The sequence below is a fragment of the Camellia sinensis genome, chromosome 2 (genome assembly GCF_055761805.1).
Source record: "Camellia sinensis isolate YWXY chromosome 2, ASM5576180v1, whole genome shotgun sequence".
Lineage (NCBI taxonomy): Eukaryota > Viridiplantae > Streptophyta > Magnoliopsida > Ericales > Theaceae > Camellia > Camellia sinensis.
Window position 1 is genome coordinate 22,701,030 of NC_138962.1, and position 72,089 is coordinate 22,773,118.

The 72,089-nt window shown below is 35.5% G+C and overlaps 4 protein-coding genes and 1 long non-coding RNA gene across 8 annotated transcripts in view; 1 reads left to right on the forward strand and 4 right to left on the reverse strand.

The window, feature by feature from the left end:
- Positions 1–1,782, forward strand: part of LOC114262996 (SH3 domain-containing protein 2) — an 8,215-nt gene extending 6,433 nt beyond the window's left edge. The window contains exons 8-10 of the mRNA XM_028203456.2: positions 1–103; positions 230–304; positions 1,430–1,782. The exon at positions 1–103 is cut by the window's left edge and continues 47 nt beyond it. Coding sequence (XP_028059257.1) covers positions 1–103; positions 230–304; positions 1,430–1,549 — 298 coding nt within the window. The 3' untranslated portion in view covers positions 1,550–1,782. The remainder of the gene's footprint in view (positions 104–229; positions 305–1,429) is intronic.
- A 929-nt stretch (positions 1,783–2,711) lies between these two features.
- On the reverse strand, positions 2,712–12,942 carry LOC114262997 (squalene synthase 2). 2 transcript variants are annotated; one of them, XM_028203457.2, is made up of 15 exons: positions 12,665–12,942; positions 12,367–12,570; positions 9,880–9,922; positions 9,288–9,377; positions 8,502–8,577; positions 6,988–7,057; positions 6,647–6,790; positions 6,436–6,540; positions 6,109–6,255; positions 5,200–5,275; positions 4,631–4,719; positions 3,899–3,990; positions 3,775–3,820; positions 3,625–3,694; positions 2,712–3,079 (listed from the first exon to the last, which is right to left on the reverse strand). In XM_028203457.2, coding segments are annotated over exons 2-15 (1,245 nt in total). In that variant the 5' UTR covers positions 12,562–12,570; positions 12,665–12,942; the 3' UTR covers positions 2,712–3,077. The 2 variants fall into 2 exon arrangements, with proteins under 2 accessions (XP_028059258.2, XP_028059259.2); XM_028203458.2 differs by having other exon boundaries at positions 12,367–12,575; positions 12,665–12,887.
- A 9,971-nt stretch (positions 12,943–22,913) lies between these two features.
- LOC114263042 (uncharacterized) lies at positions 22,914–25,386 on the reverse strand. Its single transcript, XM_082913915.1, has 3 exons — positions 24,732–25,386; positions 23,452–23,658; positions 22,914–23,334 (listed from the first exon to the last, which is right to left on the reverse strand). The coding sequence occupies exons 1-3, from the start codon at positions 25,296–25,298 to the stop codon at positions 23,263–23,265; spliced, it is 846 nt and encodes a 281-aa protein (XP_082770041.1). The 5' UTR covers positions 25,299–25,386; the 3' UTR covers positions 22,914–23,262.
- A 1,586-nt stretch (positions 25,387–26,972) lies between these two features.
- On the reverse strand, positions 26,973–27,893 carry LOC145811950 (uncharacterized). Its single transcript, XM_082907581.1, has 3 exons — positions 27,861–27,893; positions 27,272–27,457; positions 26,973–27,182 (listed from the first exon to the last, which is right to left on the reverse strand). The coding sequence occupies exons 1-3, from the start codon at positions 27,891–27,893 to the stop codon at positions 26,973–26,975; spliced, it is 429 nt and encodes a 142-aa protein (XP_082763707.1).
- A 485-nt stretch (positions 27,894–28,378) lies between these two features.
- Positions 28,379–32,652, reverse strand: LOC114299697 (uncharacterized). 3 transcript variants are annotated; one of them, XR_014360685.1, is made up of 7 exons: positions 32,385–32,652; positions 30,746–30,943; positions 30,417–30,453; positions 30,181–30,259; positions 29,994–30,085; positions 29,091–29,140; positions 28,381–28,994 (listed from the first exon to the last, which is right to left on the reverse strand). It is a non-coding gene; the product is annotated as an uncharacterized LOC114299697 (long non-coding RNA). The 3 variants fall into 3 exon arrangements; XR_014360683.1 differs by having other exon boundaries at positions 28,379–28,994; positions 30,334–30,943; XR_014360684.1 differs by having other exon boundaries at positions 28,380–28,994; positions 30,417–30,943.
- Between the last annotated feature and the right edge of the window lie 39,437 nt (positions 32,653–72,089).

A 72,089-nucleotide genomic window follows, 5' to 3' on the forward strand; every position in this document is an offset into this window, starting at 1 on the left:
GGACAGTATGCCCCCACCACCACCATACGAGGAAGGTAATGGTGTGTTTGCTTCTCCAACGCATAATGGATCAACTGACAGCATGGGTTACTTTCTGGGAGAGGTAAGAAGACAACTACATGTGCTTTTGACTTAATAATTTTCTGAGAAAGTGCCACAACACAACTTTATAATTTCTGCTTAAACGTCTCTGTTAATTGTACATTGCATATCTTCCATCTTGTTGCAGGTTATGTACTCATATCAGGCTGAATCTGATGTGGAGCTTAATTTGTCAGTTGGTGATTATGTTGTTGTCCGAAAGGTTTGTAGCTTGCTATGTCTATAACTTAAACCCTATGATACATTCTTCTATGTAGAGTTCTAGGATATTTTGTCCAATTTAACTTTCAATGAGGGTACAATTTAGCTAAGCATTATCTTTGCTGAGGATAGAAATAATAAAATTGCCTATCTTCTAACAATTCAACATGGTATTAGAGTATTATTGTAATTCATCATGTGTTCGAGCCTCACTGCCTATCCAACAAGTATAATAATACTTGAAATGTTGATTCAACAATCAACTAAGTTTCTATCAGGATAGACCATTCCAATGAAAAATGAAACATCTCACATGGTAATAAATATTTCTCTGTTAAATCTATTGATTGTCTGCATGGCTGGTGCAGCTGCTTGTAGATAAATTATACACTGCCTTTTAGAAATTGAGCATCTGCATTTTCCAGCACCTATTAGGAATTCCTTCTCTTTTTCTTTTTTCTTTCTTTTTTTTTTTCTTTTGTTTTTTGGGGTGAAGAATGTATAGTTGTCTTTGTTAGTTACCCTATAAAAAACAAATAAATTATGTATTTATGGTATTGCTGAAGAAACATCAAGCTATAGAAGTCTACAATCACCAGTTCATTTACTTGTTTGTATTCTTTGTATCATCTTGATGCTTTCTCAATAAAGTTTGATTATTTATCAAAAAAAATTTACTTGTTAGCGATATAAATCTGAATCATTTCTGTGTGAACCAGATTATGCAACTGGGACCGTTGGTCTGGCTATTTTCTGATCAAGTTCTCACAAAGTTTTGTGAAGATTCAAATATTGAAATTCCTATTGTCTAAGTTATTTTCTTTTCTTTTCTTTTCTTTTTCAAATTTTATATTCCCGGCTATCTCCTATTGTGGATACCTCTGATAATTATTGGAACTGCCATTCTAGGGCGTGAGAAAAGTGTAGCTTTACTTTGTTCCACTGTTTAACCAAATTTTGTTAGTGTTCAATTTTTATGCAGTACTCTTATTTTCTTTAATTTTCTCTCTATTGTTCAAGAATACACGATATTGCTGCTGGATTTCCATACTTTAAAATTGCTGCTGATATTGTTTCATAACTCTTAGCTATCTTTCCACTGAATATACTGCGGGTTTTTTTACAGGTGGCAAACGGTGGCTGGGCAGAAGGAGAATGCAAAGGCAAAGCAGGTTGGTTTCCATTTGGGTACATTGAAAAACGTGAACGTGTTCTTGCAAGCAAGGTGATTGTTGAAGTGTTCTAATTAATTTACGGGATTGAGTTTCAATGGTGTTGTTTGTGTGTATAATTTTTGGATCTGGACATAGAACACCTGTGTGCTTTATATATATACACACACATATATATACTAAGATTTCAATAGCCTCTCAATTCAATATGTATGCATATTTTTTTTGATTGAAACATTTGATCAGGTTTCTGGCTTGATTTATTCATATTCATTAACAGATGGTAACTATTTTTATTTTCCTTTAATTTGTTGTGTATAGTTTGTTGATAGTGATTTGCCATTTGTTGACTAGCGTGTCACCAAATGGCTCATTACCTTGTTTCTTATAGCATATAAAGTAAAGAAATTTATACACTATAATTCCTCAACTGGCTTCATATGCATCCTCCGAAGCCTTATAAAAAGCCCATGTGCCAGCCTGGGCCAGAATTGACCCATTGGGCTTTAGCTTGGTCCAAGCTTGAGGATGGGTTGGCTTAAAATATATGGATTGGGCTTAGGAAGGGTAAGGCATATGAGCCAGCCCGTTAGCCCATCTCAAAAGCTGCCCAAGATTAAGGATGGGCTGACCTGGTTCTGAAATATATAGATTGGGCTTGGGCTGAAGGTTAAGGCATGTGAGCCAGCCCATCATGATAGCCTTTTTCAAGCATGGCCAAAGGCCCATTCCAAAGGCTCGGATTGGCCCAAGCTTGAAGATGGGCCTTGGGCTTGGGCCGAAGGTTAAGGCATGTGCAAGCCCATAAGCCCAACATGATGGCACATGGCCCATAGGCCAATTCCAAAGACCCTTATTGGGCTTATACATTAAATTAAATATAATTAATGATACATAGATTGGGCTTGGGCCCAATAGTAAGGTGAACCAACCCATAAGCCCATCATGATGGCCTTTCCAAAGCCCAGCCCATAGGTTCATCTTAAAGGCCTAAAGGCCCAATATTATTATTATTATTTATTTATTTATTTTAAAATTGAGCAAGGCAGTGTTCAAATCTTCATTCGTATTCAGATGGACTGACACAAATATGTTCCGCATGGAGGCTTACATATCTGATTTGGAAACTCCAAAAGCATACATCTTAAGAAAGAAAATAATCACAAAACAAAAATCAACAACGATATACACATTAACTTAGAATTTCATTTAATAACAGTGTAAAAATAGAAAGAATAACACAAAATAATACCTATTATATTGCATCACAACATTTCAGTGTAAAAATAGAAAGAATAACACAAAATAATACCCTATTATATTGCATCACAACATTTCAAACAATTATAATAGGTGGCTGTGTTTATTTTGTTACTTGAGTTGAACTGCCAATCAGGAGTTTGTATATGGCCTTGGAAGCTACAGAAACCATATATATTGACATCTAATAGAGAGTGGTCATACTTTTAACAATCATACAACACATTATAAATATCATATAGTATTTATACTAGGCATAAGAAACATCTGCAGTTTCATGAAACTAGGCATGTGCTTCACCACCTAGTCATGAATATCCCACTGGATCCTCAGGAAAGCCAATCCTGCAAAAAACAATGACTCCGTTCAATAGTCAAGCATTTTGAAAACTCTATTTCCCCCCCCCCCCCAACAAAAAATAATAATAATAATAATGAACGAAAAAGAAATATATTTCCTTAATGTGTTCATTTGAGATTAAAAATTTGTAGAAAAATCATGATTTCAAATGTTCAAACAAGAAAGGCAAGTCATGGAGAAGTTTTCATTTGAGCATTAAATATTAGGATTCCTGCAATGAAAAATCCTGTTTTTTTTTCGCAGGGCAATGTTTAAAGGAAAACTTATCCAAGTTGGAAAGTTAAACGGAGAACTACTAATCAGTGTGAAATGGGGCACAAAATTTCAAAATGGTACAAGTTTTTATGTTCTACGCACAAAAAACTTACGAGAGAGTTGATTTTCTCATACATGAATGGGGTAAATGAGAAGTAAGATCGTTTAACAGGGAATCATTTTTTGCCAGTAGCATGTATTAATTTCTACTACCAAACCAAAAAAAAAAAGTTACAAAAAACAAAAAGAAGAAGAAAAGAATAGAAGAACTTACACATATTACTTGGTCTGTTTGCAGATAGATATGCAAACAGGATTGCGAGTATAATGAATAATACAAAAACCTGCATTGAGATCATAATGGAGTTAGTAAATTGCCTTCAATTAAAACACACATGGAAGGAAAATCAGCACAAAAGCTCACCAGAGTTGAGTTGTATCTTGGTTCGCTCTTGATTACGTAAGATTTCCTGGCAGAACCACAAAAAAAAAATGGTCAGACATTGACAAACAATGTTCATGGTGGACAACTAGAAACTTCAACAAACCTTTTGTTTAGGGTTCCGGATTCCCTGCAAATTTTCTGAATTGCCTCTAGCCTGCTTAATGCTTTCGTAGCATTTGGGTCACTCTTGTTGACCTATAAATGCACAGCAAGTTTTCAGAGAGTAGAAAATGAGAAACCTATGAACAATTATAAAGGGAAATCTAAATGCAGAGAGCAGTGGGAGATGAATGCTCAAAGGTCAGTTTAAACATGAAAAACTATAAATAGTTCACCAAGTCGTGAATGAAATAATTAAAAAAGCAGTTCACTTAACACCAAAAAGTAATGATCATTACAGCAACAGGTACTTTCATTAGAAGTTCTCAAAAGGTACTTCATTAGTTTCAGCAAGACACATAGAGGCATGTATATTAGAAGATTTATTGTTGTCCTTGTAGAAAGTCTACTCTAAGAATAAAAGAATTCACTACATTGTATCATGACTACTGAAAAAAAGGTTCAACTGTTTTCAAAATGTGTGCACGTGACACTTTTTGTAACAGCTTGGATGCTCAAGGTTGCATTTGAGTTTTAAGGACCTATTTAGAGCATTTAATTGCGAAGGTTGCATTGTATTCAATATCTAGCAAGGGGTTTTAAATGATACAGTGTAATTGCAACAGAATAGCTTATGAAATATGAAATAAATTGTATGTATGCTATCAAAGCAGAAGACACTTTTTCTCCCAGCCAATAAATCTAGCTTATTGTAGAAAGTTATGAAGTAATATACCTTTGACTTCAGCATACAAGAAAAATCGAAGAAAGCACCATAGACATCCGACATTGTTTTTGTCCGGTCAATAACTTTAGCAGTAAGACCTAGAAAAGAAGACAAATAGATAAATTAAGCAAGAAATAAACCTAGCATTTGCGTATCTGTAGGCGAGGAGGGGGGGGGCTTCATGCTCAAAGTATCACAAAAGATGAGACATAAAAGACGGTAAAGCATGACTTGCCCCATCTAGAATTTTAGCACTACTAAAAATAAAAGTCAATCAGGCAAATACTTGTCAAGTGGCACAGGACATCTTATGAGGCAACTAGCACTGCAGATAAAACCCACTTATGAAGAATCTACTTCCAGTATTTGAGTCTTGCACTACATTTGAGGCTGATTCAGCCTCGTCACTTTATTCATTTTTAAAAAATGGGAAAATAGAAAATGATTTTAAAGTATTATCATCCAAATTTCTTTCGATCAAATGAAAAATAAATTAAAACAGAACGACAGACGCGCAACAAACAAGAATACAAAGCCCATTAACATTGGAGTATAGTGCTGAAGGAGAGTTATCTTACCACGCCTCATTTTTACAACACCTCTGAAGACTTCAATATTGTTGTAGCATAAAGCCAAGGTTCCAATTGCCATGATCTGGTAGCACATAGGAAATGAGAAACATGTTCAAACAAGGAAATTTCATATTTCAAGAGCATGTATAATCATTCTAAAGCTGCACGAAGTAGAATGAGGGTGAGGAAGTGTTTACCATCTGACATCAACTTGCATATCAAAGGTAATATATATACATAGTTTATATATATATATTTGACGAATGCAAAGAAATTGACTTCAAAATTCCATTTACTATTGCAGCTAAACCACAATTTTCAGATCTACACAGGAACAAACATGGGTTCAAAGAGTTTTTGTTCGAGTGTGAACGAAATGACCCCCCAGCGTAGGAGGGTTACATTTAACACAATGGTAACATTTAAAACCAAATAATCCAAAGATAGACACAAAAAGAAAGGAGCATGAATTATCAGTTAGACATGATTTGCCTTCAGAATTCCAACTCAAAATGCAACTAAGATGCAATTCCAGATCTAAACAGCAAGAACTATGGTTTTAAAGAGTGTTTGTCCAAGTAGCAAGTCCAAAGGATATTACTGAGGGAACCAAAGAGCTGAATGAAAGAAAGTACTACATTAACAAGGTAGTAACATTTGAAACTAGAAGATCAATTTGATGCAATGCAATGGCTAACAATGTTATGCAGATTGACATAGAATTGCTTCAAAAAGTTCTCCCTCCCCCCCTCCCTCCCTCCCTCTCTTCTCTCTCTACACAAAATTGGTAAAGAAAACTGATACATTTGGTCAGCAGCTGAACAGAGGTCATATTATGGACACTTAAAATGAAAACTACAGCATAACAGACTACCAAACAACATACAAACCCCAAGTCATTTTGAAGACATATACCTGTGGAATTGCACAAAATCGGAAAATTGAAGGATCTCGCAAAACTGACATGTATGTCAGGCAATCCTCCACATGTATCAAAGCATTTGTGACCATGTCATTAAGGCATTCCACAGCTTTGACTGAGTTTTCCTTGCATTTTAAGTCCTGAGGCACACAATACCAAAGGATATCAATCACAGGGAATGGGCCCAAACATAAAATGTTAGCAATATGACTTGCAAGGCTAAACCATAAGAGGCTTTGCCTCACGAGTAGACCAAGATAACCGGTAACAAAATTCGATAGGACTAAAGCTTAATGATCAATTGCATGAAAGAGACAAACCTCAAGTTTGTTAACATATTTACTCCAAATCTGGCGAGGCCAAAACATGCGTGACTTTGGTATCTCGTTTATATCCTCCAAATAGTCCCGAATAATGTTTGTTTTCTGTGTTTGATTACATGAAATAGATATAATTGAGAATCAGGCATCCAAATATGAAAGAAGACAGAGGATGAAAAGCAATACTCGCTATGCATGCCAAAAGAAAAACCTGAAGAAATAAACCCATTGAATTGGAGAGAGAATCTGATGCCAAATCTTCAGACCCAGAGGCATGGAAAAGCTTTGATAACCCTAACCCAACCAGTCCTGCTACGTAGTGACAATATTCATCATAGTCATCAATTGTTTCTACCTGAAAGATATGTATGAGTAGTCCTAGTCAGGGACACACATTGAATGTATTTAACTCGTACTCGTTCACAATTTGTAGAAAACCTCTAATTTATTTTTAGTTCCTGAGTTCCTGCAACCTATTGAATGATAGGATAACCAGATAATATAGAAACTATAATGTACTTATCATTATCTTGCAGGATATTCATTACAAACCTCCTTGCATATAAACTTTGCCATTCCTGCACCCATTCTCATAGTAATGTCCTCAATTGCCTCCTGATAACTGCAGAATAGTTAAGAGTGTTGTGAGTAATCTCTCAAACACAGAGGTCAAATGCCCAACATTATTCCTGTGAAGTCCTCTGAAGTTAAAACCAAGAAAAAGTTCCCACAATCTCAACTTATGTATGCAGAACTGAAAGAGACAAAGTTCAAACATAAATGTAAATATAAACAAAAGTTCATATACATAAATAATAATAAACTCGAGTATAAACAAAAGTTCACATACATAAATAATAATTAACTCAAGTTATAAATAGACATACAAATAAAATTCAAATAGATAGACAACAGTCAACAATTGTTTAATACCAATATAATACAACCATAAAATAAATTATCAGTGAGAAATTGACCAATATATTGCCGTTGATATATCTCATTGCAATTGCTCAAAAATCACCAAAAAAATATCAATATGGTGGGATGTATCATTTATATTATGAGAATATAGTGCAGAAAAGAGTCTAGAATCTTGAGATTTTATTAACTCCTATATAAGGCTTGTATCAAAGAATGACAATACATAAGTAAATGTCATATTTCATATTTTAATAAAATTATAAAACCATATATCTCATACTATTACTTGTCTACATCCACATCCACATCCACATCCATGAGAGAGAGGACTATGGATCCAATAAAAAATGCTACACATTTTACAGTCACTTCAAAATATCATACATTAATTGTTATACACATACCATCATATCAACACACTAGATTCCCCATTCATCAGCCACCTGCACTCTTTCTCTTTCTCGTGCACATGGACAATGTATCATATATTGTTTATATATTTCATTAACATCATATCAATCACATGAACTGTATAGGCACTCCATATTGATATAGTGTTTGTTGTTACTTACAATAATAATTGGGTTAATTACACATGCCATCCTGCAATTTCCCCAAAATCCCACTTTGGTCCCTCTTTTTTCAACTGTAATAGTTAAACCCTTGCACTTTATGTCAAGTTACAATGTCAACCATCTATCAACTGTGATATGAGAAATATCATCATCACATTAACATTATTGTGCCAAGTATCCAAATGTTTGAAAAGGTGGGAACTCTAGAAATGTAGTGTCCTATTGACATAGAAAAAATCCGTGAATGGAAAACTAGCCACTTTAAAGAATGAAAGATAAACAAAAGTGTTTCCTTTTTATCTTTTCCATTGATCAATATTCAAGAAAAATTACGTCACACCTATGTCAACTGTGAGGAATGTCATCATCACATCAACATTCTTGTGCCAAGTATCAAAGTGTTTGAAAAGGTGGGAACCCTAGAAATATAGGGGTGTTTTGGGAAGATGGTTAAAAGTTGGCTTTTAGCTTTTAACCAAGCTTTTTGCATGAACATTCCCATATTTGCAACAGAATCCGTTGATTATAACATTAAGAGCAAATAACAAATGCTAGATAGAAGCTAACCCTCTCCCAAGCTCCGAAAAAGCAGTTGAAACATGATGGAACTCATCCATGAGAACCTTGTACTCCTTTGTACCACCTAAATACAAAAGAAATAATTAGGATTGCAAGTAACCCAAAAATATATATATATGTTCAGCACATAACTAATAGGACATAATTTTATATGTGCGACACTTTCCCAGAATGCTTCAGTGTGTGATGCAGCTTAAGAAACTCAGTCAACACTTAAAAATTCATATGAAGAAGCCTTTTGCTCTTCGCTATTCCCCCAAATACAAAGGGGAAACTGCAAAAGTGCAAATATTGAAACTGACCACCAATATCAATAATGTCAAAATAAGCATAAGACAATACTTTATAAGTTATGTAAGGTCTCAAGTGGGTTGTGCATTATCCAAATTCCAATGCATGCTAAATTAAAGCTTGGCCCTTCAATGCATCTTTTACATGCCACTTGTTAAGAAGCTAATGCATCTTTATTTTCTTGAGTGAGGTCAAAAGTTTGTTTCATAGTTCACTAGCCAGCCAAAATAACACCATCATGCGGCCCCAAAATATATATATATATATATATATATATGTATATGTATTTTTGTTTTTGCATCAGTGGAAGGAGAACTGAAATACTCAAAAGGATTTGTTTAACTTAAGTCTTGTACATATAATAAGCCAGAAAAAAGTGCTCTGTAGTGCATAGAATCAAAGAGATGACCAATAGGAATGAAGTAGCAAAAGAGATTAAAAAAAAAAAAAGGGCAGCACGAGTACAGGGGGGAAAAAACTCACAGGAAAAATGCCAGTCACGGTCATATATATGACGATGAAAAGCCATCAGAATAGGTACTTTAACCTCTGTAGCTATGCTTGTATCATCCTCTATAAAAATACCAAACAAATGCATGAGATCACTTGAAACACGCCAAATCACTCAACAATAACATAGCATGAAATAGGAAGGAAAAAGTCAAATACAAATTTAGTGTTTTAACAATATGACATATATGAAATCCAAATAGACCACAAATCATTTTGCACAAGATTAACATATACACAGAGGTCAAAACAAACTGAATGAGGTATATGAAAATATCTTGTTGAATATTATGACCATATCAAAGTGATATAAACAAATTATGATTAAGGACACTTACCAAACAGTCCTATTAACTAGACTTATTTACCGACAGGTCCTGACTGATAAATTCATAAAAATAAGAGAGACCGATAAATTTATCATTTAATAAATTTATCAATAGGATTTAATAGGTAATAAGTCCCAAAAGTAGGACCTATTGGTAAGCCAAAGAAAACTTCATAAATCAGCACAATAAGGGGAATGATGACACACAAAATGTAAAACTTAGAAGAATGAGCATACCAACGGTGTCGAGGGCTCGAAGAACCAAATAAAAAATGCATACCTGAAAAAATAGGAGAATAGTATACATGGAAAATTAGTAGTATTTTGCAACAATGACACAGCACAAGTCCATAAAACTAATCAAACAAATAGAAATGGACTAAAATACCCACTTGGTGACAACTTGTTACAGGCATGCTCTAAAAAAAATTTGTAGTAATATAAAAAAGAATACAACCCATGGCCTTTAGTTATTTCTCACAACTAAAAAGAATGCCAAAAAAATGTTCTAATATAAAAAAGAATACAACCCGTGGACAGTTACAACTTACAACTTTCCAATTTTTTACAAGAAGTATATGTTAACAATCAAATATACATTCACTTTCACACATATTCCTTCCAGAGTCCGGATTCTTCAAAAAAAAACACATAATCACTGACAAAATATGTCCAATGTAGCCAATTCACACACAAACACACACAGCCACAAGTATGATTGCATCTGGATTATAAGGAGTTGTAGTATTTGACACCATGCGTGTGTGAATAATCAACATCATCTACAGCTGATTATTTTATTTTACAAGTCAATGGAGTGTCGTTATGGGTCTTTCAATGCCACTACCAGTATTGATCAACATCATCAAGACCACAGTGCAAGACAGAACAACCTTACAAAAGCCTGTACGCAGTTCCTATAAGCCCTCATCACCAGGAAAATTTCTTATTCCATCACTGCATCCAATTAGGCTGAAACGCAAGAGTTTAACTCACGAACTGCTCATCCAATCTCAAACTAAAACATTCAAAATGGACTATAACACCTTGCAACAACTTTCATCCCCTTTAAGGCACATACTTGACTTAGCATGTGTCCACCAATATATATGTCTAAACATGCACGCATGTATTTGGTTGAAGAACGTTCCAAATATAAGCATGCCCAATAAACCATCCAAGGCCGACCTTGTTTCCCATTCAACATCATTTATAAAAGAATATCTTATCATAGCAAGTCAATCTTAGCAAGACTGAATTTATGTTCCAGCTTTAATTCACATTCTTAGATCAATAGCCAAACTACTCAGCCTATCGCGCCCCCCCCCCCCCCCCAAAAAAAAAAAAAAAAAAAAAAACTCTCTCTCTCTCAATATATATATATATATATATATATCTATACTATAATATAAAGCCTACAGCAAAGTAGGTGTAGATTGTCACGCTTTTTCCTACTCCCAAAATACCCCAAACATGATAACTTCTCTAGAGTGCTTCAATTCTCTCAGATCCAACAGCTTCAGATCCAGTTACTTCAAATAACTCTAATAGTTATATACTACTATCTAAGAAGCACGGACACTTCTAAGAAGGTAACGTATCCGTGTCGGACACCGACACTCTTTGGACACTTTCCCGACACGTGTCCGACATTCTTTAAAACGTGTCTTATTTTTTAAAGACCCGGACACTCTTTGGACACTTGGAGAATACATGTGTATCTCTTAAACACACGTGTCTATCAATTAGACACATGTGAAACCAATTATAAGTTTGAACAAAACAACTTAAGATACAATAATAAAACAAAAATCATATAAATTCATAAGAATTATTGTCATATTTAATATTTTTATTATCTTTGAATGATATATTCATATATATAACATATAATAAATATATAAAATTATATATTTCATGCGTGTCCCCCCGCGTGTCGTGTCCTGCATTTTTTGAAAATTAGCGTGTCGGCGTGTCCGTGTCGTATCCATGTCGTGTCACGTGTCCATGTCCATGCTTCTTAGACTACTATTATGTAAAAACAGGTCAGGGTGGTGTGAACAACAATTTGAAAAACTTAGGTACCGTTTGGTTTACTTTTCAAAACTCAACTTTGTTTTTCAATCATGATTTGGATTAAACATATTAACCAAACATATTTTTAAAATACAACTCAAAATTACATTCAAAACTCCTCTCTTTTCTCTTTTTTTTTTAATATTGTTATTAATCAATTAATCAATTACTTTTTCTCTCTCCTTTCTCATCTCTCCTCTTACATTCTCTCACATTCAATACATCAATCATACAATCAAAAAGTAAATAAAAAAAATTACAAATCATATCAAAACTCATAACCAAACAAATTTTGTCTTTTCAAATCATTCAAAAACTCAATACTCAAAACACAACTCCACGCTCAAATCATAATTCTAAAACCAAACCAAATAGACCCTTAAACATGATAATCGCTCTAAAGTGCTTCAATTCTCTCAGATCCAACTGGTTCAGCTCCAATTACTTCAAAACCCTAACAGTGACTTTAAATTTCACACATGTTTTTGGTGCGAATAACAATTTGATAAACTTTTGTCTGGTTCTCAACTGTTCTATATTTCAAAATCCACACATTCAAAACCATGCAATCCTTGTATATATATATATATATATGATTCAACAATAATTATGAAAACTCGAAGTATATAGATATAGATCTGAACTTACAGCGTTGCGAAGCTCGGTGTCGAGCTGTTGAATTACGAGGGCGAAACTGCGAGAAACCTTGTGAAGCATGGAGTAACAGAAGCCCCAGTGAGGCTCCGGAGGAATATTCTTCTCCGCTCGCCTCGCCGCCATCTTCAACTTCATCAATGGATAGAAATCATCCGGATGCTTCAAAATTGCCCCCAAACTTCCCATTTTTTCACTCTGTTCTATCAAAAAAACAACGATTCAAAAACAGATCTGAACAAATTAACCAAAATTTGAAAGCAAATTGATGAGAATTCGAAATTCTTCGTACCAGTGATATAGGGATTGAAATGGAGGACAGGTTCGATGATTTTCTAAGAGACGGACACGAATGTAGATAGATATAGTAATATATGTGTATGTATATTTATTTATTTATTTATGGTGATGGTGAAATGGGACAAGGAGTGTCTGTGATGTATGGAGGTTATGGTGGGGAGGGGGACTGAAATTTTAAAATTGCCTGAAGTTTTTGACGGGAGCGTGGTTGGCGTGGCAGGCGTGGACTTTGAATCTGTTACTTAAGGGAGTGTTTGGACGTTCCGCTCCAAAATAATTCCGTTTTTTAGGACTTTTTTGTCCAACTTGGGTTTGGCAATTAAGCCTCCGTTTGGGAAGTGGGTTGGCTTTTTGGCTTTTTTGCCTATTTTAGCCTGGGCTAAAAAGTTTGGTTTGGGAAGGGCTTTTTGACTTTTTGGCTTTTTTGACTTTTTTTGTGAGAGAAGAATGTAATGATTATAGGTTGGATGTGATGTTTTGTTTGTTATGGCTAAAATAGTCTATTTTGTTTTTTGTGACTAAAATAGCCAAAAAAACCTGAAAAAGCCCTTGCCAAACACAGGCAAGTTCTCGTTTGCCTACTTTTTTTAATTGGCTTTTTTTGAGTTCAAATTTTTTAGTTTAGAATTAAAAATTTTGTTTGGATTGGTTTTTAAAAAAATTTTAAAATAAAAAGTAAAATAATTATGATTTAGATATAATATTTTATTTTATTGATTTATTTTACTTATTTAGGCAAAACAAACCTAACCAAAGGAAGTCTAATTTTTTTTTTTAAGATAACATTATTCTAATTTAAAAAGTACTGATAAGTATACAGGGATCTTTTGGGAGCAATAATAAAAAGTCAGTTTTTTAATTTTTTAATTTTTTTAATCAAAAAATTCAGTTTTTTTGTTCAAAATAATCCAATTTTTTGTCAAAAAAATCATTAAAAAAGTCAAAAAATTAAAAGGTCAACTTTTTACCGATTTCTCAAAACACCACATAATTTCACTTTCTACACTCACTTTTTAAATTCAGGGTTGGTTTGGGATGTTCTAAAAAAGTGCACTTTTTGACTTATTAGCTTATATGAGTTGGGTTTGGGTTGGGTTTGATGTGATGTGTTAGAGAGGTGATGTGACTTAAATAGGATAGTGACTTTTTGACTTTTTGTATTATTTAAGTCATGCCAAACTTGGCCTCAATGTCACAATGTAAATTTGAAAAGTAAGTGTCATTTTTTTTTACTTAAAAATCATTATTCTTTTTAAAATCATGTGACAATGTATTAGAATATCTAACATAACTTTTTTTCTCATATATTCTCAAATCATTAATTATCTCACTTACACATCAAGTCTATAAAATAAATTTATATATCATTTTTCTCTTTTAAATTTTTTATTTTTTTATAATTTGAAAAGGCTGATATATTTCATAATGGTTTCTAAAAATTATGTGTTATTTTATATTTTCAAAGCCATTTTTGGTGAAAAACTGTCATAATATCGTTAAATTTTGTTTGAATTATTTTGATAAAAATTTAAAAAGGAAAAAAAGTGAGTGAAATAGAATTATATTCTTATTCATATTTCATTCATATATTTTTTTTTTTGCTTTTTTTTTTTTAAATTCTTATACAAATCTATAATTTAAACCCAATCTTATAATATTGTAAAGTCTTGTATAAATATGGTAGAATTTCCAAAAAATTTGAAGGTAAAATTGTCTTCTCACAAATTTCTTTAAAAAAGTTGTTTTCAATGATTAGTCTTCTCCAAACAAGTTTTTCGCTTTTGACTGTTGCAGACAAGAAATATATATATATGCAAGAGCACCCAAAAAAGACTTCAATGCAGAACCCAAAAAAGACTAAGGAAAAGCACTGCATATAGACGATTTTTTATTTGAATATAATAATTATATTTTTTTCAAATTATTAACTATAATGATGATTGTTTTGGTTTTTTTTTTTTGGTTTTTTTTATTTATTAAAATCAAAGAAGCGCATGACTTTGTCTAAAAATGTTGTTTGTATAATGATAAATTTGAAGAAAAAAATAAAAACATAAGAAAAATATTACAAATATTAAATATTGTTTATATTTATATTTATATTTAAAGAATAATGCTATATGTATCAATTGATATAGTAATTGATGATGTGACATAATTTAAGAGATTTTTGATATTTGTAATGTGATTAATAAATGGAATCAATAATAATATCATAACTAATGTTAGTATACTAATTAATACATTAATTAATATATGTAACACCACTAATATTTAAATTTAAAATCTATATTTGGACGATGCAAACAATGCCTTGTAACTTGGACTAACTACTACTTTTAATTTATTTATTGTTTTTTTGATTTAGGACTACTACTATTATATTATTATGTTATATTTGCAGGAAAATCATGTTGATGACCCCACCAATCCCTTTTCATTTGTCATCATTTTAAGTTTTATTCCCCGCAATAATAATAAAGAGTTATAATTTTAAAATTAAAAAAAAAAAAAAACTTAAGTGATATAGTAAGAGAAAAAACAAAAACAAAAATATAGACACACACATACATTACATGTGGACTTCACTCCTTATCACATCAATAAACTCTCTTTAAAATTTCAAAATTAGACTCCTCAACCTTCACTCTTATTCCATATTGCAACTCTGCAGCTTTATTTATTTATTTTTATTTTGTTTTGTTTTATTTATTTATTTTTATGTTTTTCTAGGAAATTTTATTTATTCTAAGCAACATCACAGTCACCATTGATGTTAAGAGTTATTCAAAGTCGTTCATGTAATATTGGACAGTGTTGAATTAGCCTTGTAATACTGACTAAATGTGTCTCCTATCAATTATTTTAAATTTTATTAATTGATATTCTTATTCTGTGTTTAGTTTATGAATTTGGAAAGTAATTCATAAAAGAAAAAATGAAATATAAGTGAATTGTGAATAAAATATAACTATATTTTACCTATGTTCCACACACCTTTTTTCTTTACTCTTTATAAATTCACGAATCAAACATAGCATTATAACAGTTAATGACATTCATGTATTTTTTTTTTACATTTAGTATAACAGAAAACAAAAGTCAATAAAAATATTTTTTATTATAATTAAAAAAACCCTTATTATTTGAGTATAAAACATTTTACATTTTTAAAATGTGAAAAACATGTTTCGAATTACACTTATCAATACCACTACATTATCACCACCTTGAACCTGTTTTTGTGCCAACATAATTTTACTTGCACAATTATATATTAATTTACCTAATCATGTAATTAAAAACACATTAAGAAGGAGAGTTAGAGTTTTTGAAGGCTAGCATTCCTCACTCGATGTTAGAATTTCTCCATACCATCCACCTCCACTATCACACACTCCACTACCATCCACCTCCACTATCACACACTCCACTACCATCTTCTCCTCTATATATAGGACTTGTAATATACATAATATATCAACATCTACATCAATCAATAATAATACATCAGTTATTTTAACATGGTATCAGAGTAAGGTTAAGAATTTAATATTTTTCGCTTCACCGGCGGGTGGCAACCTCGGCTTGGCCGCCCGCCGGACCTCAACCTAGTCCGCTAAAATTTTCTACACAAATTCCCTCTGCTGCCACAAATTCCTTAACTAAACTCTTGTCTCTCTCTTCCATTCTTGCACCAATTCTTAACACACAACAGCCCATACACTCAATAAACAACAACAGCAACACCACCACCATCAGCCGCCACCGGGAAACTTCGTTTTCCTCAACTCCACCGCCGCTCCGGAAACTCTTTCAACCCACAAAATCTCCCCCACGCGACCGCCCAACCAGACCCAACAGTTCGTTGGCATCCCGCTTCAGGCCGTGACTTCCGCCGGCGGCTCCGCCTACTCCCAAGACATCTCGGCCCTCCTCTCGAAGCTCCTTATTCCTGCTGCTTCTAGAAACTCTCTGCTTTGACCTTCATTGCATACTCTTCTAGAGAACATTCAAAACTCAACATTAGCCTGCCAGAATTCTTCTGAGGGTGCTCCAAGTTACCAAGGGCATGTTCTTGCAAAAGAGTTGGTCAAAAGAGGTGTGCAGAGTACTGTAGTTACCGATTCTGCAGTGTTTGCCATGATTTCACGAGTAAACATGGTGATAGTTGGTGTTCATGCTGTGATGGTCAATAGTGTGGTCATAGCACCTGTTGGGATGAGGATGGTTGCACTTGCTGCTCACAATTATGCTATTCCGTTAGTTGTGGTTGCCGGAACCCACAAGTTGTGTCCCTCTCTTTCCTTTCTTTTTATTTTAATCTTCCCATTCCCTTTTCTCCTTATTATTCTATCCCCTTTTCCATTCTCCATCCAAAACCATTATCACACATCCACCGCCCACATCCCCCACTTTCTTTATACCCATCTTTTCTTTTATTTTATTATATATATATATATTAAAATAATCAATCATAACATCACACCCCTGTGCTGGTTCCATTTATATATATATATATTAAAATAATCAATCATAACATCACACTCCTGTGCTGGTTCCATCTGGGCTTGTCCCCTCTTATTATTATTATTATTATTATTATTATTATTAAAAAAAAAAAAAAAAAAACCGGCAGACGACGAACTTGCATAATACACTCATTTTATTCATATCAGGATCAACTCCGATCACCATTTTACAAAAAAAAAAAAAAAAAAAAAAAAAAAAAAAAAAAACCTCATCCACAGGCGGAATTTTTCTCCTCTACTCTACTGCAGGTCTCTTCTTTTTGCCTCCGTCCTGGGCAGTCCTTGCCAGTGTTGCCTCCGTGTTTCCCACTCCACTGGGCATGCTCACTCCCCCATACTCCTCCACTCCCGCATCTGGTGGACCTCCAAATCGGAACATCACGGTGGCCTTCCGCTTCAGCTCCTTGTTTTCCGTCTTTAGCACGCTTATCTCTGCTCGCGCATCCTTATACATGCGTTGGAGCAGAGCCAGTTGGGCGTTTAAATGCTGCACCTCATTTGTCCTACTCTGCAGCCGGTTCGACAAGTTTGTTACCGCCGTCATGCTTTCCACACATGCCTTCAAAGTATACTGATTCGCCTCCACATCCGTTTGCACTGCCATTTTTTGCTCCACCGACTGCATCGAAAAATTCAACGGAGCAAACCCAGTGTTGTTTGGTTGAGGTTCACGGGACACCGCACCAGTTATCTCTCTTGTGGACTCGTTGAGGTCGGGAAAGAGAGTAAGCAGAGGGCGGGACGAAGAGGCCATTTTCTCAGACAACAGAGTGTTACAGAATACCTCTCTCAGAAATCTCTCTCAGAAACTCTCAGAATATCTCTCGCAAGTTTTTTGTCTCCGCCTCTGCCTCAGCCTCAGCCTTCGTCTTATAGCCGAGGCAGCCACGTGCATCGCGCGCCTCTTACAACCAGCCGACAAACGGGCGCGCCAACCAAGGCACTCACGTGCCTCGCCATGATGAATCCGGCACACCTTTTGATGAATTGGGCTCGCCTTTTGATGGCACGCCTTTTGAAAAATTGGGCACATCTTTTGAGGGTGCAACTTTTACAACGGTCCGACATGACCCCATAAACTGTCCCGACATTGATTCCGGTTAGCCTTCACCAACGGTCCGACATGACCCCATAAACTGTCCCGACATTTGATTCCGGTTAGCATTTTCAACGGTCCGACATGACCCTATAAACTGTCCCGACATTTGATTCCGGTTAGCATCCAGTGTCCTCTACACCGTTATGACACCCCCTTTAGTGTCCTCTACACCGTTATGGCACCACCATCAGTGTCCTCTACAATGTTATGACACCCCCTTCAGTGTCCTCTACACCGTTATGACACCACCATCCCGTGTCCTCTACAACGTTATGGCACACCCATCCAGTGTCCTCTACCACGTTATGACACCATCATACAGTGTCCTCTACACCGTTATGACGCCACCATCCAGTGTCCTCTACCACGTTATGACACCACCTTTCAGAGTCTTCACCAACGGTCTGACACGACCATACAGTGTCTCCTATCTTTTTTTTATTTTTATGTATTTTCTTTTTTTTATTTTTATGTATTTTCTTGTTTTGTTACTCTCTCCAAACTCAAGTTGGTTAGTTTCTATCCTCCTTGAGTTTGCGGGGGGCTGTTAGAATTTCTCCATACCATCCACCTCCACTATCACACACTCCACTACCATCCACCTCCACTATCACACACTCCACTACCATCTTCTCCTCTATATATAGGACTTGTAATATACATAATATATCAACATCTACATCAATCAATAATAATACATCAGTTATTTTAACACTCGACCAGCATATTATATTTTTCTTGAATATTTTATTTTTATTTTTTTATTTTTGTGTGTGTGGGGGGGGTTTTGGGTGCTCATTTTTGTTTGCTAATGGACCAATATTGTGTTTCCCATATTTTTTTAGTTACTTATTTTACTTGTCTTATTGCATGGATTTTTTATGGTGAACAGAAGAGAGTGACAAAAAGACATAGCTTTGAGAGTTTTCTAGGCTCATGGCCTCTCTCATGTGGGAATGGCAAGCAATAGATGGAGCTTTCAATCTCATTCCGCCTTTCATGACCTCCATATGTTTTATTTTTTGTAATTTCTTTATTTATTTTTGTTTATCTTCTCATTTCGTCTTGTCTATTTTTTATGGTTGATTTTTTTTAGAGGCTTCTGGATTAAAAAGTAAATAAAATTTTGAAAAAGAAACAGTGCACAAATAACAATAATTGCTTTTCTTAACCTTTTTTTAAAAGTTTTTCTTTAGTGAATTTTTATTTTAACTTTTAATCCAATCCAACTTTGTTTTTTTAATTTTTAAGGGCTTTTAGGCTAGAATCCTTAAAGAAGAAGAAAATCAAATTTAAAAAAGAAAGAAAGAAAAAAAGTTAATGTCTAACAAAAACCTACACTGATATGGGGTTTGGCAAATGTTTTTGTAGTATTTTTTTTTTATTTAAAAATTTTATTGTTAAAAAGTTGTTAAAATAATGTGTGTTTGACAAATGTTTTTGTAGTAGCTTTTTTTAGCTGTATATTAAGGGTTGGTTTGGCATAACCTATATAATTCATCTTTTTATCTTTTTTCCATCACATCACCTCTCTACTTTTCTGCACATCTTTTCGTAAAAAGACAAAAAGTGCACTTTTTTAGGACACTCCAAACCAACCCTTAGGCCAAGTTTGGCATGATTGAAAAAAGTCAAAAAGTCACTATTCTATTTAAGTCACATCATCTTATTTAAGTCACATCACCTCTCTAACACATCACTTCAAACCCAACCCAAACACAACCCATATTTCATAAAAAGTCAAAAAGTACACTTATTTAGCCTTCCCAAACTAGGCCTAAATTTTGCAAGTGGGGTTTATTTTTTGGGAAAATATTAAAAAAGTATAAAGTGATTTACCCCCTCTCAAACTCATGAAAGTACAAGTAATCTGTGCATTAATTTTGTACAAAAGAAAACTTGTACCTCAACGCATTCAAAATTATTTTATCCACTTCTCTTTTTTTCTTATTTTTATATTCTCCATTTATTAGATTTTGATGAAGAAAAACTAAAAAAGTCTTACTTTTTAACATAAAATAGATTTCTGGAAGCTTGTCCCAACCTACCAAGGCAAGTTTGTTTCGATTAAGTCAGGACTCGCACAACCAACAGTGCACCCACACCATGTAGACAGTGCACCCACACCAAGTAGCTGATTAGGCCTTGAGGTCCAACTTCCTAACCAAGAATGCTTTGTCCAAGAGGGGAATTGAACTTGTGACCTTGGGGCTTAAACCCCAAAGCCTTACCACAATGTCACAAGTTCAATTAGTATTTAGTATTACATTTAAAAATGAAAGGTATATACTATATAAATTTTGTATAAAATTTTTAATTATACATCACTACTCAGAACGTCTTTTGCCTGTCACAATCCAAGCCCAGGCAATCATGAAGGCATTTTTTGTAAAATTTATTTAGGTCTCTTTTGAGAAGATAGTAAAAAGTTATTTTTTGACTTTCTAATCTATTTTGAGTCACATTAATTCTTTACTATTTTATACATTTTTCAAGAAAAAAAAAATCAATTTTTAATCAATTTCTCAAAAACAAGTCTTAGTTATGGCTTTTGATCGTGCTGTGTTGTGATGGAATCTACCGATGTCTTTATTTGCCATTCACAATCACCGTCCAAAAAAATAGTGATTTGGATCCTCTTGATTTCATACAAAAAATGAACAATTCCCCTCCACTAATTTTTTTGGATTATTTACCACTTACAAAGGATTATTTACCACTTAAAATCTTGTCATGCCCATAAAATTTAGATATAAAAATAAATATAAGATCATGAAACACATTTTTTTAATATAAATAAAAAAGTAGATTTTTTTTTAGAACTCTTTTTTGAAAACCAAAACCAAACAAAGTGATTATTTTTTGCAACTATACTTTCAATTGAAGAAGCCTGAATGTGAGACAAAACTTTCCAATTTCACCTGATGGACTCTTAATTGTTTGGTATACTGAAAATCATCAAAATCTAAGAAAATTTTCAAATTTTTGATTTTTTAATGAGGTATAACATAATGGGCTTGTGTATGCCACCCTTTCAGTGAATATAATTTCAGCCCAGCCCATTCTCCCTTGAATCGCGCCCATCCCAGATCAAAATCAAATTAAGCCAGCCCGTTTCCAAAAACCAGGCCCAACCCACCATGGGCTTTGGACCCGACACAGGGCGGTTGTTGGACCATGACCAAAATTCACACCCCTAATTACAAAATGTCCTTAAATACAAAAAAAATAAAAAAAAAAACTAACTTTTAAGTGTAGTTTGATAATACTCACGTTTTTAATTTTTTATTTATATTTATAAAAATTTAAAAATTTCAAATAAAAATTTATTTGATAAAATTTTTAATTTATAAATCAGAAGTCTCAGTTTATAAATTTGGCAAAAAAATAAAAACACAAAAATTGTGTTTCCATTTTGAATTTTGAGTTTTTTTTTTTTTTTTACCAACCAACACTAACCACCACTCGCCACAATTTTCCACCATCGTCTTCCGCCTCCGCCACCACCACCCACCCCCTACAACCACCTGCCACCACCACTCACCACCCACCCTCTACCACCACCTGCCACCACCACTCACCACCCACCCTCTACCACCACCACTCACCACCCACCTGCCACACACTCGCCACCATCACCCACCCCCCACCATCATCACCACCACCCACCTGCCATCCACCCACCACTACCATCCACCGCCCGCCACCACCACCTGCCACCTACTTGCCACCACCACTCACCACCCACCTGCCACCACCACCAGCCACCCACCACCACCTGCCACCCACCCGCCACCACCACCCACCACCACCACCCACTACTCACCACCACCCCCACTCGTTACCATCTACCACCTGCCACCGTCACCCACCCACCCACCACCATTACCACCCCGCCACCTACCTGCCATCCGCCGCCACCACCGCCCACTCGTTACCGCCCACTCGTTACCACCCACTACCCGCCACCATCACCCACCCACCCGCCACCACCTACCACAACCCACCTGCCACCACCACTACCACCACCCACTCGCTACCCCCCACCACCCACCACCCGTCACCGTCACCCACCACCCGTCACCCGTCACCCACCACCCACCACCGTCACCCACCTGCCACCACTTACCACCACCCACCTGCCACTACCACCCGCCGCCACCACCACCAATCACTCGCTACCACTCGCCACCGTCACCTACCTACCCACCACCACCACCACCACCACCACCACCCACCCGCCACCATCAGCTACCCACTACCCACCGTCACCACTTTCCACCACCGTCCTCCGCCGCCACTTGTCATTTCTCACTTTTTTTTATATTTTTAAATTTTTTAAAACATTTTGTCAATTACCAAACGTGTTTATAGTTTATATTTTTCTAAAAATAAACAAAAACTAGTTTATAAAATTTTTATAAATATAAACTGAAAACGTAAACGTTACCAAACACACTTTTACTACAAACTTAAAAAAAAAAGGGGGCTAAAAACTACGTTACAAAAGAGGCCTATATATATGTAACTAAAAAATCTGTCCAGTAAGACCTATGATGCCACAAATATTTTTCGGGAAAACAAAAATAAATCTTAAGAGCAAACTGATATAATTTGAAAATAATTTTAATTAATATTATTAATAATAAGAGAAGTATTCAAAATTTTAGGGGCAACTGTCCATCCCTGCCAATTCCTTCCCTGATTTCTGCTACATACAGAAGCACCCAAAAAATAAAAAGCATAATCAAAATGCAGTTATTTCTTGAAGGCAGCTTCTGTCAAACACAGGTACAATCTCTAGCTTCAACAACATTTGTAATTCTTCCCAACCGCTTCATCTTTTAAGTTTTTGGAGCATCGAAATTGAGCTTCGCAGCAGAGACATCAAATGGGCATCCTCATTCACAAACTTTTCGGATAATAGTCATTTTTCAGTGGAGTAAGACATGCCAAATATCAGGGGGAGCTTGAGAATCTGCTACTTCCCCGGCGACCATGACCAGATAGTCTTGATAGTTGTCCTTTATTCTGCATTTTACACAAAAAGACGATAAGATCAGTAACAGTTTACAAGCATGTTCAAGAAATAAATGCAATTATGATAGGTATTCTAGACAATAAAACTAGTAGATGAGGAAAATATACCTCAAATGAGGATTTGAATGCCTGCTGTTTTCTCCGGAAAACTCTCTGAGCCTGTTTCTTTTTCTCCTCTGCCTTCAACTTGGTCAGGCTGGGCCTGTACAGAATCACGGTCCGGCCAATCTGACCAACTACCACGGACCCAGTTGATTGCTGTAATCGCTTCACCACATCATCTAACTCCCCTGGACAGGAGTTGTGTATTTTAAGCTGCTCACATGTTTTCACAATTAGAATTATCCACAACAATTCGAGTCCTAAGTAAACATCAAGAAGAAAGTAAACTCAAAACTCATCCTTGCAACAAAATGGAAAAAAAAAGAAAACGAAAAAATGAAATGATCTGCACCGAAAGCATCAACTCCCCGAGAACACACACACAAGAGCATATATATATATATATATATATAGAGAGAGAGAGAGAGAGAGTAAATTCATTTTCTTCGCCAATTGAATAAACACGCGCACTGTCAATAAAGGTTCTTCAAAAATGCGGGTGAAGTGTAAAAACAAGACCATGTGCAAATTTCTAGATAAGTAGGCCAAACTGCCAACCAAACCTTACATGTTCAGTTAATTGTTTATGCAAATACATGCTTGTGACCTCCCACAAAAGCAAAGCATATCAAAATCCCATACAATTAACAATTGAAAAATAAAAACAAAACACAATTTGACAATGCATTGCCTTTCTTACATGCGTTATCTACCCATCTCATGCAATTTTCCCAATTCTTATACTCAATTGGCACTACCTTTCACTTCTCATAAATACATTCATTGCATGCAATCCATTCATCAAAAGTTGTCTTCATTTTCATTTTCATTTTCATTTTCCACCTTGCAAAATTTTCCAACATTTTGTTTACCATCAACCTAAAACTTTGTAACCAACAATCAAAAGACCTAATTCTCATAATCCAACACCATTAATCATGTCTAGGAACTAAGAATAAGGTCATGATTGTCGTCACCTCAGTCGGACATAATCTGAATTCTACATGATCCCAAAAATTAAAAACAAAAACAATGCAGATATAGTCTAATACATTCCCTAGAATTGGAATCTAAAGAAGTTAAATTGAAATTTCGATAAGAAATCAAGAAGCAGAGTTGGAATTGAACCCTGTGTTGGAATTCCAAACAACAAACCCAAAAGACCCAAAATTAAACACTGGAAATCAACTAAATCAAATCATAGTGCACTATACCAATTTGAATTGAAAGAATCACAACAAAACCCCAAACCCTAAACCTCAATTTGAGCATTGTGTTGATTATACCTTGAGAAGCTCATTGGCCTCTAGGGTTTCAATCAGAGCCGTGGCAACAGAATCAGTCACACCCGACTTCCCCACCTGTTGAGTTTTGAGCTTCCTCCCGAGGCCGTGAGCATACGAAGCCAGCTCTTTCTTTTCCTTCACACTAAGACTCGGCAACTTCAAAGGCGAAGGATTCAAAGCCTTCTCTTCTACGTCCCCAACAATCTCTTCTTCTTCTTCTTCCGATTCAAAATCCCCTTTGCCAATCTCAAATTCACCATCGTCGTCATCATCATCATTATCATCGAGTTGGTCTTCGATTTTGGGTTCGAGGGTTGGTTGGGAGGTAGAGAGAGCGTGAGGAGGGGAGAGAAGAGGTGGTTGATGGGGTGAGAGAGAAAGAGAGGGCGGGAGAGAAGTGAAGGAGGTAGTGAGAAGCTGCGGCGGCGTGTGGCGGCGAATGGCGGTGATGGGTTTGAAGAGGGAAAGAGAGAGAAGATAGGAGGAGGGAGGTGGTGGCGGTGGTTGGAGGAAACGGTGGAGAATCAGATGAGAAGAACGCGACGATGATGAGATTAGCACCGCCATTGCCGATTATTCCCCTTGTGGTCTGCACTGGACTCCCTAGTCCCTTCCCTTACCCACTTGAGCTTATTGGTTTTTTAGAAAGGTGGTTAATTTTTAATTTTTAATTTTTTTTTTGACAAATTATCAACCCGTTTCGAGAGTTGACTAAAATATAATTCTCTTGAAATTTAAAAAATTATAAATTATTTCCTGATTTATTATGTAAGTATAAATTTCAAGAGATAATTTATTATGTAAATATAAATTTTAGGAGTGAGATGTAATTTCTCAAATCTCAAGAATAATCTGTATTTTAATCAAATTTCGAAGAGTTGTTGATAATTTGTCCTTTTTTTTGTGTGTGACTATTTTGTTAAAAAATATAAAAAATAATAAAAATTAAGAGATAAGTGATTCAAAATTAGTTAAAAATTAAAATTTAATTTGTAATCATCTTTTTTTAAAAAAAAGCCCTATGTATACTTTGGTGTCGTTTGAGAAGTTAGTTGACTTTTTGATTTTTTTGACTATTTTTAGCATGGGTTAAAAAATTTGATTTGGGAATAACTTTTTAACTTTTTTAATTTTTTTTGTGAGAGAAGAGTATGATGATTATGAATTAAATGTGATATTTTGTTTTTTATGATTAAAATAATTTATTTTATCATTTGTGACTAAAATAATCAAAAAAATCCAAAGTAACTCTTTCCAAACCGAACTAAAATTGCTCCAAATTTACAAGGAGAGATAGTTTGACGGGTCATACAAGGTAGGTTGTTTAGTCTACTAATATGATTCTTGTTTTGGGCGTGAGAGGTGGTGGGTTCGATTCACGCAGTAGCCCATTTATCTTACCTTTAAAATTCGTCTTATTTTTAGGTTATGTTGGTTTTAACATAGAAAAAATATTTATATTTATTTGTTTTTAGACTCGGTTTGTTTTTTTGTTTTTCTTCCCTCTCTATACTGATCTAAAATTATCATATGATTATTTTATTCCTTAAATTCATTCAGGTGATCTAAAAAAAAATTAGTTTTTTAAAATTAAATAATTCATTTTTTTTAGCTGAACATATTTTTTTAGGAAAAATTAGCATAAGATCCCTATCCAACTTTTGATAGGAGAAGAGATCCACAATAAATTTTTTTGATGGCTAACACTGCTGGAAAATCTGTTTTTAAAGCTATAGGTACAACAAATGTCGTTAATTGTTTTTGTGACGTTTAATATCAAACGCCGATGCTGCGGCCGTCGCTATAGCTTTATGACGTTTAAAAAACGTCGTTATATGACTATAGGCGGCGTTTTTAAAAACGCCGCCAAATATCCCACTAAAAGTACTATGACGTCACTATCATTTTAGCGACGTTTTCAAAACGCCGCCATATCTTTTTAAAAACCTACCGTTAGCTTTAGAGTTTTAGGTGGCGTTTTCAGAAACGCCGTGATATCCCCTTTTTTTAATTTTCTTAAATTTTAAATGTAATATGAGCAAGGACCTATTGATGTAATAATAAATAAGAAGGCAGCCTAAATAATAATACATATGTACGGCTTTAGAAACACAAACGAAGAAATTTAAGCTCAAAGCATTAATCTTTACATGCTTACAAACTCCAAAAGCCTTGTTATATAAAGATTTAAAAAACAAAAAACAAAAAGTTGGGCCAAGAGGGTCTCATCAGAGAGTAAAATCAATTTTTCTGGTGTAGCCAATTTTGGGGTCGGGTAGTTATCTGCTGTGGGAATCCTGATGATGCTGCAGCAGTTGCAAACAGTTGCGGAGGATTGATGAATGGCCTTTGCTGATTATTGCTCATTGACAGGGAGAGGTGATTGCCTCCGGTGGTGGCTCCAATTTGACCTCCATTGCTACTGCTGCTGCTACTGCTAAGATACTGAACCTACAACCACACGATTAAAACAATTTATTAGCCGGTCTAATTAATTAACCCAGTTATACCCAACTCATGAAATGGGTTTCAATACAGACTTGATAGTTTGATGAGGGTGAAAACATGTGAAGCATTGAGTTTTCACTCTCATTGACGAATTGCCCGGGTCTTAGTGAACTCGGAGATTGAATGTGGGTTTGGCTCAGAAGTTGCACTGTCTCGGTCTCATTGTACCCTTCTCTTCTGTAGGAATTAATTCTAGATGGTTCTTGTTGAATATTGAGCTGGGTTCACATTAGTATAAGTTATGGAAATTATTAAATATTATTAGAATAAATAGTTCAATTAAAGAAATTATTAATATTATTGGGCTGGATAAATAATAGCTTCTTTTAAGAATTTAGTCCATGTAGAATGACCTAGAAGCCTTCAGTTCTAGTCAGGCAAAGAATAACACAAGCCAATCTGAAATGAAACATGGCATAACAAAAAATCTACTCTAATGCACAATATCAAAGTTGTGTAGATTTCTCCATAAAGCAAAGGCATGGAAGAGCTTTTTAGAAGAAATTATAACAAATGTGTTACGTACAGGTTCTAAGCTGTGAAGTGAAAAATAGAACTAACCTTTTCTTGCTGGAGACCGTTCGTCGGAATTAAGCTGTGAAGTTAAAGCCGCTAGAATACCATACTAGAATTGGAATTGGAAAGTAATTTCATAGCTCAATAGAAGTTAACAACTATCATAAAACCATAAATGTAATTTCATACTTACCTGTAAAACTCAATTATATATATATAATCTCAAAAGCCAAACCATCTTCCATAATAAACATGACCACATATAGTCTGCCACGAAAGACAGTATTAACAAAAACATGAGCCATTTTTTTGTCTCACACAAAAAGGCTTTTAAAAAAACAACATATTTTTGTGTACTTTTTTCAAAGTATTTAAACTTTATAAAATCATCTAGACAGATCTAAAAAAAGTTTAAGCAAAATCGGACCTAACTTTAAAAATGGACAATAATTAATCCCAAAAAAAAAAAATTAAATACAAACCTAGCTTATTCAGATGGCTTTCCAACAACTTGTTCCAATAACAAGCCAGCCAAAGCTTGTCAAGTCTCCTTCATCCAGGTCCAACACAGTTTATAGATGAGAACACTACACCCTCTTCAAGTAGCGTAGCCGACTGTCCTTGCAAAGCAAATCCTAAATACTTGTATTCACCTACAAACTACAAATAATTGTAGCCTTTCTGATTTCCCAATAATTGTTGAACATTAATACAAAGATTTTCTATGCATGCCCAAAACAAGAAGGAAATGCTGAAAAAAAAATATTCTACAGCCATAAAAAGCAAGAAAAAAACATAAAAAAATCTCATTTCTCCAATTAGCATCATCATGGTGTATACTAGTTCTCAAAACACTTAACCTACCCAAAAGAGAGATGAAAATAAAAAATAAATAAAAATAAAAGAAAAATACAGTAAGGTGATGTTATCTATACAAAACCTCATTATATTGACGAAAAAAAAAGCAACCTATCAGACTTGGTGATACTAAATGACTAGTATTCCCTGTGTACAATCCCGGGTGGAATGCTTCCGAATATATGATTGTGGTCTAGATTCAAATATTCAAGGTTTCTTGAGAGATTACCGATGTATTCTGGAAACTTGCAGCCAAAATTGTTGATGTTCACTTCCAAACGATGTAAATTGGTGGCATTGATCAAAGAAAAGATAAAGTTCAAGTCCTGCCTTAAGCTTTGAAAAGTTTCTTTTTGATCAAGTATTTCTTGCAGAACAGACCTTTTAGAGAAACAACCAAACTTGAGTAAATAATAGATAGATTTTAGAATGAATGAATTAAAAGATCACTTTGAAGAAAAGAACAAAACCTCAAACCTCTTGTACGCATACAAATGAGCATCCATCAAATCAGCGCGGATTGCCATCTACACAAGCAATGAAAAACAGAGCCCCCAGTAAGAACCAACTACCCAGTCGAAATGGTCTTAAAAAAGGCAACAAAACAAGGAACAAAGAGTTATTACACATTATTAGATATCATCTGTGCTTCCCCGTGAGCAATAAATCAAACTGGTGACTGAAATTTCTAATCAGTTACGCAGACCCACAAGAGCAATAGATCAAACTGACAAATGATTTTATTTTTTCTTTCCTTTTCTTTTCTGGTACAGAATAAAATTATTTTTTTTGCCAGCAGAGAAAGATAAGAAATAGTTGTTTTAATGAAGGAGATGAAAATGAGGAGGCACGAAAATTTAGGGAAAAGAGAAGAATGCACTCAGCATGTGACAACAATTAATTTTTTTTTTTTCCTTTTTCTTGGGTACAAAGACAACCAGAGAATATTAATATGAAGGTCACCAATAACATCTTTGACTGCAAACATTCCTCTGCAGTGCGCCCCCCCCCCCACCAAAAAAAAAAAGGTGGCCCCATGAGCATAGACGGCAAGGAATTAATTTAAAAAATAAACAAATAACAAGGGACAACAACCAATAAATAAATGAAGAAACTCATCTCAGTCATTGCACTAAGCACTGAAGAATATTTTTCTAACAAAGGAGATTTACAGACCTGCCCCACTGCTCCAAAATATGATTAAAAGATTGTTTTCTGGTGAATGCCAATAGAAACCTTACAAAGCTGCCGGAAAGAGGTCACAAGCACCCAAAGCATAAATAATGAGAGCATTCATTCCCATCCACTGAATATATATATATATATAATTACAAATACAAATATAATATATGTATATAAATGAACATAGAATCGACTTACTATGTAAAAGATGGTGGTTAAGAGGAATCCTGATGCTCCTGCAGTAATGCACATATAGCTCAAAGTGTAAAGTGGTTTAGAAAAAGAAATACCTGGAAGAATCAAGCATACCTTGCAGTTAGAGGAGAACAATGGAGTACTTAAAGTATTAGGATTGCAAATCAGATGCTAAAGTAAGACAGCATACCTAACACCTTTAAAACATAGCCTGAAATTAGTAGAGGGAAGGATGATATGGACCACCAAAATACCCTTTGCCTGTGGCCCTGCAAAATGTAGGCAAACAAGAAATTGTAGTAATATAACACAAATCAACAAAAGATTGATCATGTGATTGCACCTTGACATGTATCGAATTTAATAAATACACTTGAGAAGCAATTTAGGCTGCAAAAGCATGCTAAATAAAACCAACAGCATTACAAGGAGGTTGAAGACTGCCCCTCATTCCACAGTGCACCTAGAAAACCAATGTGGTGAATTGACAAATAGTTCCATAAAATAAATGGAAAAAAAAATGAAGGAGAAGAAAAGAATATAGTATCGAAATTAAGCTACAAAAGATTTTGTGAAAAGTAAAAAAGCATCAAACTTCCTCATACAAAAATCCAACCGTTATGCTTTTGATGTTATCAATTGCTAAGACCATAAAGAGGAACCCAGTGAGAAAAAATGATGGTTGGCACACAGCTTGTCAAATCTTAATTAAAACGATATTGAAAGACACAATGGTAATCAACATAGGCATCAACCATCGAAACGACTAGCTTGAATAAGTATTGCTCAAATTCCTTTGGAGCTTCATCCTGTGAAATCCAGACAGACTCTGACAAAGTCTCTGTCCATCGACACGTCCCATTCCGTACTGATGCTTTCCTTGATTTGCTGACAGCTTTCCCCGTTTCTGTGGAGAGAAAAGAGACATAAAGCTTGTCCCATCCTTTGGGTACCTAGAAGGGAAAAAAAATAGAGAGACCAAAACCATGAAAAAAAATAAAATTAAATGAACAATGTAACAGTGAAGAAAAAAAAAGAAGTTAAAACAAATAAGCTTGGATAAAAACTCAAAACAGAAATCACTGGGTCATAATTCTAGGACAGGGGAGACAATAGCGTAAGCCAGCCTGTTATTACATTAGATTACAAAGTCCATTTTTTTTAAACTATTCAATCAGTCAACATTTTGTGATAGTTACAATTTCTTAGGTAGTGACATCCATATGCCTTCACTCTAAATCCAGAACCGCCTAGCATGACTGTAGTAGTGTAATTCAAGCTGATGTTGGACAGAAGTCAGCAAAATCTAATAGAAGTCCTATTTTGTATCACAGTTCAGAGATATAATATCACTGGTGCATCAAAAAGAATGCATTGATTATTTGTTCTTGTTCTGTCATACAGCAGAACTCTCTGATTATAATGAGAGCCATGGCAGACTTGAACAACAATACTGTATCAGTGTATCACAAGTCAATATTGCTGGATGCCCAACCAGAGGGGATTTGACAATCCAATTAAATGAACCCATGTATAATATATTGATTATCACAAATTCATACAAACCAATTAAAAGAATGCATTGATATATTTTAACACCTTAAAATTCAAACCAACAAAAAAGAAGAAAGAGGAGGCAGATGATGAAGAAAGCAGCAGCTGAAAGCATCTTTACCTGTGATTCTACACTGGCACATGCAACATAAATGCCCCAGTTTCTGGTGTAATTATTATATAAATGTACTTTCCCAAACTTGACACTGGCACATACACTCATTTTCTATAAACGTGGGCTGTCCTAGTTCAAGAACAAGAACAAAAAGTCAAGGTCCTCTTGATAGTAAGTTTACGGGTTTTGTCAGGATGACCAACAAAACTAATCCCTTCACTAAGAAAGCTAACAAATCAATCTCAATACACACTTATCAACAGCCACAGAGTCCAGCAATTAATCTAAAATAGCTATCTACTAACATTTCACATCAAGTTAGGAAAACTACAAATATAAAAATAAAAAAGTTGTCATTTCCCTTATCAAGTAAGAATGTCAATGCAGTATCAGTTTTCATAAGACATTGAAAGCAATGAATTCTTTGAGGTAGAAGGTTCAACTTACCAGTCAAGCCAAACATTGGACCTCATACTTTAAATCCTATTAACTATTAGGTACTTCAAATAAAGCTAGTAGGCATTAACTCACACAACTTTTGGGGTAACACCGGCAAACTAAATTCTTAATTATGGATCTGTGCAGTTAATAGACTGCTTCCAGAAAATAACAGTAGCATAGAAAAGTTTTCTTTGTCCATGATGACCAAATGGGAAGAAAAACCAAAGTAAAATTCATTGAGCCAAACAATGAATAGCAGTATCAGCCACAATAACAGACATTACTTGGAGAAGAGATTGTTGATGGTGGAACAAATGGAGAAGGGGCAAATGGTGGAGATCCAGGGCAGGGTTTCCCAGTAACCGGTCCACATAGATTTATGTTATTAGCAAAACTGCAGAAGGTACACAAAAAATTAGCATAGCATTTTACATCAATCATTCAAGGACACTACAGAACAACAGTCTCTCTAACAAGAAACCTGATGGGAGTGAATAGTGAAAACGAGCCACTGTCTGGAATAGGTCCAGATAAGGATGATTATTCAATCAATACATAGAGATACATATATAAATTCATATATATACTTGTATAGAGAGATTTTTAGGAGAAAAAAATTTTCCAAAAAAAAGTACAAATAATGTGTACGTAGAGAATAAAATTGTGCGAGAGAAACAGAGATCCAGAGAGATTGAGAGATCGAGAGAGAGAGAGACAGAGACAGAGATCGAGAGAGATCGAGAGAGAGAAGAATCGACGAAACTGAGATTAGATTGAAATTGTGCATATGGTTAGTAGACGATGCAGATGGTGATGGCGGTGGCGGTGGAGCTTTGAAATCAAAATCATTCTGAGATTGGATTGACCGAATGATGAATCACCGAGCTGAAGAAGGTTGAATCAAGTTGAAGGAACTGAAGGGTTTAGAGAGAGAGAGAGACAGAGAGCGAGTGAGAGATTTGAGGGACCGATTTCTCTGAGGCTCTAGGGTTTCTCAGATTCAAATAAGTTGTGAGAGATTTGAGGGTTTGAAGAGAGAGAGAGAGACACTGTAACACATTTGAAGGCGCTTTTCAAACGACTCCTTTACTTAAACGGTACCGTTTTAATAAAAATAAAATGTGACGTTTATAAAACGCCATTAAATATTAAAAATAGTGGCGTTTAAAAAAATGTCGTTAAATAAACGCCGTTAAATCATATATTTCCTGTAGTGTAAGGTCCCTTAACCTTATTTTACGTTATAAAATACCTAATTTACCTTTCTTTATAACATAAGTTTGTTTGGATTTTGGCAAACTGAATATTCTATTGCTGACTTCACGGTGAAGATTTTGGAAACTGACTTCGCGGTGAAGATTTCGTAGGGATTTCACAAGTGTTGCAGTGGACTTGACAATACAGATTGCTATGATCGTGTAAGTGTTACAGTATGTTGATTGTGTAGATTTTTCAGTAGAGTTCAATCAAGTATATTTTCGATGGAAATTCCACGTGAATTTCGATTTTTGTTTTGAATTTTATATAAGGATTCTGATTTCATATTAGTTTTTCGAGTGTATTTTTGTATTAGGTTTTTGTTTTCAATTTTGATCAATTTAAAAGAGAGACTAACTCAGTGAAGTTGTTTATGATTTTTGGAGTTGATTTTTCATTCTCCGTTATTGATCAATTTTAGAAAGAGGCCAGCTTGATAGAGTTGATTTTGATTTTTGGAGTTCATTTTTCATTTTCTATTTTTTGATCAATTTCAAAGAGGGTTGACAGTGGAATTGATTTTGATTTTGATTTTTAGAGTTCATTTTTTGTACTCTGTTTTTCATCAACATGCTTATCAATGATAAGTTTTGTTCTCTATTTTTTCAAACTAGAGAAATTTCTTTAAACTAGAGATAAGTGTAAATTTCTTATCATTTTTTGTTCTCTAAGTTTTCTTTTATGTTTTTCTACACTTTTGTTGGTATAATCTAGAGAAAATTATAAGTTTGTTATTATAATCCAACGAAAATCACAAAGAAAATTATAAGTTCATATGGACATATTATTATAAGTTTCTAATGCAGATAGAATCTCAAAGAAAATTGTAAGTTTGTAGTTTAGTGAAGATTACAGAGAAAATTATAAATTTGTAGTCTAGAAAAAATCACAAAGAAAATTGTAATTTGTTATGGACATATTACTATAAGTTTGTTATTTTTTATTTATTTTTTTTCTCAATTGAATGTTTTGTGAGCATAACAGAGCTTCTCTATGAGTTTCTCTAAATTTGTGTAGAATAGTTAGCATTTTTGTTAATTTGATGTTAATGTGTTTTTGTTTTTGTTTTTGTGATCTTGAAAGTGAATATAAGTTCTTAAATTTCTCTGAACTTTTATTTGTAGTTCAGAGAAAATTATAAATTTGTAGTTCAAAGTGAATATAAGTTTTTGTTTCTCCGAGCAAAAGTTATTTTTTGTGTTTTTTCTTTTAGTTTAGATGGACAGTACAGTGTTTTTTTATTATCTTAAAGGTGTATATAAGTTTGTAAATTTCTCTGAATTTTGATATGAGTGTAATATTGCACAATCACACAGACAAAATTGCAAGTTTGTAATTTAGTGAAAATCACAGAGAAGCTTATAATTTCATAACAGATCTTCTGTGTGATTTTTGTTTATGATTATGTTTAATAGTTAACAGTAAATTTCTCTGTGATTCTCTCTGGATTCATTAAGTTTTTTGTGATTTTGTTTTTGTTATCTTGAAGGTAAATATAAGTTTGTAAATGTCTCTGAACTTTTATTTGAGTCCAGAGAAAATTATAAGCTTGTTATTATAATCCAGAGAAAATTATAATTATTATAAATTTCTATGGACTTTTATGTTGTTCTTGTGAAGTGTTTTTATATTGAACAAATTATTTTTCTTATTTTTTCTTTCAATTTTGCCGGACAGTGCAGTGTTGTTACTGTGCAAATATAGGAATGATATTATTGTCATTAATGTTTCATGTGAATTGAATTTTGCAGAATTGACTGGCATTTTTGTGTAAAACATGGGAGAATTTGAAACCTAAGACGATGTGTATTTCATATTCTATCGTCGGCCATCTGAATTGTGTGGTTCGAAATAATATTGATTTTTTTTAATATGTTGAGGGTTGTTTGTGCATGTGGTGTTGATATAGTTGATGTTTTAGTTATTAGATGTAGTACTTCTGATCAAAAGGATGAAGTGAGGTCTAATTGGGTAGATGTTGTGCATGGTGAATGTGATAGGCTAGTGGATATTGAAAGGAATTCACTATCTAAGTTTTGTTATCATCAAGAAAATGTGTTATTGTCAGCTGGTTGGCGAAATAATATTACGAGTGTTGGACAAAAGTTTAAGGGTAGTGTGGTTTAGTTCTGTATTATTTTATGCAAGTATGCTATTGAGATTGATTTTCAGTTTGCGTATGTTAAAAATGACAAGCTGAGGGTTACGACAGAATGTGCATACAAGGAATCAAAGGGATGTATGTAGCGTGTACATGCTTCAGTTGAAAAAACAAATAGGTTCTTTCACATAAGAACTTTAAACAATGAACATACATGTGGTGTGGTGGTTCGTACTAGTAAACATGCTAGGATGACTTTCAGCTTAGTTTCTGGGCTGATACTTGAAGAGGTAAGTGCAAAACCTTTAACTCCTCCAGTGGATGTTGTCATAGAAATGAAAGACAAGTATGGGGTTTCAATTAGTTATAACTGTGGTTGGTTGGGGGTTAAAAAAGAAAAATGTAGTACGTATGGGGATTCTTGTGTGTCTTCGATCAATTACGGTGATATTTTGATGAGGCATTGAAGAACAATCTAAGTAGTCGTTTTGAGTTAGATTTTGAAGATAACAAGCATTTCAAAAGAGTGTTTGTGGCTTTTCATGCATGTATTGCTGGTTTCAAATATTGTCGGTCATTACTGTTTCTTGATGGAACATTTTTGAAAGGATGATACAAAGGAGTTATGCTTGCTGCAACGGGGAAAGATGAGAATAAAGATAATTGTAAGTATATCTAATTTTATCTAAGTATGTGAATTTTTCATACATGTGGGAATTGAGTGAATTTTCTATTTTTGTGATTATGTTTTGTGATTTTTCTTTAACACTTTGAATTTTCTCTGATTTTAGCCACAGTGTGAATTTTCTCTGGATTTTGGTCAGTGTGTGAATTTTCTCTAGATATTGTCATTGTGTGAATTTTATCTGTAGTTGGTCACTAAGTGAATTTTCTCTGGATATTGTCATTGTGTGAATTTTCTCTGTGGTTGGTCACTAAGTGAATTTTCTCTAGATGTTGCCAATGTGTGAATTTTCTCTGGAGTTAGTCACTAAGTGAATTTTATCTGAAGGTTGTCATTGTGTGAATTTTCTCTAGATTTGGCCACTGTGAAGTTTTTTTGGATGTTAGCAGTGTCAAATTTGTCTGGTTGTTTATTGTTATAATTTTCTCTACATGTGTATATCTAATATGGTTGTTCCTATTTGTTTTGTAGGTTTTTTTCCTATAACTTTTGTCGTTGTTGATGCTGGGAATAAAGACAATTGGTTTTGGTTGCTTGAACATTTATGTAAAGTATTGTGATCGAAGAGGGTGATAAGTTTCATATCAGATCGACATTGTAGCATTGTGGAAGGAATTGCCAGGTTTTTCACTAATTACTATCATGGATTTTGTCTTGAACATCTAAAGAGAAATTTGAGAGATAGGTTATCATGTGGAAACACAAATTTGGTTAGGAAGACGATTGTGTTCAAGTTTTCAGAATGTGCATATGCGCCAGCAAATGCATCATTCCATTTCAAGTTAAATGAATTAAAAAGTGAGGGAGGAGACATTGTGAGTGTTTTCTTGAGAAGTTTACCATATGAAAATTGAAGTGATGCATATTTTGAGGAGAAACATTACGGTGAGATATATTCAAATGTTGCTGAGTTATTCAATTCATAGGTACGAGAAGCTCGGCACTTGCCAATAACAAATTTGGTAGACATGATACGGTTACAAATTATGAATATGAGGTTTGATAAGAGGCTGCTCTCTAGTAAATGGAATAAAGTTCTCTATCCTCGTATGGATAGTGTATTGAAGAAGGCTTTCATAGATAGGAGGACATGGAATGTGAGTTTATCATCTGATAATGTCTTTAAAGTGCATTGTTTCCTTTGGTTATGGTTGATCTTGGGTTGAGAACTTGTTCATGTCGAAAATGGGAAATAAATGGATATCCATGTCAACATACTGTTGCTACAATTTTTAGGAGTGGAAAGAATTTGAATTCATTTGTTGAACTATTTTTTCATACTGATATGTATCGTCAAACATACTCATTTTCGATTGGCCCAGTTCCAACTGTTGAAAAACCTGGAAGGCCAAAGAAGAACATAATTGATTCTACTAGAGAGTTTAAAAGGGTGATTAAGTGTAGTCAATGTGAGAGTATTGGTCGCCATAATAAGAGGACATGCAAGGAACCTGCATTAAATAGTTGAGAATAATACATTTTATTAATTGAATAATGCATTTGATGATTACTTTGTGTATTTAGTTTTGTGAAATGTATTTTTTGGACAGTGTGTATATAATAATACCAATCAAATTCATCTAGAGAAATTTTCCAATAGCAATGAAAATTACTTTTGTATTGTGTTTTTAGAAACATACTTTGGGAGTGCCTTTATAATACCAGTCAAATTCATCCAGAGAAATTTGCCAAAAGTAGAGAAATTTACTATGGGCATTGTTTTTGTTGAAATGTGCATTGTGTTTTGTGAGGTCAAATTCATCCAGAGAAATTTTCCAATAGCAGAGAAAATTACAATGTGCATTGTGTTTGCTAATACATACTATAGGTAGTGTGTTTATAATACTAATCAAATTCATCTAGAGAAATTTACTTACAGTAGAGAAAATTCTTTGTGCATTGTGTTTTATGAGGTCAAATTCATCTAGAGAAATTTGCCAATAGAAGAGAAATTTACGAGGGGCATTGTGTTTATTGAAATGTGCATTGTGTTTTGTGAGGTCAAATTCATCCACAGAAATTTGCCAATAGCATAGAAAATTACAATGTGCATTGTGTTTGTTGAAACATACTATAGGCAGTGTGTTTATAATACCAGTCAAATTCATCCAAAGAAATTTGCCACTAACAGAGAAAATTCTCTATGCATTGTGTTTTGAAACTTCAAATTCATCTAGAGAAATTTGTCAATAGCAGAGAAAATTACTATGCACTTTGTGTTTTTTGAATTTGATGATTTCTTTGTACCAACACAGTGCATTACAGATTACATGATCATATAGGCACCATCTTGGCACGATACGAGTTAAATTTCTCTATGAATTTCTGGTACCATCATACTAGAGAAATTTCTGCAGACAATTTTCTCTATGTAGATTGTGTTGACAATCACCACTTAGCATGCATTATAAAAAAATATATATATACATATATGTCAAACATCATTATTCCTTCCATGTATGAAAAAACAAATTGAAGGGTTATTCCTAATTACATTGTATGCATTGTCTTCCTTTTACTAGTGTGCTTTCACTATTATACTTTTGGTTCTTCTTCTGGTGGTATTTGAATTGGTTTTGTCCATGACCGGCCAACTTCGGTCACAAATCTCTCTATGATTTCTACCCTCATCAACCTTACGTCTTGTGTCGACAATTTCGAGCTGATAGGTTCATTGTTGCTATATTGTCTTATTATGTAGCATACAAAGAGGCCACAATCCACACTGCATACAAATTATAGGTATAGTTAGTTTTAAGAAACATTCAAATTAGATTATCTTATTTATAGATGTTGTATGAAACTTACGAATCACTGTCTTATTATGGAGTGTTAGGTTTTTATTCTTGGCAACCCCGTTTGACAAAACTCCTTTGTGTTGTTAATACTTTCAAGATTGCCTCTTCGTTGATTATGACGGAGATCGAGCTGCTCGGTTAGCTCGTGGGGGTCCAGAGGGCAGCACCCCTTGGCGGGTCCGGGGCAACGCCACGGCGGGGTCGAGGGGCAGCGCCCCCGAAGTAAAATGCAAAAATGTATTCCAAGTTGCCTGTCCGCTCAAGCGGACATTCCCCCGCTCGAGCAGAGAATGCTGAGTTCCAGAAGTTTATTCACCTGCAAAAATACTGGATGTTGTTTTTTCCCGCTTTAGCGGCCAATTAGACGCTCAAGCGAAAATCGCGAGATAGTTTTCTATAAATACGTGTTTCAGTCCAAATCTAGGATTACTTCTCCAGATCTTCTTCTTGGATATTAGGATTTATATCTGGGGCTATTTTGTTAGTTTTCTTTGATGTTTTCATTGAGTATTCAACTTATGGTTTAAGAAGCATACATCAAAGGTTCGTTTGTTCATTCTATACAAAAGAGAGAGTTGTTCTTCAGTGGATTCTGAATAATTCGAGCCTGAAGTTTTGGTGGATTCTGGAGTGGCTCATCGTCAAGACAATTCCGAGGTGAAGACGGGGTTGGAAGAGACACATAGAGGTTGGTTCAATTCAGGCGTGGATTCGCTAGGTAATTGAGAGTATACCTTTGTAATTCCTTTATATCTTCTTAGTAGATTGTTTTGTGGCTGTTGCCCGTAGTTTTTTTTTATCACAATTGGAGGTGTCCAATTGTGGTTTTTCCACGTAAAGTCGTTGTGTCGATTTGTCTTGATTGTTTGATTGGGATTGTTGTTTACTACTTAAAATTGATACATAATTACAAATCAACATTTAGGGAATTTCTAGATTTTTCAATTGGTATCAGAGCAGGTCGTTCTATTTTGTTTAAAAAAAAATTCTTTTAGAACGAGATCTTGTTTGATTTGTGATAATGGATTCAATACGTAAGGGAAATTCTATGGTTCGACCACCCCTACTTGACGGATCCAATTATTCTTTTTGGAAAGCTCGGATGAGATCGTTTTTAAAATCTATTGATGAAAAAGTTTGACAATCTATCATGTATGGGTGGACTGAACCGACGATTACCGTTGATGGAGTAACTTTTCCCAAACCAATCGATAAGTGGGACACAATTGATTACCAAAATAGTAGCTGGAATAGTAAAGCTATCAATTCTCTCTTTTGCGCTGTCACACCTGAAGAGTTTAGTCGTATTTGTAATTGTGAAGTCGTAAAAGAGGCTTGGCATATCGTACAAACCATTCATGAGGACACTCCTTCTGTGAAACGCTCAAAACTTCAAAGGCTCACATCTAGTTTCGAAAACCTTTCAATGAAAGATAGTGAGACCTTTGATGAATTTTATGCGAAGTTAGTGACATTATAAATTCCAGCTTCAATTTAGGTGAAAAAATACCAGAATCCAAAGTTGTGGGAAAAATTTTGAGATCCTTGCCCGATCGGTTCCAACCAAAAGTTACGGCTATTGAGAAGGCTCAAGATGTTGACAACCTCAAACTAGATCACTTGGTTAGAAATCTCCAAACTTATGAGGCACATAGGAATTTAAAAGAGAAACAAAAAGATATTGCTTTTAGTAGTGCTCATAGAGTTGGAAAGTATTCTAATGAGGATTGTGAGATAGATTTCAAGATTACGGCTGCTTTTGTTAAACAATTTAAAAAATCTTTTTTGAAAAAGAATCCTAATCTTTTGGAATCTACTCATACTCATAAATCTAAAGGCAAAGATAAACTCAAAATTAATTCTATAGCCAAGAAGGAGAAAAGAAAAATACAAGGGAACTCTGAAAGAGTCCAATGCTATGAGTGCCAAGGATTTGGCCACTTTGCTTCAGAATGCCCCACTCGTTTGAAGAAGAAGAAAGCCCTCGCCATCACTTGGGATGATGAATCAGAATCTGATGAAGATGAAAGTGACAACGAAGATCAAGGCGAAGAGGGACATAAACAATTCTTTGCTTTCATGGCGGTTTCCGAAACTAAGGGACGAACAGAGTATCCGAAGAGCCCGGTTGAGCATGCCACTGATGATGAATCCTTAGGAAGTGATGATGAAGAGCTTGAGCAAGCTTATGAAAAGTTGTATAAGAAGTCTCTTAAGTTATCCAAATTGAATGACAAACTCACTATGAAACTCAAAGCATGTGAAAGTGAGAATGTTAAACTAAAAGAGGAGATTTCCAAGGCTAGGATTGATGCCATCAAGATAGCTAATGATCGACAAACTCTTTGTGCAAAGCTCTTGACTTGTGAGACAGAGAGGAATGAGCTACAGCAAATCTATGCAACATATGAAGAAAAAATTGAAACTCTCTGGATGTCTCAAGTTGCTTTGGAAGAACTAATGATCAAGAAAGAAGAAGAACTCAAGTGTGCTATGGCTACCATTGGTCTTTGGAACAGATGATCAAAGACTTTGGACAATATCATTGGGTCTCAACAAATTTGTTCTGACAAGAGTGGCATTGGCTTTGGTGATAACAAAGAGCAAAAACAGAGTGCATCTACATCTCATGATACAAGAACTCAAGGAAAGAGAGAACAAAAAATTCATCATAAGGATGGACTTCTCAAACTTCCTAGAGTTGGTAAGGTAAAAGAAAAGAAGGTACACCCTGTTTTTATTTGTCATCATTGTGGTATGCATGGTCATATTCGCCCTTATTATTATAAGTTGCATGGGAAAGTGTCTCATAGAGATGGAAGAAATTCCAACATCTCGTGGGGTAGGAGACACTTCATTGGTAGTAAAGAGATTAAAGGTCATATTAGACCTCGTTATTTTGATCAGCTTGAGACCAAACTTGGAGCGAGTTTGTATTTGCCTAGACCTAGACATAAGAAGTTGGAAACCAAATCGAGACGGGTTCCCATTGAAGGAGAAGGGAACCACAACGTCAAGACACTATCCAAGAACCACAATTCTCACAATTTTGTTCATACTAAAGCAGTTTGGGTGAGAAAACTTGACTTGTATTAATTTGTTTTGTCGTTTTAGTTTTTGGGTTTTTGTGTGTGTGTGTGTGTGTGTTTTTTTTTGTCATTACATGTGTGCTTGTTCATTTTTTTTGTTTTTCTTTAGTTAAAAAAAATGAAAAAAATCTAAAAAGATTTTCTTAGTATGGTTTTGCAAGCTTGAGATTTTTGAGTGGTCCTTGGTGCATATTGGAATTGATGAGAATATCCATTACATGTTAATAAGTGTGTATTTTCTGTAGTCATTACTCATTTTGGAGTGTGTGTTTTGATTAGTATGTCTCATTCTGTACACACTCTTGGATTAACAAATATCGGAGTCTTCCGCCTTAGTGATATTTTTTTTTGGACTTCTGGGATTGTATCTTTTGCTTTTCTAGAGGAATTGACCTATACTAGCATATCATGGGTGATGTTGAGTCTCTTAACCACCTTTCATCTTTTTGCATCTCCACGGCTTTCCCCTCTGTTCTTTGTAGTCCAGGCATGAGGAAAAGGCTACCTCAGAGTCGCCAACCAGGTCATCCTTATTATATCCATGCTTCTCTGGTTCGGTTTCCATACTCTTGAGCGTATCAGCCGCCAATGAGTGTGCAAAAGAAAGAAAAAATGTGCAAAAGAAAAAAAAAACTGTGCAAAAGAAAGAAAAGAAAAAGATGTGAAAAATAAAAATAAAAATAAAAGATTCATTGATTGAGGGGGAGCCTCTTCTTTTACTCACCAAATACCCCTTGATTCCTAGTGGTTTGACTTTTCTTTGTTGTGCTTAGATTCTCTTGTCGGAGGTCCCACTTTCAGATCACTACTAGGATTGAATCTAGTCTTTGTCGAACTCCAAGAGTCATACTCTTGTAATGTATCACTTTCTACAGACTGTGCACATTGTATTTACTAGTAATTGTGTTTCTTGGATAATCTTGTGTGTTCTAAGGTACAAATCTGAGATTTCTGGCTTGCTCCACCATATTACTTTTTGTCTTTTTCTTCTTGTTCATTGTTTTTAGTGAAGGGGAGTTTGGTTTATCATTACAAGAGTTTGTTAGCATAAACACTTTGATTTGTTTGGTAAGAGAGATTGGCTATAGTTGTTTTGTATGTTACTATGCACTGTTTGCTAATTATTTCCTTCTTGCATGCTCTTGATATTTACATCATCATATCATTGCTTGTGTGGTTTCTGATCGTGCTTTAGTTAATTGAGCTTCCTTTGTCAATTCGTGACAAAAAGGGGGAGTAATATTGTCTGGTGCATGTGTTTTAGGATTTCATGTATTCATGCCATGTGACGGGTGCATGTGTCTTAGTTTTCAGGTTATCATGTTACATGTTCTTAAAATCTCCAAGTTGCATCTATTCATGTTTTCCATATCATGTTTCAAGATAATCGTGTCATATGTGTATTGCTTTTTCATATTCTCTTGTGGGACTAATAATTGTTTTTGGAGATTGTGGCACTAATAGTTGTTTTGCAGATCATGACCTTGAGAAAGAAATTTATTTTTATTGGCTGTAAGGGTTGGGGTGTTTAGGATTTATTTGTTAGGTGTGTTTTGTCACGGCATTGTCAAAGGGGGAGATTGTTAGGTTTTTATTCTTGGCAACCCCGTTTGACAAAACTCCTTTGTGTTGTAATTTTATTCGCATTTTTATTTCAGTGAGATATGAGTTGTTAGATGCGAATCCAACCCGAATCGTGCCTTGCAGAGAAGTTTGTGATGTTAATATTTTCAAAATTGCCACTTCGCTGATTATGACGAGGATCGCCCCCGAAGCAAAATGTAAAAATGCATTCCAAGTTGCCTGTCCGCTCGAGCGGACATTCCCCCGCTCGAGTGGAGAATGCTGAGTTCCAGAAGTTTATTCGCCTGCAAAAATACTGGATGTTATTTTTTCCCGCTCGAGCGAAACTTTCCGCGCTTGAGCGTAGGTCCGCTCGAGCGGCCAATCAGACGCTCGAGCGGAAATCGCGGGACAGTTTTCTATAAATACGTGTTTCAATCCAAATCTAGGATTACTCCTCCAGATCTTCTTCTTGGATATTAGGGTTTATATCTGAGGCTATTTTGCTAGTTTTCTTTGATGTTTTCATTGAGTATTCAACTCATGGTTTAAGAAGCATCCATCAAAGGTTCGTTTGCTCATTCTATACAAAAGAGAGAGTTGTTCTTCGGTGGATTCTGAAGAATTCGAGCCTGAAGTTTTGGTGGATCCTGGAGTGGCTCATCGTCAAGACAATTCCGAGGTGAAGACGGGGTTAGAAGAGACACATAGAGGTTAGTTCAATTCGGGCGTGGATTCGCTAGGTAATTGAGAGTATACCTATTTAATTCCTTTATATCTTCTTAGTGGATTGCTTTGTGGCTGTTGCCCGTGGTTTTTTTTATCACAATTGGAGGTGTCCAATTGTGGTTTTTCCATATAAAATCGTTGTGTCAATTTGTCTTGATTGTTTGATTGGGATTGTTGTTTACTACTTAAAATTGATACATAATCACAAATCAACATCTAGGAGATTTCTAGATTTTTTATGGAGCATTGTTGACATATTCAAAGTCATAATTTGTATTTTGTGAGTCTATCAATTTGAAAGAGGGTTGTGATCATGCCTCTCTTTTAAGGCAAACTTTCAAAAAATTCTCCACATAATCTTGCTGCAAAAAAATAATTTTTAAATAACATCGAAATTTACACACAAATTAATGGGATTCTATGAAAATTATCATCACATAAACATTATCATGGATCAGAGAAATTTGTACTCATTACCAATTGTTTCGCATTTTTGATATATTTGTCTTGTGCATCATCCCTCCTTGGCCATAGTGAGTTGTAGTACCTCCATAAATTGTCTTGTTTATCCAAGACTAGTAAGGTCCAATGATTTCCATCTGTTGACTTCTCATTGCCCCAGGTATTTATTGGGAAATGGAGGAACCTGTAGTTCCTCCATGATGTTTCAAGATGCTTTTCAAATAATGAAACTCGGAAAATTTGATTTTCAGTCATCTTGATGAAGTTTTGCGGTCAGAGAAAATCAAAAAATTGTTATAAGAAAGTTGAAATAACAGGAATTTAAGAAATATACACACAGAGAAATTTTAAATGCACACAACTAGCCAGAAAAATCTGGACTAGTGACACAACTAGCTTCAAAAAGTATCTTAACAAGAGAAAATAGTAAATAAATTTTAGAGAAAATCAAATAAAAGAGTAGTAACATACTAAGCTCATGCATATGAAAAAAAATGAAGTTGGTTGTTGTCCTTTTCTCCTTTGGTCAGCAAATAGGTTCTCTTTATAGCTATTAATAACTTGAAAAATATCATTTATCATTTATAATTGTAACATTGGTTTATAAAGGCTGATGGAACATTGTAGAGAAATTTTGACAAAAGAATTAATTGTTGGCAATTTCTTTTTCCTTTCTTAGGTTTCCAATATCTTCAAAGGTAATGAGATTCAACTCACTTGTCCAGATTCAAACCCTACAAGATGAGAAATAAGGAATTTAATAGTTGTTAATGCAATATAAGTTAGTAAATTGTTGTTTGTTATCTTCTATTTTATTAGTTGTACTTACTCGAGTCCAGACACATTTGATATGTGCTGCAAGATGTCTTTTACATGTTCTTTTACCAATTTTGAAATCGGTAGAGTTTGTGAAAAAACCCAAGATTTTCTGATGCTTGTTGGTTGAGGCAAGACATACTCATCGGCATCAAGTACTTCTTTGTCTTTGGCGGTTTGCTCTATTTGGTTTGCAACTTACTTTGAACCTCTAGTCACTTTCGCAACTTTAGGATATTGAAATTTTGGATCTTATTGCTTTTTTTTTTTTTTTTTCTTTCATTTGCCTTTAAATTCTTTATCATTGATGTAGGATTTTTTTTCACTATAAACAAAAAAAAATATCAGTAAAAGTTAAATTTTTCTGAAGTAACATATCATATTTCAATATGTAAATTTATTTGATTCAATATTTTCCAGTTACCATAGACCTTTGTCTTTTGTTTTGGTTACTGTTTGCGTGCCACTTTTTCTTGCTAGGTTGTTGGTTGTTGTTCCACTTGTATTCCAACTATACACAGTGAAAATCAAACAAGCCCCAAAAATCAAATAAGCAAATAGACAGAGAAAATCAAATAAACAGCAGAAATCAAACTGGCCAAACTAATGTGGTCAAAGAAATTTAACTTCCAGAGAAAATTACCATTGATAGAAAAAATTGTAATAAATAGAAATTTCTCTGAGTTATGTTGACACAAAAACATAAATTTTCAAACTAATGTGGTCAGAGAAATTTAACTTACAGAGAAAATTACCATTGACAAAGAAAATTGTAATAAATAGAAATTTCTCAGAGTTATATTGACACAAGGATATAACTTTTTGTGGCTCAAGATTTTCACTGACCTTGGGGTTGAACTTGTATTGGTGTTCGGCAAGGTTGTGTTGTTAGTTGGATGGATAGTTCTTGAATTTGTTCATGCAATCTAGCATTTTCAGTTTCAAGCTCTGAAATTGAATACCTCAACTGTTGAATTTTTTTTGTATCATCTTGTTTTTGAACCTCCAACGTCCTTAATTTCATTTGGTTTGTGCTGTCTCTTTCTTGAAGTTCTGAGTTATGTGATGTCAAGGTTCTTATTGCAATGTCATTTTCTATAAGTAATTCATTCCAGTTTATCTCTTCTTCTGTTTTGGATTTAGAAAGTGCCATTATTCTTTAATGTAGATCAGCAATTTGAGCATCCTTTGATTCCTCAGATTCTTGAGGCTGATGCATTGTTAAGCCACAAATGCTATCATGATGTTGGTCCATCGGCTCATTATGTTCTTTTTCATCACTTTCTTCATTATTTTCTTCTTCCTTTTTAGATTTCATCTTCTTCCTCATTGTCTACTTTATGTTCATTTTCTTCTTTGTCTTCTACTTTTACTTCTTCACTTTCTTCTCCGGCTTCCACTTCTGCACTGGTTGCTTGATCTTCTTCTCCATTACTTGCTTCTTGTTCTTCTGTGTTGCCTTCTTTTTCTTCACTCCCTCCTTCTTCTTTAGATGAATGTTCTAATGTCCCTTTGAATTTGACAATTGCCTTTTTTTATTCTTTCTTCTTCTTTTTACCAAGACAAAACTCCTCTGATGGGTTTTTAACTAGCTCCTTGTTATCTATCTGTAACAGGAGGCTCTTTTATTAAAGAAATGTTAAAAATTCATTGAGAGAAAAAATTCAAATAAAGCAGATAAAATTCATCTAAATCATATTAATGGGAAACAAACTTTAGAGAAAATTGTGCGGGATAGAGAAAATTACAGACAAGGAGATAATCTTATGAGTTAGAGAAAATTATGAAACAAGCAACATTATTTAGATATCAGAGAAAATCAATCAGGACATATAAGTTAATGTTACTATAATTGTATCAGAGAAATTTAGATTCTAGAGAAAATTCATTGCAAGGGCAGAAATAAACAATGGTAATCAAAAAGCGACATAAATTGAAATTTCAAATAAAATTGATCTTAATCAGTCAAGGCACATAAGTTACGGGCCAGATAAAATTCATCTAAATGATACTAATGGGATACAAATTTCAGAGAAAATTTTGTGGGCTAAAGAAAATTTCACAAAAGGACAAATAATTTTATGGGCCAGAGAAAATTAATTAGGGCATATAAGTTAATGTGTTATAATTGTGGTAAAAGAAATTTGAATTCCATAAAAAATTAATTACAAGGGCAGAAATAAACTAGTGGTAATCAAAGAAGAAACATAAATTAAAAGCTCAAAGAAAATTGATCTCGATCAATTAAGGCACAAGAAGGGAAACAAACCAGTGGTTAGAGAAATTTTAGAATTTCATTGAGATTTTAGTGGCGATAGAAATCTAACCCGTCGAGGTGCAAGAGAGTGGACTAGTGTCTTCTACAGCTATTTGGTCAAGCTTTGCAGATTCCACTTCGCACATCTTGGGAAGTCGGTTGTGTTACTATCTTCCGAGTCAATGATATTCTCATGTTCACATAGCCAATACTGTGATGGAAATTAAAGTAATTAAATTTTGCTAAACACACAAATTTGTAAGTATCATAACTGTAAATTAGAATGGAAATTATACTTACCAGCAATGCAATGACACACCCCGTAACTTTTTCTAGAGTTTTGTGCAATGGTATGATAGAATCGATCAATGTTGATGTGATTGCTTCTAGCCAATCATACTATTTCATTGATTCAACAGGTTCCACATACTTTATAAAAATCCACCCTATTGAATTCTCACTTGTTGCAAAAAATAGGGTGAGACACAAGTACAAGGTAACAATGATTGCTATATCTTTGAAGTCAGTTGGTTGCTTGCCTTTCATTGCTTTGACCAATGCATTTTTAAGAACAGGACCAGTGAGCCTTGTGTCCTTTGGGAATCTTCTCCTTAGAAATGCAGATTTTGTTTTTTTTGGGTATCTTAATGACATGGCGCCTTTACCTCATTGCAAACCAAAAATCAAGGTCATGTCATTGGTTGTAAAGGTCAAGTTCTTTTTACCAACTGTGAATGCGTTCATTTTTTCATTGTAACATTGGATTATTGCAACTACATCATCATCAGATTTCCTAGACTTCCAGTAGACACCCCATTTTTGACTGCCCTTAAGACTTGGGTGCCACTGATTGATCACTTGATGATGAAAGTTGTGCTATGCAAACATTCGATTTCTTCAGCAAAAAGAGCTTCTAAATCCCAACCTTACACCCCATTTTGGACCAAAACTATTTTGACCAAAAATATTTTAGACCTTAAAACACTCTTTTTCAAAATATTTTTGAAAATGCTTCTACGATGTTCCGAGGCTCACATTTCGTTAAATAGTGCACTTTTCGGTAAACCGAGCAAGGACAAAATGAAAATAAATGGAAGGGAGGTGAACTCTTTGAAAAATCTTTAAAACATCTTATTTAGAGGTTTAGAGTTGAAGAAAATAAGAGGGGACGGAAGAAAACTAGTTGGGGGAAGAGTTAGGCATTAATCCATTATGATAAAACTGAACTGCCTTCACTAAAATAGACATATCTCTTTACACGCTTAGAATTTAGATGTGAGGCTTCCACCATTGGAAATTAGACTTCTGGGGCTTCAATTTAGACTCAAGAATGACCTGAAACAAAGTCCAGATGAAGGACATATGCCCATTTGAAGTTGGGCTCGAAAATAGATTTTTGTGGCTGGCCAGTGGAAGTGGCCTGCCGGCCATTGGTGCAAATTTTGGCCATTTTGAGTGTTTTTCCGGCCACCAATGATGGTCTTTCGGCCACCAATGTGGCCAACCAACCACTGGTGTCAAAAACTAATTTTTTTGCAGATATTTATGCCAGCTGTTTCCACAATGCTCCACCCGTCTTTTTATAAATATTTCAACCTGAAGCTTATATTTTTCTATATATAAAGGACCTTCCTCTTGGTTTCAAGGTTAGAAAAAAATTGGGGAAGGAAATTAGGGTTAGGGTTAGGGTTAAGGTTAGGGTTACAAAAAATTCTTAAAAAGCTCCTAACACTTGCATAGCACTTTCCCTCTCTACCTTGCAACCTACACACCTTCTCTCTACACTTCCTAAACCAACATTGGAGCTCTTCTTGATGAGGTTCATGTGTCCAAATTTCAGTCCTTGAGAGTGACAATTTGTGAGTTTGTTAACAAAAAAGCTACCTTGCTTCAAGAGGTATAACTTATGCAATCTTTCCACTGCTTCTCTAGTATCTTTTTTTTGTTGTTTTCATACTATTTTTGGGTTGTAAAACCTTTATTTTTGTGTGCTGAAATTCGTGGTTTTAGGCCTTTTAGGGTTAGGGGGTGGTTCACCTTTCTTTTATTCCTTGTTTACAAGACCTTTCCACTTGTGTTTCCCACTTTTAAACTATTTTTTTTTGGCCTTTTTACCACTGAATTTCAGAGCTTTTTCAGTGGCCAAAATCATGTTTTGACGTCCAAAATTGGAGAGGTTAGCCTCCCCTCCTTGTGTCTTGTTTGCTAGCCTAGTTGACTCTATGTGTTAGCTTATTTTTCTAGCCATCTGTAGCTTAATTCCAGCATGTTTTAGGCTCTATTTCAAACTGTTTTGCCTCTATTTTTGGCTGTTTAGTGCATTTGAGTCTTGTTTTGCATACTTGTAGTGTAAGTGTTCTCACAAGTTTGGTGTTTTAGGCTTTTAAGCACCACTTGTTTGAGTTGATTGCCATGTTTTAGTGCTATTCTCACTTAATTTCAATACTATTAATCGCTGCAACCTTCCTCATTTCTTGACTTTTTCATTTTCTTTGAGGGTTATTTCAACCATGGGATTGTGTAAGCTTGAGATTGAGGTCCATACTTAATGGTTTAATCCTCTTTTGGGGGTTCATTACCAACGGCGTGACACCTCTCTCTTGCCTTAAACTACCTCTTGTTTGACACCTCCTTCTTTTTTAGAGGACTTACTCACCAATGGACTTAATTGGTTAAGGAATGGTTGGTAATCTAAAATGAGTAAATAAAAGTTGAAACTAAAATTGTGTAAGATAAAAATTGGTTATGCCTTGTTGTGTTTCAAATCGGACGTTAATTTGAACACAAGAAAAATTGGAACATTTCATACTCAAAGTGATGAAATGTGCTAAGTTTCCTAGGTCACCATTGCCCTTGATCATGCATAATAGGGTGAAGGTTTTGGTCTTGTTTGGGCATTTATTAAACTTGCACGTCTTAGTTCCTTAGCCATCATGCAATGAAATTGCTTGATTAATGGTTTGAGGACCAAATGTATCACTCCTTTGAGATATTGTGATAATAAGGAGGGATACACAGTACAAACAACCTGTGAGAATACCCCATCTTTGCCCTGTTTTCTCTTTGTTGCAACAAGGAATGGTGTATCATCAGTGGCCCGTCGGCCAATGTTACTGGCCTGCAGGCCATCAGTGTTGGACGGCAACCCCCCTAATGGTGGCCGATCGGCCACCACTTCTGGCCTACCGACCACCAATGAATTTTGAGCAGAATGTTTGTGAAGCAGAGCTAAGTTGATCTGGGAGTGGAAAATCAGTGCAAGAGTTGTGCAACAGAGGCTTCCGAGAGCAAACAATGGATGCTCTTTGGGTGAAAACTGAGCATGCATGGACCTCCGTTGCTCTACGGCGATAGTTAATTAGTTTAATTAGCATTTAGCTATTTATTTGTTGTACTTAATTAGTTGTAGCTAATTAGTTTATTTTGTACTTATTTAATTAGTTTAGATTAATTAAATTAGTTTGTGTTGTAAATATTTAATTAGCTTAGCCTAGTTAAATTATTTAATTGTTGTACTTAATTAATTAGCTTAGAATAGTTAGTTAATTTATTTCATTCAAGTTTTGTAATAATTAGTTAAGTAGTTTAGCTTAGCTAGTTTATTCATTCAGACCCTCCTGCACGAGGGCATCAATGTTGTAATAATGTGTATGTCTTCCAACCTCACGTCTTTCTCCGTTTTATTTACTAGCTTTTGATGGTTAGATTAGGGACATCACGTTTCGTTTAGCATATCGCATGCTTGCATCCATTCATCTTGTATTGCATGCACCGAGGCTCGGTGCATCATTCTAACTGCATTGTTATTTCAATATATTCTTTGAATACGTGCTTAGAACGCATGCTATTTCATTGATTCACATGCCATATTAGTAGCCGAGCCTAGTAATCGCATATTGTATGTGTTGCATTAGACATTTGGCAAGGTTAGGAATCATGCATTTTTCTAACTCTTTTTGTTTTATCTTATCTTGGAGTACTAGGTGAGTTTTTAGTGCTTTAACATACTTGCATGAGTGTAAGTGACTGCCATGACTAGCATGCTTGCCATGAGGCTAAGTGCTTACTTGATAAACTGTTTCAATGCTTATGGATGAAGGCTTATTGCTTGAATTGGAATGATTTAATGAATGTACGTTTAAGCCCATTTTGTTAAGTGGCAAATTCACAAACTTTAAGCCCACTTTGTTAAGTGGGAAAACCAAACCCTTTTCGAAAAACAAACATGAAATTGAATTATTCCAATTCTTGCAAACTAGTTTACACCTTGTGTGCGCACATCACATAGTAAATGCTAGCCTAATAAATTGGAACAAGAGTATATAATGTTGATAAAAATCATATCATGACTAGCAGAGGCCGATCTTTGATCGGGCGAGCGGGGGTGCTCAAATGTACTCATGACCTTCCCTCTTCATACCCAAGTTCCCAAGCCAATGCAACTTTGGTGATGACAGACACGTGGCCTTTGGCACGAGTCATGGGTTTCTTAGATTTCCCAAAAAAAATTTAGGTAGCGACTCTATATCTGGCAAAGCGGTCCAATTTTGGCATTTTTTATTCAAAATCTATTTTCGAAAAGATTTGTCAGATTTGGACTCTTTGATTTTTATCAATTTCATATTGCACTTGTGAGATTAGATTCAGAACCGTAGGAGTTCAAACTATAGGGCTTATATTTCAAACTTCCCAAAGGGGGCACAAAAAAGTCAAGCTACAGTTTCTGGGAATTTAAAGAACTTGACTCGAAATTCATGATATGAAATTTTAACTACACGTATATGTTTCTTTACATTGTATTTGCATTGGTGCATTTAAGTCACTGTGTTTGCCATTTGCTATTCCTGGACGGTTTACCGGAGGCTTGCCTGAAAAGCTTGCTAAAAGGCTAATCGGTCACGGGCTCTACCATGATGGGAACACAACCCTTGGATCTGAATTACTGCTATATCGTTTGATCCACCTTTCACTTTTCGATGTTAGGTGCGAGAGGTATATTAGGTAGTCTTGCTGAGATACCCCTTTTGACCATTCGGCCTAGTTGCATGTCAAAAATCCATAGAGACTGTTCCAAACTAGGATACGATGCTCACCCGAATACAGGATTGTGTGAAACCACTTTGTTTGAATAGTGAACTGTAGTTCCTGACGAAACTAGGACAGAGAAACCCTACCCCCTTATAGGGGTGTTTTGGCTCTCACTTAACTGGTATGTGCTTTACAGTGAAACTATACAGGAATATACATATTAGTTGTAAGTTCAGTATCTGATTTTGGGGCAAAATTCAGTAAAGAGTACAGTCATTCAGCTGTGATCATATTTGTTCTAGTGAAACCAGGCTGAGGTATTATCTATTTTCTCTTTTGCTAGGTAGTCCCGGAACTGTAGCTTAAGAAAGCTCTGATATCCCCCGGGTACTCTGGACTAGTGTCGATAAACTTTGTCAGAGCAGAAGTTTAGTTCAAGGGCAACCAGTGTTTCCTTCGCCAGTGGCAAGGCAAAGAAGAGCCAAACAGGGCTCATTGGTTCCACTGATCCGACAGTCACCAATTAGATCACCTTTGTTCAACTCAGTAGACCCGTGATGGCACAGAGTCCAGAAAAAGTTATGGCCATGATAGCGGCGTTAAACCAGGGAATTGCTATGCAGGATGAGACCAATGCTAAAATGCAACGCCCATTTAGGGCACCTACCACACATTTAGTCTTGGGCCCCCAGCCGAACTTTGATCCACCTTCGCCAATTGAAGATTTGCAAGGTCTGGATTCCTGAGAAGGGTTGGCTCAAGCTCGAGTTTTTAGACCCTTGGTGCAGCCTAATGAGGGGCTTTATCCCCTTGATGTTAATGACCTTGACCCGACCTTGGTAACAATTGCTAACCTTGAGAAGCAATTCAAAAAGGCGCAGGGAATTACCTCATTTCCTGACATTGACGATAGGTACACCGAGGCTGCTGTAAGACTCTCAGACAGATTCAAAATGCCACACTTTGACCGTTTCAACAAGTCTGGAGATCTTATGGTACATATCTGGCTTTTCTTGGATGTCCTGAAACCGATGGGTTTGACTACGCCTCAGAAACTCTGTCTATATGGAAGAACCCTGTCGGGTATAGCAGCCACTTGGTACGCCAAGTTGGAGGATACAGTGAAGCAGAACTGGGAAGACTTGGCTGAGGAGTTTGTCAATCAATACTCTTACAATACCCAAATTGAAATAACCATTTAAGGTCTTGAAGTAACCCACCAGAATCCTGGAGAACCTTGAATTTGTTGTAAGGTGGAGAGCAAAGGCAGCACAAATGACAGATTAACCTTCTGAGAGGGACCAAGTGCGGATAGTGGTACAGAACCTTGAGCCTAATATGCTGCAAAAGTTAATAGTTTCTACACTATTCACTTTAAAAAATTTGCATAAATTAGGGGTTCAGGTTGAGAGTGCATTCAACAAAGGGATTATTCCCAGAACAAGCAAACCAACAAGGAGAGTGTTTTCAAGGAGTACCAATGCTGGCAGTAACACTATTCCCAAACCCACTGAAATCAATACCCTCACCATTAATCCCAAAACTGCCAACCCTTTTGCCAATGCCAACCCATAAACAGCCGGCCCAACCTGACCTCAAGGCAGAACTTTCACCCCCTCTATTTAATCCTAACCAGCGCACTAAAAGTCCTGATGGAAAGAAGGTATCTCAAAGCCCTTGATCCTCAACCTCTTTCTGACCCACTTCCTACCAGACATAACCCCACCAAATACTGTGTGTACCATCAACAGCGTGGTCATGGCACTGATCATTATTATTGCCTTCGTCATGAGGTTCAGAATCTCATTGACAACCAGACGATAGCTCCACCTCAAACCCCAATGTTACCACTAACCCACTTCCTATGCATGACCAAGCATCTTATCCACACCTTAACCTTATCCATATACTACCATCCACCTACAACCCCAGCATATATATCACCCCGGCCCATTTACCCAAGCCTGAGGTGTTCATTCCAGAAAGTACTGATTTATGCATGATGGATGCACCCAATCCGGTTCAGGTACGCCAAGGGCACCAAATGGATGAACCCACTACTGCTGAGATGTTGGGAATGATTGAAAACCTTCAAGGAATGATGGCAGATTTAACATTTGGGGTTTCGGTCCCGTCAAAAAAATCCCCAACCTTGGGGCGAGCTACAATTGAAAATGGCCAACCATAAGAGGTTATCTCAAGTCTGGGTGATGATATGTCGACAACAAATGGGTCTCGCTTTGATATAGGCACCCAATCCCTTGGCAAAGCTGAAGCAAGTTGCAAGAACAAGGCCGTGGCGAGTATTGATCCTTATGAATATCTTCAGTGGGCTATTGAGGCTTTGAAGGTCAAAGGGCTAAACAAACAGCAAATGCTTGTAATTGTTGCAAACACTGTGGATAACACTTTTGTCACTCAGGTTAGGAGCATTTTGAATCAAGGGGCAAGCCAGGAAAAGGGTTTTTGTACCAGAAATACCCATTTCAACTCCAATCCTACACTCGTAAGAAATCATCAAACCCAGTAACACCTACTGACCCCTCTGTCAAACCTGTCAGGACTGGTAACTGCACCTTCAATCCCCTTTACATGACCTTGTCCAAAGCTCTCCAAATCCTCATAAGACAAGGCCATCTTAAACCCCTTGACCCTCAACCTCTCCCGGATCCCTTTCCAGCCAGGCATCAAGCTGCCAAGTATTATGACTTCCATCAACAAACCGGTTATACACTGACGGTTACTTTTTTCTTTACCATGAAGTTCAAGATCTGATTGATAACAAGGTCATCACTTCGTCGAGTCCTACAAAGTCTATCGGCACTAGATCGATGAACTGGGGGGATAATATGACTATGTGATTGAGGATAAACCACTTGCTGATGGCACCCATTTTGCTACAGATGTGATGGATGGCATGCTGTCACGACCCAAACTCGCCCCTATAGGTTTAGCGTCGTAACAGACCAGTAATCCATAATTACCAAAGGCCTACTTAACAATAATGACAATAACACAATAAAAGGGACTGGCGAGCTGTGAGGACTTAAATGTACAAACCCACTTCCAAATATTTACGTATGCATAACCACTTCAGTCCATAAACACTTATATACAAAATGAAACACAAGTTAGGGAATTAAATCCTATAATCAAAATAGTACAAATAAAAGTCATAGACCACTCTTGCCACTAGACTAATTTCAAAAAGGTGAATCTGAACCACCCAAAAAGCCTTGACACGTGTTGGCTTGGAACCTCGCGGTGAGGCGCAATAGTTGGCTTGACGAAAAGAGAGTTCGGATCGGCGCCACTAACTCTGATCCGATACCCGATCACCTACATACATATATTAAAAAGTGAGCTAGAGCCTAGTGAATAATCCTAATGCAAAGATTCATAGCTTATATAAGCAAAAAAATGTTCAAAATATTTTTCAAATACTTGTACTAATGAATAAAGTTCCATAAACCTTCAATAAACTTTCCATAGATTAACACATAGCGCAGTACGTTGTCAAAAGCGATACTAGACCTTTAGCAAAATACTATACAAAACGTTTATGATGAAACGAAGTATTTTTCACACATATACATTTAGAAGTCAAAAAGTTCTTCATACCATTCAGTGTCACTTTCATTTCGTGATATGATCCAATAGTACTGGTTAGTAAATTAGCAGAACATCCTCAATGGAACGAGAACATAGGCATAACGATCACAACGGATTGACTTAGACATAACAACCGCAACAGGTCAACATAGACATAATGACCACTAGGGATTGACATAAACATAACCGAAATTTCTGAAAATCAAGTACATGTTCATGGTGTCACGTTCGATGATCAATAGGGAATCTCGTTTATTCGTATCAAACATAATTTTTCAAAAAACTTTTCATTTATAACAAAACGTTTATACCGGTCCAATAACTTATACAAAATGTCATTTACGAATCATAGAAAAAACAGTGGTTATTGAATGATCAAAACATATTTTCTTATTAATTGTTCAAAGAGAATTCATTCACTCCTTAGTAAATTTCTTTTTCAGGAAATAGATCACATTGTACACAATTCGGTATTTCAAAGCATAACTTTTAGTTTTAAAGGACTTATTTGTAAACTTTGTCTTATTTCATCACTCTTCATCTAGCAAAACTAATTTCGAAGTAATTCATACAAAAATACCGTTACAAAGAGATTACTTACCTCCAGTAGGTTGGTGTCCTTGCACAAGGTCCAAACCTATATATCACACATACCAAACACATTGGAATACATTGTTCTAATCACATACTTTATCTTCTCATTCTAATTCAATTATACATGTTGTTTCTTTACATATTAGTACCTTAATGAGTCATAATTCATGCTTAGAAACACTTAGAAGAAGATAGAAGCAAAGATATAAACACGGAACAACATGTCAAAATATGTTGAAAAGGCTTGGCTGCTCGAGCGGGCCCCTCGGGCACTCAAGTGGATAGTGTGCAAAATGCAAACTTAATTCTTTCAATTCTTCACTTTTATGCTCATATGAATTCTTAACATTAATTTACACCCAAAAACTCTCAATTAAACATGATTTGCTATAAATTTATACTATGCATGACATGTTTATGAACTACTTTCTTCAAATTCAACCATACAAACTCATATAGGTGTCATACTTCAATTTACATCAAAATACATTCTTAATCATGCATGATTCTTTCCCAATTAAGTGTACTTTCAATAAGATATGAATGTAGATGTCTTAAATTCAAGAATTTAAGAAATTCCTACCTTAACTTGTTGAATTATGAAGCTTTAAGCTTGTTCTTCAATGTCTTCCTTAAGCTCTCTAAAAAAAAAACTCTCTTCCTCAAGTTGTATCTCTCTCTCTAGAATGCCCACTAATTCCCTCATATTTTGAGCTCAAGAATATAAGCTATTATATATATAGGCTTAGTTTATTTAATTAATCAAAGCTTAAGTTAAATAATTATAACTTAAGTTAATTGAATTTAATCTACTTAATTTGATCTAAATCAATTTTTAATTTAATTTCACAATAGACTCTAAAAATTACACTAATTACAATAAAGTAATTAATTTCGATTTCTGTCGCCTTTACGGCCCTCAATTTACAACAATCCATTTCAAATTACTTCAATCCTTTCTAATTTTTGGGTTTTTCCAAAACTAGGTTCAAGCTTCAAAAATGGAGTTTGCCTTGCATTAATCCATGAAAACACTTCCATAAATTTGTAAATACTTTAGGAAATTCAAATACATAATTATTCTTAAGTCACTTGCACACATCTCATGATTCTTTTATAAATGAGTCTCAAATGTTCATGCATGCCAAGATAAGTTTCAAGTTCACAATAATGGCTTCCAAAACATGAGATTATACTTCAAAACTCTTTAAATCAAGGATGTATGTAAGAGTAAACTCTGAAATTCAACATAGATTACATATTCATGCTCACAAATGGTGATTCAACACACATATGCACATATATATATATATATATACAAAACTTTCATATTCATCATCTTCAAGCTAGTTTATGCAATTACTCCCAAAATCCTTTAATTCTATAGATTAGATGATACAAAATGCAAAGATAAATACATACCAAGAGTTTAATTTCATATTAGAAGATGAATTTCCCTAGCTCTCTTCTTCTTCCACCCGAGCTCCTCTCTCTCTCTCTCTCATTACACTAAACTATACATACAAATCTAGTTACTCAATACACCCACCAGATTGCTCAGCACACCCATACCCACACCCACACCCACATAGATTTCTCTGCACACACCCATATTCTCAGCACACCCACCAGAAAATAATCTCCTATACTCAACATCATTAAATGTCCCAATACATACCTCACTTAATTAAATCTTGAATTATAAATAGGATACTTCTACTTTTTATTTTATTTTATTCACTAATTAATTTGTCCAAGGCTTTAATTAATTCCTAATTTTCTTTAAGTTAAATTAAATTATATTCACTCAAATTAAATTACTCCTCATCAAATTATGATCTTTTATATAAGTGTGAATAACGCTTTAATTACCTATCCAATAATTTAATTCTAGCCTGTTAAAATTTACAAATCAGACAAGTTTATTTCTCATTCTAACCTATCTATTCTCAATAACATAATTCAATAAATCACATGACAATCAATAACACTTAACAATACATAATTGCATAATTAAAATCAAGCACGTAATCAATATATGATTAATTTACTTAATTAAGGTGGTGGTTGCCACACATGCACTATTTCAGAACTTTGAAAATGTTGTTTATTGTACTTTCGGACTTGGATATTAGGTCAGTCTTGTTGTGTTGTATTGAGTCAGTCTTGTTGTGTTGAGCTAGTCTTGCTTTGTCAGAATCAGGTGATTTCGGGCGTGTTAACTTAGACATCATATCACTGTCTTATTTTGTTTGTCTTTTTCACTCTTTGAGTCTGTTTCTACCATTGAGCTAGTTGCGCCAGAAGATCTGAATGAAACGACAGTAATTTTCACCTACTTTTTCTGTGCCTTTAAATCATTGCATTGACCAAAGTTTTTCAAAACTTTTCTAAAACTGTGGTGAAAATAAAGAGGAAGAAATTTCTCAGGATTTGCAAAAATTTGATCGATTGAGAGGAAAAGAGGCGTACGAAGCCCTTAAAAAATGAAATCATGTTTGTTAATGTGAGTACTGAGAAGGATCCTGGCTTGATCCAGATTGGTTCTACACTGTCTTCAGAAGAGCACGAGCTATTAGTCGCTTAATTAAAAGATTTTAAAAACATTTTTGCGTGGTCCCGTAAAGACATGCTTGGAATTGATCTTAAGATTGTACAATATAGGATCATTCTCGGCCTCAAGACTCGACCCCTTTTGCTTTCAAAACCTTGAACTTTGATTTAGAATGTTCAACAATCAACCAAACTACGAGGCTTGCATGGCCAAATTTGAAGCAGCCCTTGAACTAGGGGCAATAAGGTCAGATATGATCAAAGGAAGCTTGCATAGCTGGATTAGAAGCAGCCCTTGAACTAAGGGCAAAAAAAAGTCAGATATGCTCGAAGATTTAAAACTGGGTGAAGATCGGCAAGAGCTAAATCCCAGAATCTGAGAGAAAAAAATTATTGTTGAAAGGACAATCGAGTTCCTATCCACAACACTAAGGGCAAAATTCAAACCCAATTGGATGGGCTCTTACATTATCGAGCTTATTTAGTCAAGGACAACAGCCATTCTCCTGGATTCATATAGCTTAGAGATCCTACGATCAATTAATATGGACAAGTTAAACTTTTCTATCCTTGAGAGACTCACTGGGCCAAAAACCCAGAAGGGCGACCCAGGCAAAACTAAGAGCAAGAAAAAGAGAAAAAGAACAAAAATGAAAAAATGAAAACAAAGAAAAAAAAAAGAAAAGGGAAAAGAGAAAAGAGAAAAATGAAGTGAAAAAGGGAAAAATAGCTCGCAAGGTTAAAAACCTGGAAGGGCGGCCTTGGCAAAAGTTAGAGCGCAAAAGGAGAGTGTCAACACTCAAGTGAACCTCAACCCGGGAGCTATGTACGGCCCGATTCCTATCTTTGGGATACGTAGGCAACTTCATCCTAAAATTCGACCCTAACTATTTTTAATCTGCTTGTCTCATCCATGTTGATTGGCTTACCCTTGTTCAAATCGGCTATGTTATCCATGTTTAAATTGGCTCATCTTCGTGCTCATCTTCGTTCAAAATCGATTGTCCTATCCTCTTAGAAGATTCAGCTGCGAGACAAATCAAGTTCAGATCTGAGGCTGCGTGTCCCAAGAGTTAATTCTACGCAGGTTAAGTAGTGACCATTTGCAAAAATAGTTTTTGAGGATTTTTAATGAGGCTGACTAATTTTCTCAGAAATTATTCTATTTTCAAAACTGAACCATTTCTTGGACCCAAAAAAGGAAAATTTTCGATACTCATAACTATACTTGTATGATTTCAAATCAGAAAATCGAACAAGCATGTTATTCTAACTCTCATGTTGGTCAAAATTGTTTTAAGCAAAAAGCCAAAAACAAAAAAAAATGGTCAAAATGATAAATTAGGGGCACTGTCAAGTCAGGTTTTCTGTCTTTTTCCCATTATCAATGCACTCGCCAAAAAGAGCAACTCTGAAGTTAGCAGCAGGGGGCCAAGCACTCTTTCATCCTCCAAACAATGAAGTATCGAGCCAAGTGTGAAGCGTAAACTAGAAATAGAGGTGTGTATTCCACTCCCTCATCTAGACGGGTTTGATCACGTCCAAACTGGCCAAGGGCAATGTCAACCGATGTCAGTCGCAGATCTGCTGCACGTCCAGTCGCACCATAACCCCTCTACGGGAAAGCTCGCTAGTTGTGAGCGAAAAAAGGAGAATCTTGTAGAATACCAGGGGCAAAAGCCCACAACTTCTTACTTATCCATCAACCACCAAGGGGAAGGACAAAATAATAAGAGAGATTAAAGAATAAGAGATGTGCATTGAGAGAAAAAAGTGAGAAAAGGGCTTGTTAGAGAAATAGAGATCGAGTGCCAGAGTGATGTGAGAATCACAAATGAGAAAGGGTGGGAAACAATTCCCGGAGAAACAGGCTTCTCGTGAACTGAGGGGTTTCCCGCCGATGGAAAGCAAACATCCGAGTGTTGTGTTTGTTGTTTTTGTTTCTTTCAATTCTTGTTTTAAGTCGTTTTAAGTGTCAATAGATGTGTTTAGGTTGTTTAAGTTTCCATTTGTTGAGTTGTTTTGACTGTGGTCAATCTTAGGCTCAATACCCGGTCAAGAACTCATTCTCAATTTCAATTTCAATTTCAAAAATAAATTATTTTGTGCTCAGAGTGCCATGCCATTCTCAACATGGTGTACAAAATAGGATTCTTTCTTTCATAAAACTGCGTAGTCCAACCTCGATCAAAAGTGAGAACAATAGAACAAGGACCTATCTGAAGCTACATGGGTTCCGAACTGCAAAGCAAAAGAAAGAGAAAAAACTTAAAGCATCTTAGTGTCACAATCCAAACCCACCCCTGTAGGTTTAGCACCGTAACTGGCTAGTAATCCATGGCTTACCGAAGGCCTCTGAACAGATTAGCAAATAATAAGGGGCTGCGGAAGCAATAATACAAAATAGACAAGGTCCAATGAGCTGTGATAACGTACATGGGACAGAACATTTCAAAACTTATTTATATATACATAAACATGCCAGTCCAGATACACAATATTTACAAGGTATTTACATAATGCATTTCCCAAGACCTGACTTTACAGGGCATACACAAAGACTAGCATGAATACAAAAACAGCCATGGCTTTAGGCTTCGTTCAGAACCTCCTCGGGAGGCACAACAGTTGGCTGACAAAAACAAAACAGAAGGCCGTCAACTTTGGCCCTGGTCATGTGCCGGCTCACCTACATACATAATATAAACTGTGAGCGAAAGCCCAGTGAATAATAATAGAGTAAAGGGTTTCAATGAATGAGTTCGTACAGATTCAGAAATCATAATTCAGATTGTATCAAATTCATCATTTGTCCAGATCATATACAGACAGAAATCATAAGTCATGATTAAGTTTATGTGATACATCCATTAGCATTAACAGAACAGAACAGAACAGAACGTATACACGTGAGGTTACGAATAACCAGTTCCATAAAGGAACCTCCGAATCCGGGCAACAGAACAGAACAGAAGCTGAGCCCCCGTGACAGGGCCTCCGGTACGGGTAACAGAGTGCAGACAGAAATAAGTTCCATAAAGGAACCTCCGATATCAAGTAACAGCTAACAGATATCACATGATGCTAAGGATGTCACGAATACATATCAGAAATTGAATAATCATTCATTGTACAGAACATATCATTTCGAAAAATAGATCTTGTTTTATCACACAGAAAGTAAATACAATTTGAACATAACTTTACTAAATTATTACTCACAGTTGGCCTTGAGACAAACAGACGGAGCAGATTAGTCAGACAGAACGCGGCACGTGACCTACATAACACATAACAAATTCACACTTGAAACACACGTTCTAATTGTACAAAACTTACGTCGATGGCTCTTAGTGTGTTTCTAACCTTTAATCCTTATTAAAGGGTCTTAAACATGGCCTAGGAATGCCTAGGATGGAATGAGGATGCAAACATGCCTTGAAAACCATTTCCTAAATTTTGTTGAAGATAAGGTCCACGCTCGAGCGTGGATTACGAGCGTGGATTACCCCGCTCGAGCGGACATGCAGATGATGAAGATCCACTCGAGCGTGAACTTCCTCGTTCGAACGGACTATAAAATCGACAAAAATACTGGATGCAAGATTTCCACGCTCGACGGGCGCTCAACCAACGCTCGAGCGAGAGACTCAGAGTCTCGCTCGAGCGTGGTTTCCCCCGCTCGAGCGGACTGCAAAACACACAAACTTCTGGGTATATGCATTTCACGCTCGAGCGTATACTTCCACGCTCGAGCGGAGTGCACATACTCAAAGTTCATGCTCGAGCGTAAAGTCCTACGCTCGAGTGTGGATCAAATTTCTGGAAATTCCAGATTTGATCACCAAGCTCAAATTCGACCTTTAAAGCATCAAACTCAATTTTCTGGGCCCAAAACTTTGGAAAACACTTAATAACTCATAGAACAACATGTTTAAAAGATCATTTCAAGAAATCATGGCCCAAAAGGATATCAATTTGTGCAAAATCAACATGAACTCTTAGAACATGCCATTAATACAACATGCAAGAATCTCAATGAATCCAAACCCTCCAAAACATGATCAAACTTGATAATTTGATGGACAACAAGATGAATGACCACAATGTGAGTGAAATTAATACATGTATTGAAGAAATCTTAGAATTTAAACTCAAAGCATGGGAATTATGCATGCATGCATGATATAGACTTCAATTCAACATTTTAAGCCAATTCTAGACTTTAAACTCTAATCTTCCATGAACCAAGTAAGAATTAATCTTCAATTCACAATTGAAAGGGAAATCTCCTACCTCAAGTCTTGAGTTCAAGGTGTGCTAGCTCAATTGTGTAGTTCTTCTACAAATCCTCAATTTCCAAGCCAAATTCTTGATGAAACCAAGTTTCTCTCACTCTCCCTCTTTCTCACGGTTTGGTCACAAGAAGATGAGCAAAGATGCATCCAATATGTAATAAAGCAAAATAAAGGTTGTCTAGACTCAAGCCACTAAGTGGCAAACTTGCAATAACTCAAACAAGTGTAAATTAACATGATTTAATCTAATTTAATCGCTCCGAACCGAATTTTAATTAAACCTACCATAAAATTCTATAAATCCTAACAAGCACATAAATCAAGTCAATTTCTGATTCGAACGCCGATAAGGCTTCTAATTCGCAAACCGAAACTAAAACGTGAATAGATCATTTTATGGCAAACAGATAAAAACACAGAATTAATGCAATACATATGCAAATTAATTCCAAATTTCTTCTAAATTACTATTAGGCATAATTAAGTGCGAATTAACATTAATCAGAGGTCGGGGTTATTACAGTCTTCCCCCCTTAAAAGAGTTTGGTCCTCCAAACTCGAATTACCTTCATTCTGAATCAACATTGGGTCCAATGGGAACAAATCTAGATATCTTTTTATCATGTCTTCTTCGGTCTCCCAGGTTGCATAGGTTCCTCCGTGGTTTTTCCAATTAACTTTTACTAACAGTATTTCCTTGTTTCTCAACCTTTTGATCTTGTGGTTCACAATCTGGATATGTCTTTCCTCGTAGGTGTAATCATCTTTCAAAAGTACATGTGTCGGTTCAATAACGTGGAGTGGATCCCTCAAATATTCTCATAGCATCGATACATGAAAGACGTTATGCATGTGTTCCATTACTGGAGGTAAGGCTACCCGATACGATACCAGATTGATCTTTTCGAGGACTTCATAAGGTCCAACATATCTTGGCGTTAATTTTTCCTTAACACCAAACCGAGTTTGACCCTTCATCGGGGTCACCTTTATGAACACGTGGTCCCCAACTTCATATTCCCTCTCTCTTCTTCGAACATCGGCATAGCTCTTCTGCCGACTCTGTGCAGTTTTCAAACGCTGCTGTATCAGTTTCACTTTCTCGATTGTTTCTTGCACAAGTTCCGGTCCCAACAAAGGTCTATCACCTACTTCAGCCTAACATATCGGAGAACGACATTTTCTTCCATACAAAGCTTCGTAAGGAACCATTCCAATGCTTGAATGGTAACTGTTGTTGTACACAAATTCAGCTAATGGCAAGTAGGTCTGCCAATTCCCTTGGAAGTCTAACACACACATTCTGGGCATATCCTCCAGAGTTTGGTTCGTTCGTTCAATTTGGCCATCTGTCTATGGGTGATAGGCACTGCTCAGTCTCAATTCAGTCCCCAAAGCCTGTTGCAAACTCTGCCAAAATCTTGATACAAACTTTGAGTCCCTGTCAAACACAATAGATACTGGCACTCCATGCAATCTCACAATTTCAGTCATATAGATATTGGCCAATTTATCAACGTTATAAATAGTTTTGATAGGCAGAAAATGGGCAGACTTAGTTAAACGGTCAACTATAACCCAAATAGAGTCCATACCTCAGGAAGAACGAGGCAATCCCACAATGAAGTCCATGGTAATGTGCTCCCATTTCCATTCCGATATTGGGAGTGGTTATAGCAAACCAGCGGGTCGTTGATGTTCAGCTTTAACCTGTTGGCAATGTAGACATCTAGCCACGAAATTGGCAATACTCATTTTCATTCTAGGCCACCAAAAATTCTGTTTCAAATTATGATACATCTTCGTGTTCCCCGAATGCATAGCAAATTTACTACTGTTAGCTTCAGTCATAACACGTTTCCTCAAATCATAACAATCGGGCACACAAAGACGGTTCTGAAATTTCAGCACATCATTCTCAAACACAAATCCTGGCCTCGACTTTGAATCAAATTCCTCCATGATCTTATTCAAGTATTCATCCTCACACCGTTTCTGTTTGATCTCGTCAAGAATTGTAGGTTGAGCGGCAATAGCAGTAAATAGCCCATCTTGTTCTAGGTCAGTCAATAATTCTTTTTGGTTGGATAGCAAACATGACAAATTCGCGCTGGATTTTCGGCTCAAGGCATCCGCTACGGTATTAGCCTTTCCTGGATGATACAAGATTTGCAAATCATAATCCTTGATTAGTTCTAACCATCGTCTCTGTCTCATGTTGAATTCCTTTTCGGTGAAGAAATATTTCAAACTTTTATAGTCTGTATACACCTCGCAAGTTACCCCATACAAATAGTGACGCCATATTTTCAAAGCAAACACCGCAGCCGCTAATTCAAGATCATGTGTTGGGTAATTCTTTTCATGAGGTCGAAGTTGTCTAGAAGCATAGGCAATCACCCTTCCGTTTTGCATTAGTACACACCCCAAGCCTTTATAGGAAGCATCACTGTACACTTGAAACCCATCAGTACCATTAGGCAAGGTTAAGATTGGTACAGTCACTAACCTGGTTTTCAACTCTTAGAAAGCTGCCTTTCTTTGTTCATTCCAGTCAAATGGCACATTTTTCTGAGTTAACTGAGTCAATGGCATGGCAAGCTTAGAAAAGTCTTTCACAAACCTCCGGTAGTAACCTGCAAGTCCCAAAAAACTTCGGACTTCTGTCACAGTTGTCGGTCTAGGCCAGTCCATGACAGCTTCAATTTTCTGAGGGTCAACAGAAACTCCATCCTTGTTGATTACATGTCCCAAAAATGCCACACTGTCAAGCCAGAATTCACATTTAGACAATTTAGCATACAACCTCTTTTCTCTCAAAATCTGCAAGGTAGTCCTCGGATGGTTCTCTTGTTCCTCCCTGTCTTTAGAGTAAATCAGAATGTCATCGATGAATACAATAATGAATTCATCAAGGTATGGTTTGAAAACCGTATTCATTAGGTCCATAAAAGCTGCAGGTGTATTTGTTACCCCAAAAGGCATTACCAAAAATTCATAATGTCCATATCTAGTTCGGAATGTAGTTTTCTCTATGTCCTCAGCTCTAACCTTTAATTGATGATACCTAGACCTGAGGTCAATTTTGGAAAACACTTGGGCACCCTGAAGTTGGTCAAACAAGTCATCTATTCGAGGCAGATGGTACCTGTTCTTGATAGTCACTTTGTTCAGTTCTCAGAAGTCTTTACATAGCCTCAGAGATCCATCTTTCTTTTTAACAAACAGGACTGGAGCACCCCAAGGTGAAGTGCTTGGACGGATAAATTTCTTATTCAACAATTCCTGGAGTTGAGTTTTCAGTTCTTTCAATTATGAGGTAGATATTCTATAGGGAGTCTTGGAGATAGGTTGTGTCCCCAGAAACACCTCAACAGTGAATTCAATTTCTCTATCAACTAAGTCCCTAGGTAAGTCAGTCGGAAACACATCGGGAAATTCACAAGCAATAGGGATTATTTCTACAGTAGTACTGTCAGATGGTGCAGTCAATATACAACACAGATAATCCTTACATCCCTTCCTAAGGAGTTTTACAGCTTTCATAGCCGAAATCAAATATGGGGGAGGAACTACCCCATTCCCAATAAAAGTAAATTCAGGCATACCCGATGGTCTAAACACAATAATTTTATTTGCACAGTCAATGGTAGCACAGTATTTAGTCAACCAGTCCATCCCCAAAATATAATCAAAATGATTAATGTCTAAGGGTAATAAGTCCACATATAACATCATATCGCCAATCATAACATCACATGCTGGATAAACATGAGCACACATTATAGAATCCCCAGACGGCGTAGACACAGATAACACATAGGTCATAAGTTCTAATGGTCTAGTCAATTTTCGAGAAAAAGCATGCGATACAAAGGAATGTGTAGAACCAGAATCTATCAGTACACATTCATTTTGAGAACATATAGGGAGTGTACCTAACACCACAGTATAGGTGTTCGGTACGTCACCGGGCACTAAGGCAAACACTCGGCCTTGTCTCAGAGGTTCTTTCCCAGTACTAGCTTGGCATTGGTTTTGGCCACAGAAGCGGATCCTGCTGAACTTGCTGCAGGACGGCTAGTAGTCTCAAACCTGAGCGGGGAAATAACCGCTCGAGCATGAAATTCTAGCTCCCAGAACTTTTGCAGGGATTGATGTCCGCTCAAGCGAGGATAGTCACGCTCAAGCGCCCAATCACATGTTTCGAATTTCCGCTCGAGCGTCCAAAGTCATGCTCGAGAGCAAGAATGAGGCAACCAGTACTTTTGGACACTAAAGAGGTCCGCTCAAGCGGGGAGCCCTGTTTCAGAAATTTTGAAAATGAGGGTTTTGTGTTTCATTTTTCGTTTTCTTTCATTTCTAAGCACTCTTAGGCATACATTGAACATTATAAATGGATGTAGAAGATAAGAAAGAGACCTAAGAAGAATATATGTATTAAGAATGGATTGAATCGCTTGTGACCCATTATGTTTATAAATTGCGTAGGGTCAAGCACAAGGGCAAATCATCAAGCGGTTCACTGTGAGTAATATCTTAGTAAAGATATTTTGAAGTATGCTATTTGTCCAATTATTTACTCATATTTGAGTTTCGTAATTTGTCAATTTGAATCAGGGACAAATATCTGTTATGTCTTATGAATTGGCCAAAGGCCGTTGGACATGAATGATTGGGCCAAGGGCCGTTTGATATGAATGATTGTACCAAAGGCCGTTTGATACGAATGAATTGGGCCCGAGGCCGTTTGTTAAAAATTAAAGTAGGCCAGAGGCTGTTTGATACGTCTAGGTTGTAGTCGTTTGATACACTAGATAGAAACATGAATTGGGCCCAAGGCCGCCTAATGTATTTGTTTCAAATTTCGTTCATGTATCTTCTTTATTTGATAGTATTCACTGGGCTATTGTAACAACCCCATCACGTATAATGATTAGCACTTAATTAATTAAGGAGATTTGGATTTTAAGTGCCAATTATTCTAATTTAATCTAAGATCTATGAAAATTATAGAGATTGATTTGTATGTGATTCTGTTGAGGATTTATTTTGGAATTAGAAATTGAAAGCCTAAATGGCTCAAGAAAGTGCAAATAGTGAATTGAATTATTTAAATTTTGAGTATCGGACCATATGGGAGTTTACTTAAATATTCGATTCAGATTTATAAAATTGAGATTTGATTAATTAGGTCTGAATTAGAGTTAATTAAGTTAAGAGGATTGGGAATTTAGATTATTACGAATTAAATTCATTTATGTGATGCCTAATTCGAATACGTAATTTAATGACAAAATTTTGAGTTTGATCAGAAATTGAAGGCTTAAATGATTTAAGAAACCAAAAATTGATGATGATAATAAGTTCAATTTAATATTTGGAACCTCCTTGTTTTATTTTGGAACATTGATCGAAGTGGTAACATAATGGTAAAGTAGGAGTGAACCAAGAATTTAATTCGGATAATTTTTTCTACGAACAGTCGTCAATTTTTTGCCCTTTTCTTTATCCACACTTTGAATTTGGGTGTGAGGCTAGAACCATTGGAAAGCTTATTTCCGGGGCTCGATTTGGACACAAGAACGACCTAGAACGGAGTTCGGATGAGAGAGTTATGCCCATTTGAAGTTTTGGAATCTGTACTGGAAGCAGGTACGCTCGAGCGGGAAAATTGACGCTGAGCGGACTGTGCGAATTCAGCAAGTTTAAAGGCACTTTCCTAGATCATTTTTCACACTTTCATCTCCTCTCTTCATCCCTCTCACCCTAGGTCCGAAAACCCTAGGTTTTTTTACCTCAAATACCTTCCATTTCCCTAAGAATTGGCCAAGATCTCTTACCAAAAAGTGAAGAAGGCTTGAAGCTCAACATTTTCAACCGATTGGAATTCGGATTTGTAAAGGATTTTTCTCAAAGCTTTGCTCTCTTGTTTGATTCTTGAGGTAGGGGTCTTAGTTCTTCTTCAATACTTGCATTAATAGATAGATTTGTGGTATTTTGATTATATAAATGCAAAATCTACATTTTTTAGCATCTAATGTTATATCATGGAAATTGGAGGTTTATGGTTTGAAGTGTTAGGATTCAATTGTTGGGATAAGATTATGGATTTTGAACCTTGGGTGTATAATCAATGGGAAAATTGGAATAAAAAGAAGTGGTGTGAGAAGTTTTAATTTTTCTTGGAAGACTTGATTTTTCTTGAAAACCCTAAGTTGATTCATAATGATAATTAATGATTTCGCCCAAATTAAAAGTAGAATTATGAAATTGATAGGTTGAATTATATATATACAAGTTTAATTGGATTTTAGAAATATTCGAAAATTATGTTAAAAATTAGCGATTGAACCTTTATCATGGGTATTGTAAATTTACATGCATCATAGATTTCTTGAGATTGAGAAGGATTTGGGATTAAATTCATGGAATTAGGAAGAAATTGGGTTTTGAACATAAAATGAGTTACATGCATATTCATGATTATGGAAGCTAATTATATTGGATTTGCTTTTGAATATCTTACATGAGTTTGAGTCTAGTTGCTACATGCATGAACAAATTCTACAAATTTTGATATTCTAATAGTACATTTGATTTTGAAAAAAAAGTTTAGAAAACCATGAGTTCATAGGTTTTGATTTTGAAATTAAGTAAGGTTTTGATTTAAATAAATTAATTTTATGTTTCAAGATTTTGAGCAAATAATTTATGAATAAATAAGTGTTTATATTTTCTAAGACATTTTCATGGTTTTGATCAAGATATGCATGGATTTAAAAAGAATTGAAAATGCGTTTGGAAACCATTTTTGAGAAGTTCGAAATTCTGGAATTTTACAGACTGCTCGAGCGCAAATTGAAGGCTTCCAGTACTTTTTATAGTCTTTTCCAGACCGCTCAAGCGAACAACTATTCTCAGCATATTTTGGAAAGTTGCATTTAGTTCATAATTTTATTCTCATCTCTTCCCAAAGCATTCTAGACATGATTTATGACTCAATAAAGATTAATAAACTACCAATCAACATAAATGAGTTGATTAAAGAATAAGTCATTAACTTAGTGATACTTGATTAAGAAGCCATGCGAAGAATTGGTTTATTCAGAAAACAATGATTTAGTAATAAAAGGGATTTGTGAAATGAGAACCCGATTCATTTGACTAAAGAAAGAATAAGCGTAATGGGCCTTCGAATTATTTAGACAGAAAACAAGAAAGTCAAGTTTGATCAATGGAGTAATATTGTGCTTCAATGTGTATATGTTATGTGTTTATGTAAGTCACGCACTATTGTCTGCTTGATCTATCTGATCTGCTTCTGCTACTATCTGTGAGTAATAACTTCGTAAAGCTATGTTCAACTTTATTTATTTTCTGTATGATGAATTAAGATCTATTTTCTGAAATGATATGTTCTGTGCAATGAATGATTGTCCAATTTTCGATATGTATTTGTGGCATCCTTAGCATCATGTGATATTTGTTAGCTGTTACCCGGTATCGGAGGTTCCTTTATGGAACTTATTATGTTTGTCATCTGTTACCCGTACCGGAGGCTCCATCAAGGAGCTCAGCATGTATATTCTCTGTTACCTGGTATCGGAGGTTCCATTATGGAACTTATTATGTCTGTCATCTGTTACTCGTACCGGAGGCTCCATCATGGAGCTCAGCATGTATATTCTCTATTACCTGGTATTGGAGGTTCCATTATGGAACTTATTATGTCTGCCATCTGTTACCCGTACCAGAGGCTCCATCATGGGGCTCGACATGTTTATTCTCTGTTATCCGGATCCAGAGGTTCCTTTATGGAACTGGTTATTCATAACCACCATATGTTCTGCATCTGTTATGTATTTGTTCTGCTAGCGCTAATGGATGTACCACGTATGATTAAGCATGAACTCTGATTTCTATATTTGATTTGAACAAGAATATGAATATGAATCTGAATAATATGAATATGAATCTGTTTATGGATCTGAATTATGATTTCTGAATCTGGTATGGACATTATTCATTAAAACCCTTTACTCTGTTATTATTCACTGGGCTCTAGCTCACTGTATTATTTATGTATATAGGTGATCAGGTGTGTGACCAGGCTTAGAGACATTTGCCTGGAATCTATTATTATC

What these genes read in the sequence shown, in the direction of transcription:
- LOC145811950 (XM_082907581.1), bottom strand. Translation starts at nt 27,893, where the DNA reads ATGAAATTACTTTCCAATTCCAATTCTAGTATG. An exon ending in CCAATTCCAATTCTAGTATG is followed by an intron (nt 27,458 to 27,860) that starts GTATTCTAGCGG and finishes ATGTGAACCCAG; the next exon opens with CTCAATATTCAACAAGAACC. An exon ending in CACCCTCATCAAACTATCAA is followed by an intron (nt 27,183 to 27,271) that starts GTCTGTATTGAA and finishes GTGTGGTTGTAG; the next exon opens with GTTCAGTATCTTAGCAGTAG.
- LOC114262997 (XM_028203457.2), bottom strand. Translation starts at nt 12,561, where the DNA reads ATGGGAAGTTTGGGGGCAATTTTGAAGCATCCGGATGATTTCTATCCA. An exon ending in AATATGTTAACAAACTTGAG is followed by an intron (nt 6,256 to 6,435) that starts GTTTGTCTCTTT and finishes TGTGTGCCTCAG; the next exon opens with GACTTAAAATGCAAGGAAAA. An exon ending in TCCGGAACCCTAAACAAAAG is followed by an intron (nt 3,821 to 3,898) that starts GTTTGTTGAAGT and finishes TGGTTCTGCCAG; the next exon opens with GAAATCTTACGTAATCAAGA.
- LOC114263042 (XM_082913915.1), bottom strand. Translation starts at nt 25,298, where the DNA reads ATGGCGGTGCTAATCTCATCATCGTCGCGTTCTTCTCATCTGATTCTC. An exon ending in AGGCCAATGAGCTTCTCAAG is followed by an intron (nt 23,659 to 24,731) that starts GTATAATCAACA and finishes ACATGTGAGCAG; the next exon opens with CTTAAAATACACAACTCCTG. An exon ending in CATTCAAATCCTCATTTGAG is followed by an intron (nt 23,335 to 23,451) that starts GTATATTTTCCT and finishes TGTAAAATGCAG; the next exon opens with AATAAAGGACAACTATCAAG.